The sequence below is a fragment of the Staurois parvus genome, unplaced genomic scaffold (assembly GCF_062004578.1).
Source record: "Staurois parvus isolate SC_StPar_1 unplaced genomic scaffold, SC_StPar_1.0 ptg000114l, whole genome shotgun sequence".
Classification (NCBI taxonomy): Eukaryota; Metazoa; Chordata; class Amphibia; order Anura; family Ranidae; genus Staurois; species Staurois parvus.
Genome location: NW_028317910.1, coordinates 3,547,970 through 3,620,058, shown reverse-complemented (window position 1 = coordinate 3,620,058; position 72,089 = coordinate 3,547,970). Strand labels below are relative to the sequence as shown.

Here is a 72,089-nt window from a genome sequence, read left to right as displayed (position 1 = left end):
CCCCACCCTTGGGGAGCTCACATGTTAATGTATCCATCACAGTGTTGCACACCCAATAGGAACAGCTAGGTCAGATGCTGTTTAGCCTACCAGAGTGCACATAACCTTTTACAATGGTCCCTGCCCCAGAGGAGCTTACACTGTCATTTGCTGTCAGTCTCTGGGTGTGCGGCTTTTCTTTCTGTACTTTCACATCCCCTAGATTTTTATAAGATCAGATTTTTGGAAAAAGGCTATGCATGGGCTAAATATAAATGTTTAATCATCTCTTAGTTTCAGGGTACGTTTAGGTGGAGGTTATGGTTGTGTCTTGCATAATGTGGTTGTGTTCGGATAATAAAATTATGTTTCTTTGTATATAGTACTATTTGTGTTATTTTCAATAAAAAGCCATTTTCTTTTCTGTTATTTGCGGATGTAAGCTTGTTTGTTTTTGTTTTTATATATATATATATATATATATATATATATATATATGTTCATTTTTATTTTTGTAAATATGTTTTTATTAACTGCTTACCTGCTGCCCTATAGCAGAAATACTGCAGGGCAGCAGGGATGTGCAAAATCATATATATAAATATATATATATATATAAATATATGATTTTGCACTTCTAGGTAGGGGTGTTGTTTGTGGCCTCAGCAGTCAATTACTGGGTCCCGGCTGGTGATTACTCGCAGACACCTGGTGATCACCGAGTATTAATCTGTATTTAAACAATACAGTTCTCTCCCCTGTCAGCTCCTGCACACTGCTTTGTGTGGCTCTGCATAGCAGAGCCATACAAAGCAGTGTGCTTTCAGTTGAAAGCACAGACACAGCTTACTGTGAAACAGCACACAGTTAACCCTTTGATAGCCCCACATGTTAACCCCTTCCTGCCCAGTGCCATTAGTACAGTGTCAGTGCTTTTTATTAGCACTGATCACTGTATTGGTGTCACTGGGGATGTCAGTGACACTAAGTCAGTTCCCCCCCAGTATCAGAATGCCCGCCGCAGTCCCGCTATAAGTCGCTGATTGCCGCCATTACTAGTAAAAAGACACGTATTGGGATTTTTTTAGCAAAGACATGTAGCAGAATACATTTTGGCCTAAATTTATGATGAAATTTGATTTTTAAATTTTTTTTACTGGACATGCTTAATAGCCAAAAAGTAAAAAAATATTGTTTTTTTCTCAAAATTGTCGGTATTTTTTTTTATAGCTCAAAAAATAAAACGCACAGGCGATCAAGTACCAGCAAAAGAAAGCTCTATTCCTGGGAAAATAAGGACATAAATTTAATTTGGGTGCAGCGTTGCATGACTGTGCAATTGTCAGTTAAAGTAACGCAGCGCCGTAACGCAAAAAATGGCCTGGTCAGGAAGTGGGGTAAATCCTCAAGATGGCAAGTGGTTAACAAGCTGTATGTTTGGAAGATTTTAAATAAACAAAAATTTACACTGTAATGTGCTGTCTGTCAGTCTCTGGGTGTGCGGCTTTTCTTTCTGTCCTTTCACGTCCCCTAGAAGATTTTTATAAGATCAAATTTTCGGAAAAAGGCTGCAGGCATGGGTTCAATGTTTAATCGTTTCTTAACCTAAGGGTGTGTTTGGATGGAGGTAGGGTTGTGTTTTGCATAATTTAGTAGTTTGCTGATAATAAAATCATGTTTCTTTGTATAACGTTCTATTTATGTTATTTTTGGAAAAAAGCAATTTTCTTTTCTGTTATTTGCTGGTGTAAGCTTGTTTGTTTTTGCGTATTTATTTATATATTCATTTTTATAAAATTTTTTGTATATATGTAAAAATGTTTTTTATAACAAGCTGTACGTTTTGCAGGATCGTAAATAAACACAAATTTACACTGTAGTTGCACCATCACAACCAAAAACACCCAGTAAGGCCACTGTTTATACTAGATGTTATACTGTTTAACTTAGCAGGGTGCAGAGAAATATTCACTACATTTCTCAGCCCAAAAGAGCTTACATTTGATGTCTCCAAGGTCCTAGAGATGAGCTTAAATTGACACAAATTTTTTTTTAAATAACAAACATGGTATACTTACCTGCTCTGTGTAAAGGTTTTGCACATTACAGCCACAGTCCTCCTCTTCTCTGGTCCCCCGCCAATGCTCCTGGTTCCACCCCCTTTCTGAGTGCCCCCATATTGAGAGGCCACACAAATCACAGGAACGTCACATCATGGAAACTCTATCCACCCAGTGCCCATGAGTGCAACAAGCCAGAAGACTGGCACTGTAAGCCAGGGGTACTAGCCACCTAGCCATTTTGATGCTCTAGGTAAGAGTGGTCATACAGTCTAAAATTTGCATGTCATGTACCAGTTAGGTGTTTACTTGCCTCTCTTTTACCAGATGTCACACATTCTGTATAATTATGCTACCCTTACCTTGTAAAACAACCTATTTAGTTTAAAATTAAAATGCAAGGCAAAATTTTGTTTATATATCACAAAATAATAGAAATGCCTTTTTTCTTTTTTTATAAGTGATTACTTGACCTCTGTTCTAAGGGCCTTAGAGAGTTAGGGGTGGAGATTGCAGAAGGCGTGTCAGCAGGAGGCAGAGAAACAGCAGAACGCTGATTTTCCCAGTGAAGAGGTGTACAGGGGGGGACATGTCAGCACAAGTCTAACCACTTAAGTACAGGCAGGCTGTGCTTTCATATAGTATCCAAAAAAAGAAAACTGACTGTGCTGGGATGGATGTGCTTCCATGCCCTAGGGAAGTCAGTTTGAAATAGGAAAAGAGGGGGACTGGCAGGATCACCAGGTATTTCACACAAAGGAAGCAATGCAAACAGAGCACAATACTTTTTAATGCAAGTACATGGTTACACAGACACATATCCTAGATTGTAAGCTCGAAAGAGCAGGGCCCCTCGTGTATCGCACTGTCTCTGTCTTGTCTCATGTCTTGTCCCCCTGCCTTTGTACAGCGCTGAGAAAACCCTTTGGCGCTATATAAATACTGTATAATAATAATAATAATAATATCATGAATATTTAACTTCAGCTTATATTTTGCCTTTCCTTTGTCTGTCCCCATCATCAGCATGCTAATTACATTTTTAAATAAAACCTTACTATTTTCATTACATACTCTATTTTAGAGTCAGCAATTTAAGGCAGGCAGATCAGGACTAGTGGGAGATCATGATTGATGAGATGGATTGGTAGAATGCTGTACATTGCTTCCTGAGAGCATCTCCGCAACCGGCCTAAGTACTTCTGTCTAAAGCCCTCAGACCTAATGCAAGCAGAGGGCTGATTCTTGGAAGGAGTTATTCAACTATCAAATTGTCTTGATATGTACATATCTGTCTGGAGGAATAGGCATTCCATGACAGGCCTCATTTATATGCAGGCTGTCATAGGTAGCACCCACTTTCAATGCTGAGCCTACATGATTGAAAGCACAGAAATCCAATGAATGAAAGGAGTGGGCCAGTGACACTAAGGCTGAGGAGAAAAGGACTAGATAATACTAGACATCCTCCAGAAACATAATGAGCTAGACCAGGGGTGGGCAAACTTTTTGACTTGAGGGCCGCAATGGGTTCATATATTGGACCCGGGGGCCGGACCAAGAGTAGATGAATGATGTGTATGTGTCATCCATAGTAAGTATAGTAATATTCCCCCATAGTAAGCATAGTAATTAATCCCCCATATAGTAATTCATCTCCCATAGTAATTCATCCCCCATATAGTAATTCATCCCCCATATAGTAATTCGTCCCCCATATAGTAATTCGTCCCCCATATAGCAATTCATCCCCCTTATAGCAATTCATCCCCCATATAGTAATTCATCCCCCATATAGTAATTCATCCCCCATATAGTAATTCATCCCCCATAGTAATTCATCCCCCATAGTAATTCATCCCCCACATAGTAATTCATCCCCCATATAGTAATTCATCCCCCATAGTAATTCATCCCCCACATAGTAATTCATCCCCCACATAGTAATTCATCCCCCATATTAATTCATCCCCCATATTAATTCATCCCCCATATAGTAATTCATCCCCCATATAGTAAGTCCCCCATATAGTAAGTCCCCCATATAGTAATTCATTCCCCATATAGTAAGTCCCCCATATAGTAATTCATTCCCCATATAGTAAGTCCCCCATATAGTAATTCATTCCCCATATAGTAAGTCCCCCATATAGTAATTCATTCCCCATATAGTAAGTCCCCCATATAGTAATTCATCCCCCATATAGTAATTCATTCCCCATATAGTAAGTCCCCCATATAGTAATTCATTCCCCATATAGTAAGTCCCCCATATAGTAATTCATCCCCCATATAGTAAGTCCCCCATATAGTAATTCATTCCCCATATAGTAAGTCCCCCATATAGTAATTCATTCCCCATATAGTAAGTCCCCCATATAGTAATTCATCCCCCATATAGTAAGTCCTCCATATAGTAATTCATTCCCCATATAGTAAGCCCCCCCTGTGTCAATTCACTTACCTTTGCTCCTCCGCGCGTTCCTCTCGTATTCCCGCGCCGTTCTGGTCTTCAGGGAGGACTGTGAGAGAAGAGTTCGTCACGCTGCCCCGCCTACATCCTGGCTGCCCCGCCTACATCCTGACAGCTGCAGAGTCCTGACGCCCGAGAGGAGGGAGGGGGCGGCCATCCTAGAGGGGGGGCGGCCATCCGAGAGGAGGGGAGGGGAGAGGAGGAGAGGAGGTCGCCCGCCCGCCCGAGAGGAGGGAGGGGAGCGGGCGCCCGGCACACAGGAGAGCCGCATCTATTGTAAAGAGCCGCGGCTTGCCGACCACTGGCCTTGCGGGAGCCTAGCTCCGCGGGCCGGATTAAAAGGTCCGCTGGGCCGTATACGGCCCGCGGGCCGTAGTTTGCCCATTGCTGAGCTAGACTCTTGTCTGACTTGCTGCAGCTTCTAATGAACATCGAGAGAAGCTCACAGTGTGCAGTGAAATTAAAGAAAGCAATTTCTGTACAGGAGAGGTGCCTTTTCTGTACAGTAGAGGTGCATGTGGAACTGTGGAAGACTGGAGGTAAGGCTGAAGTTCAACTTTAACCATTACCTACTTAATCCAAAACTACAAAAAAAGTGTTGGCTATATTTATACTTTAAATTCTGAGTGATAATGATTGCTTGTGAGTGTTGAGTACCTGTAATCACACAGAGATTTTCTTGCATGTTGGAAAATCCCTGGGATCATTTAGCAGTGGTTGTTTTTTACATCAGAACATGGAACAGTCTGTTCATTGTTTATATAAAATGTTCTATCGTCAGCTGAGTAAAGGAGAGAGTGGTGCTCTTTGTCAAAGTCCCTAGCTCTCCTTGGCAGATACCTGGCCATATGGCTTATTCCATAGTTGTTGGTTGCTAAATTACAAATAAAAAAGTTCCCCACTGTGTCAGTTTTCTTTCATTCTATGGACCTGTCAGCTTTACACATAGAAAAGGGACATATAAGCATAAGAAAGCAATAATGGAGCTCAAGCAGGTTTTGTTCCAACGTTTGGTTCAACCAAAGAAAGGAATGTGAATGTTCTTCCAAATTATTGAGTTAGAATTAAAGGTATAGTTTAACTAGTTTGGTGTGAAAATACTCCAAACTACCAGCACAGGGCACTGGCCTTAACCCTATTAAAGTGGTTGTAACCCCTTACATACACATAGTAAAGTGACTGGCCTCAGGTGATACACAGAAATGAAAGACATCCTTTTATATAACTTGTACCTGTTTATCTGCAGTCCTCTCTCCTATCCATTCAAAGTGCTGAATTTCTAAAGTCTGTCTGAAAGTTCAGAAACAAAGGGGTCAAAGAGCTGAAATTACACTCTGTAGAGCTCAGTGAGGGGAGCTCTGAGAGCTGATTGGAGGGAAGAAAAACACCCCTCTCCACACAGCTCACAGGAACAGAGCTGAGACCGTCAGTCTGCTGGTGGTCACTCCCCTGTCACCATTATTTTCTTGGTGTCAGGAAAACTTGTCAGAAGTTATTCATGATCATAGAAGAGGAACTCAGCAGCAGACAGAAATTACACATAGTGCTCTTTCTTGAGACAAGTACACACTATACAGCAGAGGTGTCAAACTCCATTTCATCAAGAGCGCATCAGCATTATGCTTGCCCTCAAAGGGCCAGTTGTATTTGTAAGGCTAGATGTCCAAAGCACCCCACAACCCCTTACATCAGAAGTCAAGAGCCCCCCCTCCATCAGAAGTTAAGTGCCCCCCCACACTCCCTTCCCTAGTGGGAAGGGGCCTACCTCCAGGTGGGATCTGGACAGGAGGATAGCTGAACCTCACCGGCTCCCTGAGAGAGGACCGTTTGTGGAGCTAAGCAACAAGCCAGCCCAGCAGAAGGCCTGAAAGCAGCTACCAACCTACAGCTTGCAGGAGAGGAACAGTGAGTACTTCTACACCCCCTGGACCAGAGAGAATGAGAAAGGCATTTGTGTGGGAAACCTGACTAGCCCCAGCTGGACTGGGCTCTTAAGGCAGCAGATACCGGATCCCTTTGTCCAGGGAAAGCCCTCAGATTGTTGGATAGATAAGGGCTATCAGGGGTTTGGGGTGGTACACTAGGAGAGGCTGGAGAGCTCTCCAAGAGGAGAAAAAAAAACCCTCTGTGGACTTTAGTTTCCAGGACGTTGTCCTCAATTAACAGTTCCTTGGGCATCCCATGTGTACCTAATCCCCATCCTAGTTCAATATCCCTAATAGAATTAAAAAAACAAGTTCAAGGACTGTTTTACTGTCTCTGGAATGCAAGTCTGTGGAAAATGCATGTAGCCTGGCTGTGCATGACTGTAGGGGGTCCCAAAACTTCAGCAACTCCTAAGGGGGTAGTGCTAGGTGTGGGGGCTCGTAATTCCGTGATCTCCTATGGTAACCTGCATGGCTGTTTCCCCTAGCATCCGGCAACCAATGATTTTAGAAAAGTGTTTGCTGCAGTGAAAGTGTTGTGGAGTTTGGCGGGAAAATCTGAATGGGCTGAACTGCTGGATTTGTGACTGTTACTGTGATCTAAAGTGCTGTCGCTACAGATGTCGCCCATAGCAACCACGCTGGGCTTATCCAAAAGTCTCCTTGCTGCTCTACAGGTGGCTGGATAAAGAGCATAAAGGCAAATAGAATTTCCAAAGTGCAGTTGCACTCTGCAGTGCAGTTGCTCCAGAGCTTAATAAAATACCCAATCACGTACAAGGAAAATAAAACAATATAATGTTTGCTTGCACATGATTGGATGATGGAAATCATCAGAGCTTCTGCTCATTTACTAAGCTCTGGAGCAACTGCTCTTGCAGAGTGCAGCTGCACTTTGCAAAGTGCACAGTCTATTTCCCTGCAGTAAATCAACCCTACAGTTCTTTATTGAGAGATATAAACATGTATGGTGTGCTACTTACATCTAGACGGTGTAACAAATTCAAAGATGCACATGCAACCCAGTGTGATTCGTGTTCAATATATGGATTCTTTCCTTCACAACAGTTTTGGGACCTCACATATTATTGATGAATTTTCTCACAGACCACATCTCATCTGGTTACCCATGCAATTTTAACTGACCATATACCACAACCACAATTTGTGGCCATCTGTTGCTAGGAGCACCACACCACTGGATTTCTTTTGTGTCTTCATTTGAGCACGACTGTCACAAGTTTCTTGCTTGTGTATTCTTGCCTCTTTGCTGCAGTTCTTTTCCTACCTTGATTCCTTTCACATGTGTGATTTGGCTGTGCTCACCTGCTAGTCTGTGGGTTTTATTTCCTTCCCTTCCATCACTTCCTTGCCCGCCTCCTAGTTTGCTTGCCTATATAATACATGCTCAGTCTAACCCACTTTGTCTGACAAATTTATAGTTCTCTGAGTGCCCAGTACTTTTGTATCCTGTGTCTGACTACTTGTGTACCGATCCAGGCTCCGTTCATCGCCTGTGCTTGTTTTCCGCCTGTCCTGACCTCGGATACTGGATTTCCTGCTGTCTCCTGCTGTTGTACGCTGCTCACGTGAGTGGTCTCAGCATCCTCAGCTGGGCGTACCTGGGGAACACGACCTGGTTCCTACTTGCTGCAAATCCATCTCCACCATCAGGGGCCCTGGTGAAGAAGCAGGCTAGGGCTTAGACTCTGCGCCCTGGGGAACCCTAAGTTAGTGATCTACAAGGGCTCGCTACCACAGATGCTTTACAGTTTGCTCAGGCCATGAGCTCTAAGGAGACACTGCAGCCTCTTCTGAAACAACTTCAGTGTTTGGTTCAAAGAGTTGATCTCCAGCAGGCCTATCAAGAATGGATTATGCAGTGTCTGCAGGAACTTTCCTCCCATTTGGATCAGCTACAGGTTGTGTCTACTTCCTCGCCCTCTGTTCCAGTTCCTGCTGCTCCTCCAGTGGAAGATAGTCTTCAAAACCTTAGCTGCCTCCACCGCACTTGTCGCACTTTGAGCTAGCAGCCCACCATTTTCCTACTGACCGTTCCAAGGTGGCGTACATGATATCTCTCCTTTCTGGTGAAGCTCTGGCTTGGGCCTCGCCACTGTGGGAGCATCAAGATCCTGCTATTTCCAGTCTCTTTGCCTTCCAGCAAGCTTTCTGTAAAACCTTTGATGTGTATGGCAGGACTTCTTTGGCTTCATAAAGGAAGCATGACTCTCTGTCAATATGCAGTTCAGTTTTGCACCTTAGCTTCAGAATCAGAACATGGAATGAAATAATGAAACCCTTTCCGCAACCTTTTGGCAGGCACTAGCAGACCGCATTAAGGACAAACTAGCTGGAAGAACCATACACACCACCCTGGGTGACTTGATTGCCTCAGCATCCAAATCGATGTCCGCTTCCAGGAGCGAGATCTGGAAAGGGCTGGTCCACATCATCCCCCAGTGGGTCATTTAGCTCCTGTTTTCCAGAAACTGGCATCTGAAGAGCCTATGCAGTTAGGCCGAACCCGCCTCACACCACAAGAGTGATCGCGTTGCCTAAGACTTGGCCTATGCCTTTACTGTGGGGCTGATGGTCATATAATAAAGTCCTGGCCTGTCTGTCCGGGAAACTCTCGGGTCTATGTCACTTTGAGGGAGATGATCCAGACCAGAACCTGAATTCCGTCACCTTTCCTCAATTTATCACACTTGTCTCCATTCACTGGGCCCTGAACTCCTATCAAGGTTCTACTTATGTGGGGCAACTGGGAACTTCATTGAGCAGTCTTTGGCCTCTGAATTGGGCATTCCTCTCATTCCCTTGGCGATGCCCATATCAGTATCTGCAACTGTTGCCCCTACCTTGGCCTTAGGACCTCTACGGTTCCGAACTAACTCCATAACTATGCATGTTGGTGTTCTTCATTGTGAGGAAATCTCCTTTCTGATCCTTCCCAAGTCTTCAAGTCCCATCGTTCTTGGACTTCCATGGTTGCAGAAACACTCACCTTATCTATACTGGAACTCTGGCCAAGTGTTATCATGGGGGTTGCAATGCCATCAGACTTGTCTCCCTAGTCTGCTCCCACCTCTCTGTGGCTGAGGTCACCACCTCTCCAATGCTCCCTCTTCATTATCAAGCCTTCCAAGACGTTTTTTGTAAAAAAGCTGCTGACAGTTTGCCTCCTCATCATTCCTACGATTCGGCTATTGACCTCCAACCTGGGGATACTCCACCTCAAGGTAAAGTCTACCCTCTCTTCATTCCTGAGACACAAGCAATGACTGCAGAAAGGAGTTTTCCGTAAGTCCAATTCTCCTGCTGGGCCTGGCTTGTTCTTTGTGGAGAAAAAAGATGATACGCTCCAGCCCTGCATTGATTATAGAGGTCTCAATGCCATCACCATTAGGAGTCGGTATCTTTGATTTCTGGACTTTTTGACAGACTTCGGGATGCTAGAATTTTCACAAAACTAGTCCTCCGTGAAGCATACAATCTGACTAGAATCCATGAGGGTGATGAGTGGAAAACAGCTTTCAATAATAGAGACAGGCATTATGAAATATCTTGTCATGCTCTTTGGCTTGTGTAACGCTGCCATCTTCCAGAACTTTGTTAATTACTTTTTCCTGATCTCCTATACATTTGTGTCATTGTCTATCTGGACAACATACTCATCTTTTCTCCAGATTTTAACACTCATCGTCAGTAGGTATGTACTGTTCTTCGACGTCTTCGAGACCACCGCCTGCATCAAAGTTGGAGAAGTGCCTCTTCAAGCAAACCCAGGTTCCTTTCCTAGGCTACATCCTCACAGATAAAGGGCGACTTATGGATCCTACCAAACCTCAACCCATCTTCAAAAAGCCTCAGCCTTCTGGTCTGAAAGCCATGCAGTGCTTCTTGGGATTCACCAATTTCTATCGCCAGTTCATTCCTGACTATTCCTCGCCGGTGGCCCCACTCACTTCTTTAACCCGGAAGGGTGCCAGTACCAGAAACTGGCCTCCTGAGGCAGTCAAGACATTCCACAAACTCAAATCCATCTTTCTCTCTGCATCTACTCTCGTACATCCAGACATTTTTCAGCCTTCCTTCTTGAAGGTAGATGCTTCATCATTGGGAGTGGGGGCCATCCTTCTCCAAATGCATGATGATAAGCTCCGTCCTTGTGCCTTTTTCTCTAAGAAGTTTTTAAATGCCGTAAGAAATTACACTAATGGGGATCAGAAACTGCTGGCTATAAAGGCACTGCAATAGCGCTGCAAGAATGGTGAAATCTGCTGGAAGGATCTCCACATCGTATTCTGATCTATACCGATCTAAAAGAACCTCCAGTATCTGCAATCTGCTTCGCATTTGAATCCCAGACAAGCACGATGGGCTCTCTTTTTTGCCAGATTTACTTTGACATTACGGTCCAGCCTAGTTCCAAAAATGCCCGCACAGATGCCTTGTCTAGATCATTTGACATTGCTGACTCTAAGAGTCATGTTGAAATGGAACTTATTATTACTGTTAATCAAATCCTGGCCACCACTTATCTTCAGTCTTCAATGTATTCCACCTGGAAAGACCTTTGTGGTCCCCGCCTTTCTCTCTAAGCTACTCAAATGGGCACATGACTATAAACTCTCTGGACATCCTGGTATGCAACACACCTGTGCCTTCCTGCAGCGTTATTACTGGTGGCCTTCACTTCGGAAGGATGTTGAAGAATATATTCAGGCTTGAAGTGCAGTCTAGGTCCTCCACGTCTGCTCCAACAGGTCTTATTTTACCTCTACCTGTTCCAGATGAAGCCCCCCCTCAGCTGTCACTTAACGCCACTTCCAGGACTATTTTCTGCTGTCACTTTGGCTTCCATCTTCATTAAGGAATTCTTTCTTCTTCATGGTATGCACTCCCAAATTGTCTCTGATAGAGGTTTTCAATTTACAGCTCACTTTAGGAGGGCTCTAGCCACATCCTTCAGAATCAAGTTGGACTTCTCAGCCTTTCATCCACAGTCAAATGGTCAAACTGAAAGGGTCATCCAGAATGTTGAATGGTATATTCGTGCCTTCATTTCAGCCCATCAGGATGATTGGGTAGATCTTCTACCCTGGGCAAAGTTTGCCCTTAATAACTACACTAATGCTATCACTGCTGTGTCTCCCTTTTTCACTGTGTACTGTCACCATCCTTCTGTACCATTTCCCGTTCCCATCTCTTCTGTGGTGCTTATGACTGTAGAGGAGTGATGATCATTCCATTCTATCTGGGTAGAGGTTTCCAAGACTCTGGCAGCATCCAAATACAAAGTAGCTAAAGATTGTCATCGTCGTGTGAGTCCCAAATTTCTGCCTGGTGATAAGGTTTGACTCTCTACCAAGAATATCCATTTCCGAGTACCCTCTATGAAATATGTTCCTCCTTTACAATCCTCTGCCAGGTTAATTCTGTTGCTTTCAAACTCTGTCTCCCTTCACATTTAAGGATCCCTAATGTTTTCCATGTTTCTCTTTTGAGACCATACATCATCAACAGGTTTTCCCATCTTCCTCGTTGTCCTTCTCCAACAGTGAGTACCACGAATCACTATGAAATCAAGCAAATCTTGGATTCCAAATTCTCCAGAGGGAAGCTTTTGTAGCTAATTGACTGGAAGGGATATGGTCCCGAGAAGAGGTGTTGAATTCCTTATACTGATGTTTCTGCCCCCCGTTTGGTGACACTTTTTTCCCATTCATTGCTACTTCTGTATCCTGTGTCTAACTACCTGTGTACTGATCCCAGCTTCGTCCACCATCTGTGCTTGTTTTCCGACTGTCCTGACCTCGGGTTGTCTACTGGATTTCTGTCTCCTGCTGTTGTACGCTGCTCACGTGAAGGGTCTCCGCATCCTCAGCTGGGCGTACCTGGGGGACCCGACCTGGTTCCAGCTTGTTGCAAGTCCATCCCCACCATCAGAGGCCCTGGTGAAGAAGCAGACTGGGCCTCCGTGTCCTGGGGAACCCCGAATAGGTAAACTACAAGGGCTCACTACCACAGACAATTGACAATGACATTTATAAAGAGTTTCCTGACTCATCCCAACAACCCTTGCATCCCTCTTATCAATTTAGTTTGTTTGTTGAAGTACAAAGATTTAGAGGAAGACAGGAGAATGAAGCCATATAAGGAAAGGAAGAATTTATCATGGTCTGTAAATGTGGAGGTGTGGCTTTGCCTTAGAAACTGGCTTATAAATGTCATTATTGTAAAAATACAGTCCTAGTGAAGAATACAAAGTGCATTCGCTCCATGTACCATATTTAGGACTAACTATAGATAGTAATGTCCATATATGCATCATTTTCGGGGTCAACACATGTGAAAACCTGTCATGTCAAATGGAGCAGCAACAACACATTTCCATCGGTTGTTGCTTCGGATTTTGAATTCCAGGAATGTGGATATTCCAAATTCTCAACCCCCCAAAAAAGAAAAAGTTAAAAGTAAACGAAGAACAAATAAAGCAATGGGCATAGTGAAAGATCCCAGGTTGGCTGCCAAAGCAATTCTTGCCTGCGCACCGCAAATGGAATCTACAGAGAAGAAGAGACATTGTGCTAAATTATCCAATTTCATGAATCAACTTTTAATTAGCACCAATACATCTCACTATGTTTGTCTTGGGCTGACTACCATCTTCATTATGTTTGAAATGCCAAGTTTTTCTTTAAAACCAAAGGCAGCAGCAAAATATTGATCTTGCAGTAAATTCAGCTGTCTGGCGCTCCTTGCCTTGCAGTGTTTCACTGTTCTATATTCTCCAGCCAGTTGGCATAATGGCTAAACTCCTATGTCTGGTGGTATCCTTATCTTTTTTAAATGGATTCTATGGAAAGGTTACAGGCTGGATTTCTGGATAGTGGTGGGTGAATCTGCCCAGGTTCTGTTCACCAAGGGTTCAGTGAATCTGATCCCACATTTGGTGAACTTTGTGGGGAAATCTATCCATGTCTGTGAACGGCAAATCCTGCAATTAAATACTGGCCATTTTTCAGGCTAAAATACTGTTGAAAAAAAAGGTCATGGGGAGCTTGGCACTGCAATGAGAGTCATTTAAAAAGCAAAATTAAAAAAAAAAAAACATACAGCACAGACATGGAGATTTTAAGATGGCTTTGAGAGTGATATGGAAAAACATCAATCCTTTAAAACACATGCTTTGGAGATGCCTTTAGGCTATATATGATGTTATAAATAGTAACGTTTTCAAGTGACACTGCATTATGGCATCACATATTTTGGATGTGTAATTGTTTTTTTTATGTTTTTAATTTAGCTTGTCTTAAAGGCAGCAGCCACACCCCAGTCTGATAATTTGAAAAAAGGTCTCAGCTTTGTACAGATAGGTGAGTGGCACAACCATTTAATAGTATAGATTCTTTTTTTCACAGTAATACACTGCATTTTCTCAAAAGTTTAATAAATTGTCAAAACAGATCACAACCCATAATGCCAAAACCATCTCCCACACATGTACAGTATATCCTATTATTCACAAAATAATTAGGATTTTGAATTCAGGTATGTGTTTGAAATATATTCACCGGACATTTTATTAGGTACACCTTGCCAGTGCCAAGAAAATGTCCCCCACAACATTAAACCACCACCACCAGCCTGAACCGTCCATACAAAGCAGGGTGGATCCATGCGTTCATGTTGTTTACGACAAATTCTGACCCTACCATCTGAATGTCGCAGCAACCAATCTACCCATTCTCTTCTCTTCTGACATCAACAAGGCATTTTTGTCCACACAACTGCTGCTCACTGGATATTTTCTCTTATTTTCAGACCATTCTCTGTAAGCCCTAGAGATAGTTGTGTGTGAAAATCCCAGAAGATCAGCAGTTTTTGAAATACTCACATCAGCCCGTCTGGCACCAACAACCCTGCCACATTCAAAGTCACTTAAATCCCCTTTCTTCCCCATTCTGATGCTTGGTTTAAACTTCAGCAACTCGTCTTCACCATGTTTACATGCCTAATTGCATTGAGTTGCTGCCATGTAATGGTTGATTAGCAATTATGTTACCAAGCAATTGAACGGGTGTACCTAATAAAGTGGCCGGTGAGTGTAAATTGTTCAATGACATGACAATACATGAGAACTTGAATAGGCAGGAAATAGTGAGAGACAAGGCAGGTTTTATCTTAAAATAAATATTAGAGTGTATTACTTGAGGTACAAAAGCCGCAAATACTGTGCAGTGGCTGGGTGGTGTGTCAGAAGCTTGGTTAGGCTGCAATATAAGAGTGAGAGACAAGGCAGGTGTTATATCGAAACTAGATAGTATGAAATCAGCTTGGTTAACCTGCAGTTTAACAGAGAGAAAGAGATTAGGCAGGTTTTATGGTGGCATAAATATTTGAGTCTATTGTCTGAGAGACAATAGCCAGAAATATTGTACAGTGGCTCAAAAGTACATATGCAGCTTGGTTAAGCTGGAATTAAGAGGGAAAGTTGAGGCAGGTTTTATCTTGAAAAATATATTATCTGAGATAAGTAGCCACAAATAATCTGCAATTTAAGAGGGAGAGGCGAGGCAAATTGTATCTTGAAATAAACATTAGAAAGTATTATCTGAGAGACAATCAATTGAGTGCTGGAGTATTGAAATAGGATATAAGATCCAAGATGCAAAGCAGATTTACCCTGCTGCAAACTTTGTAAATTTTACACCTGTGGTCCAGCTGTGGAAACATTACAGTGCTAGAGCTGCAGAATAGGTCTCAAACTCTGAGGAGCAATGCAGGATTTATTCTGAAGTATACATTAGAAATTTTGTAGTGGTGGCTCAACTGCAGAAACATTGCGTTTACAAGGCTAGAACACCAGAATAGGCCCACAATTCTGAGGCATAATGCAGGATGTACCCTGTTGCAAACATTAGACATTTTGCAGCTGTGGTCAAGTTGTAAAAACATTGTATGGCATCCAGGGGCAGACTGACCATTTGAGCACTCGGGCACTGCCCGAGGGCTCAGGGTCAGTAGGGGGCCCCATGAAATGCCCCTGGAACTTTTTTAATAGGCTTTTTTGGGTGTGCTTTGAGTGTGGGCAAGGACACAGGGGCCCCATGATCCCCCATTGCCCGGGGTCCCCATGAGTTGTCAGTCCACCCCTGATGGCATCATAACAGTACTGAAACACCAGAATAGGCAAGGGAAGGCAAAAGCTGGTAACGGTGGCACTAAAACTTCTGAGTGAATAATGGGGAAAATATTTTTTTTTTTGGGGGGGGGGGGGTGACAGTCTGTAGAATCAGCATCAGCATTATATGAAACAGTGGTAAACACTGTCAGAGTTGGATTTGCTTCTCCGTAACAAAACGTCCTGCTGCACTGAAGCACCGCACAGACAACACACTGGTTGCAGAGCAAACCAGAAGCTCCAGTGCATACTCTGCAAGCTCCAACCAGGACACAATAGTTCACTGGGGTCTTCAATTCCTAGATTGCCTGCATCAGCCCTGTGCTCAATGTAGTGCGAAATCTTGTGGTTCAGGTGCTGCATGTGAGTGCTGGCCACTGTGGTTTAAACTGCACTGAGGTAGCCACATCCACCGCTGCATCTCCTTACAGGGATTAGAACTGACAACATCAGGAAATGCAGCAAAGTGGTTTTCACACAGCACCAACTCACATTGCCACATTTTAATCTTTCTCCGTGTCAGTGGCATGAGATTGATTTTTTTTTATCCTTGTATTGAGGCTCTAATAAGTGGGCCATCCAATAGTGGTTGCTTTCTTTGATGACTCAAATGCTGGGGTCTTTGCACAGGCATTTGGGCAGGAAAGGACAACAGTATTTATCGTCTTCTTCCTGCTTCAGTGCCTCCATCGCCCGATCTACTAGGCCATGCAGTGTGCACTCGAGAACACGGGTGGAGGGTGTTGTATCTCTAGACCCTGCCTCATCACTGCTCACCATTTTGGTTGCCTCTTCAATAAGTGCCAAATACTGCACATGTCTATTTTTTTCAGGCAAAGAGAGGCCAGCATTTTAGTGTTATTGTCACAAACAACTTTGCCTGGCTGAAAATGGTGTTGGGTTAGCCATTTCTTGGCCTGTGTTTGGATAGCTTCCAGCCACTTTGGCCCAGAGTGGCTTCAGTACCCCGTGAATATGAGCTGCAACACAGCATGGTTGGGTTTAGCCTGGAATGTACATATACTCCAGGGAGGACTGCTGGTCAAAGGAGTAGGAGGATGAGACCAGTGAAGAGGAAAAGGTACAGGTGTTTGCGTGGTCACCATTTGACATGTGGTGGTGCAACCAGCTCCAGTGGTGTGTCCCATCCTGCATCCTTCACATCTGTCAGAAGATTTCCATAAGGGATATGTAACATTCCTACCCATGCTTACTGGACCATGTGTCTGTGGTCATGGGTACCATGCCACTGACATTGTGGTCCAGTGACATAGACGAATTACATTCCACATGTTTGTGGAAGGAAGGATAGCCTTCTGAGCAAAAGAATAGTAGATGAGTACCTGCTAATGTGCAGCACAGGTTATAAACTCACAGAAGGGGGATAATTCCACAAGCTGGAATGGGAACACTGCAAAGCCAGCAGCTTTGCCAAACTGACATTAAAACACTGAGCTTGGGGGTGATATGGGGGCATGTTGTTCTTCTACTACCTCAGCTGTGGAAGAGACACCTGCCTTGGAAAGAATGCTGCTGGAGTGAATGTAGGAGAATTCTGCAAAGGTTTAAGCCTCTGCTTGACCCTCCCTAGCGTGGCCCCATGACCATCTTCCCCACTTGATGTGACCTAGCTTAAACCTCTGAAATGCCTTGTGACACTTTCCTTCCTATCACCAGAGGCCACAGATATCGCTGCTGATGCAACAGAAGACTGTTGTGGAAGAGGAAGGAGATGTGATCATTGAGGAAGGAGGATGAGGAGTGCAAGCCTCATGTGTTTCCTAATGACTGTAGTGCCCAACTGATAAGTGCTTTTTCCATGGCTGATATGTAGCAAGCAGAAGTTGCAGAGCACAATGGTACTGTCAGCAGCACATACATTAAGAAAGATCCACACTGTAGAGTTCTGTAGGTTGGTCCTGGGGAAAGCAGTGGCTTATACCAATGGGGAAGCATCACCAGATGGATTAATATGGCTGCTCCCTCCAGTCCTCCCCATCACTGGAGCCCACTTCACTCCAGCTACTGAAACATTACTGTCTCTTGCTGCTCCCTACCTGATGTCCCCTAACTGCTGTGTTCCTAAACCCTCCTAGCCCTCTGGCCATGGTGCTATCTTCTTGTGCTTGGAAGAATGTCTGGAGGAATGCTTGTGCTTGACTAAGGGTGGGGTTGGGGGGGAGAGAGATGAAGGGTAAGGTAAAGGCAGGGAGGGGGAAGGGGGAATCCCTTTTAGGGACCAGAGAGCGCAAGGGCAGTGCAGGCAGCACAATTCATAGGAACTTGATAGCCATACTGCCAAGTGGAGAGCTTCCTAATCTATCTACTCCCTGAGAGAGGGAGGCGGGGGGTAGTTGGGGTAAGAAAGGGCTGAGGGGGAAGGAAAAAATGTATGAATAAGGGGGAGGGCAGAGGGGAAGAGGAAGAGGAAAGAGAAAGGGAATAAAAAAGAAAGAGTAGAAAGGTAAAAAAAAAGAAAAAAAAGAGTAAAGAGGGGTCTTGCTAAGTGTGGAACTTTCATGAAGAAGAGCTACTGCCACCAGGGCAGAGAAATACTAGTGTGGTAAGCGGCAAGGCACAGTTGGGTGTAGAGCCCCAGCCACTGGGGTCTCAACAGCAATGATGTACAGGTTCCTGAGTATCGGTGGTACCATTCAGTAGATTAAAAAAAAACACAAATAAACTTGCATAAAACATGTAAAGATAGTAAGAGGCAACAAGTGAACTGAAGGAATGAACGCCATCTTTAATACAGTAATTTCCTGCGGCTCTCTGGTGCACTAGCTCTGGGCCAGGCTGTTGGTGCTATACAAGGATCAGGAAGAGGCTTGCAACAATGGGACTGCCCTAAGGTAGTGCAATAGAGAGCGCAGAGAACAGGGGGAAATAAACCCCCCCGTTGCTTAATTACTCTACAGGTGGCATCAAGACACAATAGGTAACTAGGCAGAAGGGGGGAAAGAGGTAGCTTACAACAGGGACCAGGCCAGGAGATAGAGGCCAAGGGGTCCTACAGCATGAGGCTGTCATAACAGTGTCTCCCATCCTGTGGAGAGGAGCTGCACCATGCAACCAGTTGGGGAAAAGTGGCCCCCGTAAGGTAAAGGTCTCTCCCGTCCAACCCCATCCCAAGGCCTGGGTATTCGGTGGTACCCTTTAATGGACTAAATGTGTAATTAAAGAAAGTAATGGTAAGATAACAACATAAACGCATTGGCATATTCCCCCCCTCCTGCAAAGAAAACAAGTAAGCTACAACAATGGTTTCCAGGCAGGCAATTACATGTCTACTGTAGCGATAACAGGGTTACCCAAGGTGACATGGAAGGTAGTCCAGGTGTCCCAGGTGGGCCATGTGATGGTGTGGTAAAGGCCCATGGAAGTGACAAAAGGAAGTCCAACATCTCAAGGTCACCTTAAGTCACACTTGTGTAAAGGAGCAGGTAACTGTATACATCACTCAGGCAGTCTTGGGTAGCAGCCTACTCTTCCATTAGTTATTCTCAAGGATCTCCAACCGCCACGGGCCTGTGAAGAACCTCGCTGGGAGTGGCGGATGATCCTGCTTCTTTGTGGCTTGCCCATGGGGGCCTGGGGGTGCGTGTCCTGTGTGACAGTCACTGTGAGTCAATTGGGCACATGAATTGGGTCCATTTCAGCAAAAGAGAATAGGTCCAGAAGCTCTGACAGAGGCCGGAGAGGGAAGGTGTCAGATCCTTTACAGGCAATTAGATGAAAAGTGTGCCCCCACTTGTATGCGAGATCTTTCTCACCAAGCTCATCCAGAAGTGGTTTTAGAGCTTGGTACATCATCAGGGTTCTTCTGGAAATATCTGGTAGTAGGTGGACAGCTACCCCATCAAATTCTAAGACACCCACATGCCAAAGCCCACCGTAGGATTTCTTCCTTGAGGTTGTAAGAGTGTAGACAGCAGAGAACATCCCTAGGTCTGTCAGATGAGGTGGATTGTGAACCTACAGTTCAGTGCACTATGTCAATAGTTATTTCCGTGTCTGGTGGGCAGTCAAGGTAGTGGTTAAAGATGGTGGTCACTTGTGAGCGAAGCTTCGATTGTGATATGGATTTAGGGACGCCATCTCAGTCTGATGTTCTGTCTATGGCTACGGTTCTCCAAATCATCCAGGAACAGTTGTAGCTGAATGACCTGATCATTGAGGTCAGTGTTAGAAGTTTGGAGGGTTTGTACAGACTGGGATACTGAACTCTGGTTCCACTCAAGCACTGCCACATGGGAGTCTAATGTGGATACCTCTTGGGCTAGATGTTTTTTTTCACTCCTCAGACAGTTTCCATCCTGTTAGCTAAAGCTTCAAAATCAGCCCTAGTAGGCAACTGTTGTAAAAAGGCCAAAAACTGTTGTTCTGATTGGGCACTAAAAGGAAGCCCCTGGCAGGAGTGGGTAAGAGGAGGTTTACTTACAGTATCCCATGGTAATGGTGGCTGCACCCCCCTCTGTAGTTGCAGGCACTGGGCTAAAGCATAGGCTTCAGCCCAGTGAAAAGTATGTGAGATCTTTCTCGCCAAGCTCATCCAGAAGTGGTTTAACTACTCGGTGCATCATCAGGGTTCTTCTGGATATATCTGGTAGTAGGTGGTCAGCTGTCCCATCAAATTCTAGGACACCCACATGCCAAGCCTGCCGTAGGATTTCTTCCTTGAGGTTCTAAGAGTGTAAACAGCAGAGAACATCCCTAGATCTTTCAGATGAGGTGGATTGTGGAACTAGAATTCTGTGCACTCTGTCAATAGTTATCTCTGTGTCTGGTGGGCAGTCAAGGTAGCGGTTAAAGATGGTGGTCACTTGTGGGTGAAGCTCCAATTGTGATACGGATTCAGGGATGCCTCTCAGTCTGATGTTCTGTCTGTGGTTATGGTTCTCCAAATCATCCAGGAGCAGTTGTAGCTGATCTGACCATTGAGGTCAGTGTTAGAAGACACCCTTTATGCTAGATGTTGTATTTCACCCCTCAGAGCAGTTTCCATCCTGTTAGCTAAAGCATCAAAATCAGCCCTAGAAGGCAATTATTGTAGAAAGGCCAAAAGCTGTTGTTCTCATTGGGCACTAAAAGGAAGCCCCTGGCAGGAGTGGGTAGCAGGTGTACTCACAGTGTCCAGTGGTAATGGTGGCTGCGCCCCTCTGTAGCTGCAGGCACTGGGCTGAAGCATAGGCCACTGTGGGAGGCTGGGAGCTCAGGGCTGTGCAGACCATCATCCATGTCAGTGAAGACCGCCTTTGATCTGGGAAGACATGGAGAGAGGTCGCTGAACGGAGAGAAAGGTCTGCCGTTAGCTGCAGGGTAAGATCTGTGATGGCAGTATGGTCCGCAACAGCAGAGGCCTCATGGTCTGCCAGAGCCATCTTTGTGCCGGTGTGGAGGCCGCCAGCTGGCATGGCTTGAGGAAGCAGTCCATAACATTACCGTGGGAGGGAAGAAGTGCTCCTGGATGCATGGGCTTCTGAGGGATTGGTAGGTTTTGGTGGCTTGTAGCTCAGTAGTACCGTAGAAGAGTCAGTGGAGCTCCAGAGATGAGCGTCTTCACGCCATCATGCTGAGATCACGCCCCCCCAAAAAAAATGTTTTTAGCACACTCACAATACTTGTAAAATGTCAGTAAAAGAACTTGTGAAATGTAAACAAAAATCAAGTCTATCAGAATAAACAGTTCATGTCCGTAAATTGATTAAACCACAAATCTTTAATCCAGGAATTGGAATCATCAAGAGTGATAAAACACCTCTTGCTGCCTTTAGTGCTGCTCTTCACAAGATTGGGGTGATCTGCAAATGACAAACAAACAAAGAAGAGCACACTCTAAGTGCTATAGAGTTAAGAGAGTGTTCTTGTTTGAGTGTTCTTGTTTAAGAGTGTTGTTGTTTGTTTGATTGTATGTCCCTGAGCACAGGGCCTCAAGTAACCGAACACTCTGGATAGGCAGGTTCCTTCTGTCTCATGCATGTGCACAAGCCTCTAAGGCTTCAGGCCTAATCTCTCAGCTGATCCTCACACAACTTCTCAGGCTGCAGTTGGGGGGAAGAGAGAGACCACATGGCCGTGCCAAAATATTTATACTTTCCCCAGAAAGCACCAGTTGCCATTAACCCTTCTACTGGTTGGCTAGGGGAAGTATGAATATTCATAAATCAGATTTACTGTAGCTTCTCATGCTAATACCAGAGTTACTAGTGACACCTACTGGCAGAGGTGAGAAACCACAGCTTCACTGAATTTAGGGGAAAACCAAATGTACAATTAGACTATAAATCAGCAAGGTTGTCTACCACCCAGCAGGGATAAATTTGGATAGAAGGCCCTGTTTAGGACAGGGTGGCTACATTTGGTACAGGTGAATTTACCCATAAATCAGCCAGTACCTCAAACCTTAATTAATGCTGACTTCACCGTGAACCCACCATGCAGTGAATCCATACCTCATACCAGCTTCTGGATACCCCTCTAGTATACATCTTTCAAGGTGCATGCTGGGTAGTACAATTTCCATTAGGCTATTTATAATGATGAGGAACATTGAGACTTAATCTTTTGCAATTTTGGCAAAAATGGGGAGATTTAAAAGTTTCATCATTTTAAATCTCCCCATGCATTAAAGTTAGTAAGGGAATGAAAACAAATGTATTTTTTAACTGTGCAATGGGAATTAATTGGCTCCTGAAGGTGTACTGGACCTATTCTTGTGCCTTCATTAGCCTCATTATTTTATGGGGTTTTTTGCTACAGAAAAAAGTAAAGTTAAAAATCTACTCCACACCCTTTATTTTATTCACTGGTTATTAAAGGATAAGTTAACTTTTTGGAACATGTACCACCTGTATTAAGGGTGGAACATGTAGCATGTTCCAGCTCCGGCAGCTACTAGCAAAACAGATGACATAAGTGCATGTAAAAATAGATCAGAAGAAAAAGGATGGGGTTATGATGTATCTTCTCATAGTAATAACAGGACATGACCCTAGAAGAAGAAGAAAAAAGTAGAGAAATGGGAAAGAGAAAAAGGAGAAGGTGGAGACAGGGTCACTCCGGGGGGGAATCCATGACGGTCATAGCTCACCATTCATTACAGGCTGGAACTCTAGAAACCATGTGGACAGTCACATAGCCAGAAAGTGATCCAACCAAGGTTGCCTGATCTGTAAAAATCTATTGTGTGTATGAGTGAGAATCATAGGCGTGCGCACAGGGTGTGCTGGTTGTGTCTGGACACACCCTAATTACCCCATGCACATTAGCATTATTGCTGTTTTGCAGTGGGAAGATGGGAAAGATCTCCCTCTTACTAGCTCCGCCATACCAGAAGGGCTCACACACTTCTTTTTCATTGTGCCAGCAGGGAGATCAATGTGCCAGGGCCATATACTGCATATCTAGACACATACAGACATGTGTTTGAGCTTTAGGGTGCACACGCTATTGCAACAGACTGCACATACCTTAGGTGTAAATAAAGTTTTTAGTTAACCATCATGCCGTGCGCTCACACCAGCATCTTCCAAGCTTTCACGATCATCTGTTTTGTAGCCATGCAAACATGGGTAACGAAAACACGCTCTTGTTTAATGTATCCCACAATAAGTTTGTATAGAAATACCTCCCAGGGATCCTTGCATAAGTTCAGGTATAACATTGAACTGACCATGACAACCTTAACCATTTAACCCCCCCCCCCCCCGGGCACATTCGCCATATATATAACATATCGCCTGGGTCTGAGCACCCCTGGAAACGCGATGTAGAGTATGTGGCCATTTATTTACAATTCTTACAGGGGTGTAGTACCACCTTATTAAATGTATTTTTAATGCAAGCAGTGTAAGTGCCTGAATTTGACTTAATATGAGCCTCTTGCAGTCCCTTGTAGGGCAAGTGGGTGACACTTCCTCCATGTTCCCCTCCTTGATGGGCGCCAAGTGTGGGTTACATAGAAGGCCTACCCTGAAGTGCGTTCTTCTGGGCTACGCTAGACACCTGATATGGTCACTCTCCTGCACATGGGGTACCTTTGCTTGAACAGACATTTAAACTCTAGCAAACTCTCTTGATGTTAATATACACTACTACTTCACTCGTGGCATTTAGGAGGGACATGCAGAGCCTATGAACAGGATGGGAAGCCACCTGTTCAGTGCATAAACACTACCTCACTCTTGATCTTCTGTACCTCTGCATGGGCCTCTATACCTCTGTTGTGCTGATCTCCTCCCGTTGCAACGGGAGACAGACCACTCACAGAAGGAGTGCCAACAACATCTCTCGCTGCAAGAGGCTATCCCACCTGACACAGGTACAGACTGCTTGACTGACTGTTAACTTCCGTTACCCCTGGTAACCACTTGCTGTCTTCATACCCCAATGTGCCGTTGACCCAGAGCTGAAGACTACAGGGTTGCCTTACTAAAGTCAAATAGACTGTGCACTTTGAAAAGTGCAGTTGCACTCTGCAAGAGCAGTTTCTCCAGAGCTTAGTAAATGAGCTTTTCGTAAATCAACCTCTATGTGTGTGGTGTCGGTTACTTGCATTACTCTCCTTTAATAAACTCCGGCCAGGCAGAAGACAAAGTCTGAAAACTTTACTGAAAACATTCTCAAAGTACAAAGAAAAAATACATCCCTAAACCCCATCTCAGGCGTGTATGCTGCCCTGGCATACCTGTAAAGGCAAAATCCATAAGTGGCAATGTCCATTTCTTGCAGAATTCAGCAGCTGGTGTTTTCAGGATGGACTACAGGTTCCAGCAGTCTTTTACATGTTAGTAGTTGAACTTCGGCAAGCAGGGCTAGCAATGCAGGACCAAGCACCCTCTCTGTGGAAAAGCTGGAGATTACATACTGTGGCTTGTCTGCATCAGACTCACTGAGTTTTAGCAGAGCCCTCCCCCCTTTTATTTACAGCACATAGGGAAAGACAGAGCTCAGCATAAAGTGGGGGAAACTGGGTTAACACTTTCCCTCCTGAATGGTGCAGCAGCTATCTCGGTAACCTGCATTTCAACCTAATTACTCCTTGGACAGCGCAAGAAGTCAAACAGCTCATGTATGTTCCAAAAGACTGAGGTGTGAGCTCTGTGCAGGCCACTCGAAATCCTCCACACCAAACTCATAAAACCATGTCTTTATGGAGCTGTCTTTGTGTGCAGGGAACAGAAAAGTTCCCTCCCTAAACTTTTGCCAAGTCTTTTCATCCTACATCAATACTTGACCTTACACATACTCCTTTGGCTAAATGGGCACATATTCCCATAGGTACAATCTAACATCTTTTGAAAAACACTTACCAGAAGAGTGGAGATTGTCATAGCAGCAAAGGGGACTAATATTAGCGCCTGTGATTTTGGAATAGGATATCCAAAAAGCTTATATAGTTGTGATGGTCAGGCAAAAAAGTGTAACTTCTACTAAAATTATTGCATAAAGATGAGATCCATTAAGTAAATTAATAGAAATCCTTTGATCTATTCCTGTATTTAATTTTTTAGCTTTTCAGCTCTGAATGACTCTGGTGTGACAGTGTACCAAGGAACAGGGCACCGGAGAGCTGAAAGCAAATCTGACAGAAGGAGACAGCTTTTAGGACGATGTGTATATGGAAAAAAGTAGCGTATGCTGAAGTGTATTAGGTCTTGCTTTTTTTTGTACCCGTTTTTCTCTCCTTTATGTCAATTAAGTGTACTGGCATGAACTTGTATAAACCTGATATGTGTAATAAACCTGCAGACAGGATGGGAAGCAAGCCTGAGTGCGTCTACATAACATGGTATGTTGTTTATCGCTGACAAATCATGTAAATCTGTCTCAATCGAATGTACTTTTCCTTATGCATTGGCAGGCTCTCCTCCTTCCAATAATTCCAGTGATTTACCTCCCATGTGCGTGGAACCGTGCTGACATGTGAGGAGACTTCTGATTTGCTCCTCTCTATGGAATACTTAAAGTATAGTGGATTTTAAACACTTCCCAGCTACAATCCTTTCTTCTATACTTCCTGAAGTGCCACAGCAGTTTTCCATGGTGTACGCTGCACAGAATACTTGGCGTGGTTCTGCTGGTCACTGCCAGGGGCTGACATGCTTTCATCACTTCCTGTAGTGAACATATCATCACCCAATTAATTGTTCATGTGCATAAAACCTGGTTATTCTTTTGAACTGGTACTGTACCTATTCTTGTACACTCTACATAAGCAGCATATATCTACCATTTGCTGTGTAGTGGAGTAGCATGTCTCTTCTTTAATGTGTTTACACCTGGACCCAGGGATAGTATCCATGTCTATGTGGTATAGTTCTGAAAACATGCCCCTAACGGGAACTAACATACCCAGTCTCGTGGTTGGGATGCCTGCTGAGTGACTGGTCCAGATTTAACCGGTACTGGTTGATGGTCATTTGCACACCTACTTCAGGCCTTACACCAACAGGCCCGCTCTACCCCTTGGGCAGAGTTTAGAGGTAGGGCAAGTTAACATCAGGACTGCCATTTTCGACAGTTTACTTAATCAATAAAAGCAAAAGTAATAACATACAGTTGCAAGAAAAAGTATGTGAACCCCTTGGGATTACGTGGAGTTTTGCATGAATTGGGCATAAAATGTGCTCTGAACGTCATCTAAGTCACAACAATAGAAGAACACAGTCTGCTGAACATAATACTACACAAACATTAGATGTTGCCATGGTGTAATTGCACATAACATGTAAACATTTACAGTGCAGGGAGGAAAAAGTATGTGAGGCCCTAGCTTAATGACTTCTCCCAGAGCTAATTGGAGCCAGGAGTGAGCCAACCTTGACTCCAATCAGTGTGTTGATATTGGATGTGTTGCTGACAGCTGTCCTGCCCTTAAAAAACACACACCTGTTTTGGGTTTACTGGTTTCAAGAAGCACTGTCTGATGTGAACCATGCCTCGCAGAAAAGAGCTCTCAGAAGACCTACGATCAAGAATTGTTGACTTGCATGAAGCTGGAAAGGGTTACAAAAGTATCTCCAAAAGCCTTGATGTTCATGTGTCCACGGTAAGACAGACTGTCTACAAATGGAGAAAGTTTAGCACTGTTGCTACTCTCCCTAGGCACGGTCATCCTGTAAAAATGACTGCAAGAGCACAGCGCAGAATGCTGCATGAGGTAAAGAAGAATCCCAGAGTGTCAGCTAAAGACCTACAGAAATCTCTGGCACATGCTAACATTTTTGTTGACACATCTACAATAAGGAAAACATTAAACAAGAATGGAGTACATGGGAGGACACCACGGAGGAAGCCATTGCTGTCCAAAAAGAATATTGCAGCACGTTTGAAGTTTGCAAAAGAGCACCTGGATGTTCCACAGCACTACTGGCAAAATATACTGTGGACAGATGAAACCAAGATTGAGTTGTTTGGGAAGAACACCAACACTATGTGTGGATAAAAAAAGGCACAGCACACCAACATCAAAACCTCATCCCCACTGTAAAACATGGCGGAGGGAGCATCATAGTTTGAGGCTACTTTGCTGCCTCAGGGCCTGGACGGATTGTTGTCATTGATGGGAAAATGAATTTCAGAGTTTATCAAGACATTTTGCAGGAAAACGTACGACCATCTGTCCGCCAAGTGAAGCTCCGCAGAGGATGGGTGATGCAACAGGACAATGACCCAAAGCATACAAGTAATTCAACTAAACAATGGCTGCAACAGCACAGAATACGCCTTCTGGAGTGGCCCAGTCAGAGTCCTGACCTCAACACGATTGAAATGCTGTGGCATGACCTTAAGAGAGCGATTCACACCAGACATCCCAATAATATTGCTACACTGAAACAGTTTTGTGAAGAGGAGTGGTCCAAAATTACTCCAGATCGTTGTGCAGGTCTGATCTGCAACTACAGGAAACGTTTGGTTGAGGTTATTGCTGCCAAAGGAGGGTCAACCATTTATTAAGTCCAAAGGTTCACATACTTTTTCCTCCCTGCACTGTGAATGTTATGTGCAATTAAACCATGGCAACATCTAATGTTTGTGTAGTATTATGTTCAGCAGACTGTGTTCTTCTATTGTTGTGACTTAGATGACGTTCAGAGCACATTTTATGCCCAATTCATGCAAAACTCCACGTAATCCTAAGGGGTTCACATACTTTTTCTTGCAACTGTATATTGTGTGGGTTGGCACTTCATATGTATGATGGTCTAATTTTTGGACATTTGTAGGCTTCTTCTGCATATTTGTGGATATTTGACCTTTTTTGTGCCTCTACCTTACTTCCTTAATTACGCAGCCCTTGTTACCTAAGATACCTTGGAGATATTGCTGCAAGTAAGTTATTGCTTGAGGCACATACGCTGTAACATTGCTGCTCCTAGGCTGTACCAATCTGTGATTAGTATACATTTTGTTTACATTTTATAATTATAAAACACTGTCCTACCTCCTCTGTATGTGTTTTAGTCTCCGCATGAGTTTGTACATATCTGAATCCACTTTGTCCACCCTCAAGGCTAGTTTGTACCCCATGGATCACTGCCATACTTGTGTAAGCTATGCAGTCTCTGTATATTGACTTATGAAATATGTGTATAAATCTAATTTCAATTCCTTTGTTTAACGATAATAGCATCGGCTCCCTCTATGTCATATGGTCCTGAAGAAGCTGCAACACAAGCAAAGCGCGTTAATCGCAAGAACATCTTGATTATATGGATGTTTGCTGTTCTATCCACAATAATCACCATTCAATTTCTGTACTTTTAGAGGGTATCCCCATGTGTTGAGGATACACCTCATCTTGTCTGTCAATCAACAGCTTTTTAATTTATCATGTTTTTAAATTTGTACAATAAAGTGTATCAATTTAAGCATTTGGTTTGTCTCTTGCCGTTCCCCATAGTCCACCATTTACTGTACAAGATCCTTGTCAGAGTGTTTTCCTATGTGTTATTTGGATGTGGCAATATGAAACCTATGATCTTTGACTATTTTCCCACATTTTTCATCTGACAGACTACAAGGGTGAGCCATATTCCTTAAGTTTAAATGTCATATACCTTGGTTGGAGGCAGAAATGATAAAAAGGTTTCCCTTGAGGTGCTGGTCTGAGCACCCCTGTGAATGGAGACAGAGACACAAAACACAAAGTAACACAGGTGCCAATAATAGGGTAGCAGTAGAGCTTATGTTGTAGCCAGCAATGGTGGAACCACACCAGGAGTGGGTTGTGGTTGGTAGTCTGCAGAATGGCACTGGGAACAGAAACATTGAGGGCCTGGTGTGCAGACTGCATAGCAGTCCACCTTGAAGCAGGGTGAGGTCAGTGCCAGCATCTGGAACGTAGTCAGGAGACAAGCTGAGGTCAGCATAGAGATATAGCAGGGAGGTGGTCAGTAGGCAGGCCAAGGCCACGATCCAGTATTTACAGCACAAGGTCAGGAGCAGGCCAGGACAGCAACGGAAGGTCATTTAGCAGTAACAGGAGCACAGGTCACAGGGAGCAGAAGAACATCCAGTGATTAGCTCACATAAAGGCCTTCTTTAAATAGGCAGCTTGGCACCTTTCCCGACATTGGGTGTACAAGGTCATGCACCACTGCATCCTGAAATGCGTGCTAATGCAGGCTGAGGCACACAGATGCATCAACATGTCAGTGCATGCTCGTTACTGGCCAGATTCTGTCTGTGTGCTGGCACATGCACACAAGCATTAGCTGCATGAATATGTCAAGTGGCCTTTTCTGAAATGTGACTGTTATAGACGCCTAGGAGGTGGACCAGAAGCTGTGCCAGACCCCTGCAGCATTGGGGTCATTTGAGAACTGCTCCATATCTCTACAGTGGATGATTAAGAGTCAAAAGGCTGACTACCTAATTGGACCTCTGTATAGGGCCGTGCGTGCCAAAGACCATGAAATGGTCAGTTTCAAACAGGTTGGGAGACATTTTAGATAAGACAAAGGACTGCTCTATCGTGTGGTGTTGTATCATGGCTACCCTGGGAAACGACAACAGGTTCTCCTTTATTGTTTACGAAATATGTCTTCAGAAGTCTGCGCCATGGACATCTGAGATCTTAGAAAACATATGGCCTACTTCAAGACCATTTCTATTGGCCTAAGATGAGAGATATCATGACTAGTCTATGTAGACATTGAAATTTTACAGAGGAAAGCCCTGCTGGTGTGCACTGCTCCTATGGGGTACTTACGGAGTTCAGGCCCTATTGACTTTGAATTGACAATAATTCAAGAGGAACAGGAAATGTACTGATGGTGAATGACCACTTTATCCAATACACCCAAGCTTTTCCCAACAAAAATCAAAGGGCATTTACAGCCGCAAGAGTGCTTTGGGAGAAGTTTTCATCCATTATGGACTACCCCACAGGTTACGCTCAGATCAGGGCAGAGATTTTGAGAGAAAGCTAATTAAAGAGTTACTTGAGCTGCTGAACCATACCTCCCAACATTTGACATTGCTAATGATGGACAACCTGAAGTGGAAAAAAGATGCAGCTCGCAAAGCACGCCACGGCGAGAAGTTGGCGTGGCCTAAAGGAACATAGTCTATGCATACAAGCAGTACACACTGCACACACATGCTGCAGCCCTTGTACCAACAAAATACTCCTTAAAGGCTTCACCTTTAGCAACATGTTATACCCCTATTTAGTGTGTAACATGTAGCTAAACAACCCTCCCACCCCTAAAGTGCCCCAGCATCCTCTGACAGCTTACTGGGTTCTTCTTCCCCGCAGCAGGTGTTAAATTTTAAATTGGCGCAATACCGGTCTCTGACTGTACAGTTGATTCATTCATTCACAGAGATTGGCGAATTAATGAACTACAAGCCCCATTTGACACAACGGCATATGGACTTGTAGTTCTCAATGGAAAACAAGTGTGGCGACGTAGTCCCCTGACACTTCGTCTGGCTCTCTAACTGAAAGCCTGTACAGAGGTACAGACAGTGGGCTGGAGAAAGAGTATGCAGGGGCCTGGCATTGCACCTGCCATCCATTGGTCACCAGTGCAATGCTTGCTCCTGTGAAAGAAAAATGTACATTTTTTTCCTGCAAAATTATGTCCTTTTTTTAAATAAAGGTGAATCTAGCCTTTAACTACTTTACCGCAAGTTGAGGGAAAGGGGGGACACTGATGACTGCATAATATAGAGGTGGGTCAATGGTGCTCTGTGGAGGGAGCGGGGCACAGATGCCCTGTGGAGGGTTAATGGGGGCACTGAGGAGTGCTGTAGTCTGAAGAAGTGGGGCTGATTTTAGCGGTGCTGGTTCTTCTTTAAGGCAGACTCAGGCAGGAAGTTTACTGTTTGTAACAGAATTAAGTTTTTACAAATGACAGGTGAGAAGGCTAAAGATGCAGCAATCACCTCTTTCCGTAGCTTCCCAGGAGCAACGGCAGCACTTCTCACTGATAAAAATAAATAAGTGATGTAGCGCTGCTAAATAATAGCTACAAAAAATAAAAGAGTGACATAGCTGAATAAAACGTCCATATTGAGTCCATATATGTAAAATCAATCAATTTGTAATAAAGAGTCTTCCATAATTCACATGCTTTCTTCTTGTGCTGATATCCCAAACACCATCAAGTAAAATAGTGCACATAACATATAATGCCACCTCAGTGCTCACAGAACTCTCACCTCAGAGCACATGGAAATGCGCTTTATGATATCAAATAGACAAAAGGATTCTTCACTTTTTCAATCTATAGCCATGTGATAGTAATAGATTGTCAAACCAGAGCCAGGGAAAGTTCCCTTTAAGGGTGATGGAGGTCACACATTCCTATCCTTAAAAGGGAACAAAGGACACTCCCATGGTGCAGTATGTACTAATATAAAAAAATATTAAGAAGCAGTAATACACTCACATGTAGTAAATTAATAAAATGCTATAAAATCATCAGATGCCGGCTTCACTTGTTGTCAGCTGAACTCACTATTCATGTCTGCCCAGAGCCAAGCCAAATTGATTGATTTTACATATATGGACATTTTATTCACTATGTCACTCATTTATTTTTTTTAGCTATTACTTAGCAGCACTACATCACTTATTTATTTGGCTGAAGGAGGTATGGCTGAACATTAACAAAAGCTGAGCCACCACTTATCACTCTGAAGACGATGATCTCCCTGGGATATTTCACAAGATCTTGCTTGATATGCTAGTTACCCTATAGGCTGATGACAGGTGTACCTGGAGCTGCAGGATTGAAGCCATGGTCCATGCTTATAACACCAGGCATGAGACTACAGGATTCTCCCCCATTTCCTGATGTTCGAGAGGGAGACTATTTTGCCCACTGACCTCCTGCTATGAATCTCCACTGCCGGTGTTAGTCATGAAAGTCATTACCAATATGTGGCCTGTCTTAAAGATAGCCTCCAGTCTGCTTACCATTTAGCTTAAAAAAATGCAGCGAAAATAAATGAAGGTAACAAAAGAAGATTTGATCTTCATGTGAGATACAGAGATCTGAAACCAGGTGACTGAGTCTAGCTATAAAAATTGAGAGCATCTGAAAAGCATAAGCTGGCTGACATAAGGCAGAAATAGATTGTTATACTGGTGAACAAATTGCCCGGGATCCCAGTTTAGAAGATCAAGGGACCAGAAGGCAGGATCAAAGCCTGGCATAGAAATCATTTGCTGCCTATTCCTCAACTCAGTGATGAAGATGGCTCAAATGACATTTCAGAGTTTGACTTACCTCAGAGTCTCATAACCCCCCAAAAGAGGGCTACACTATGAAGATTGGTTAGCAAAGAATTGGGTTTACAGTTTTTTTCCCCCCATCCGATAATAAAAGAAACTTTCACATAACACTTTCACATACCTGAGTATAACCTATATACTGTATGTAGCTGAAGCAGAGGGGCTTACTAGCACCAGAGAAGTGTTGGAGGCTTTCGTGTCCTTTTACACCACCTTCTCTATACATCATCATCAACTTTCTTCAACTGACTCTTGATGAATGATCATCTTTTGAAGCTTAGAGATGAACTTGAAAGTGTAAATGTCTCTCTCCCTCCTAAAAAATTGCTGGGTCCGAATGGCTTTCCAGCAGATTGGTATAAAATATTTTACTCGCAACATAGTGATCCCCAATTTATCACCTTTGAGGAAGCTTCTGGCTCGGGAATATTGCCAGACACTATGGGGGAGGCCCTGAGATTACGTATAATCACTCTGTGTGACTTATATCACCCTATTTCCCTTATAAATATCAATGTTAAAATGTGGTGTAGCTATTAGATTGAATGTAGGCAAACTGATAGACGCAGACCAGGCTGGTTTCATTCCTAATAGATCCACATGTATGAACATACCTAAAGACTCTTGTGTCTTTACTAAAGTTATTAAATCTCCTGCAGGTGTTTGGGGATTTCTCTGGCTTAAGGGTCAGCTAAGAGAGGTCCTTGCTCTTCCTGTCTTCCCTAAGGCCATCCATATCATTCACCCCAGTTCACAACTTAAAGTTGTACATAAATTCAGGTACCTCAGCATAGTAGTGCAAACCATAATCTCATATTTGCCCAGTAATCTCACACCATTTCTTGACACCCTACAAACCAAAACTAAACAATGGATGAATCTACCATTGGATCTTAGAAGCTGGGTAAATTTGCTAAAAATGCATCTTCTCCTTAAACTTTTGTGTATCCTAGGGTTGTCACCTCATCCTTTTAAATCCAAACACATATTATTTACACAGGTTCTGAGGCTAATTTAATGCAAATAAGGCTCTAAGTGAGCTTAATTACCACCTTAACCAGCCACAGAACCTGTGTAATTAATATGTGTTTGGGTTTAAAAGGATGAGGTGGCAACCCTAGTGTATCCTGGCCAACTCCCCCTGCACCATTCCCTCAAATATGTCCAACTAATAAATTCAATCTGCACCTCCTTCATATGGAAACAAAGTACTCTTAGAATTTCTCATGCCACCCTTCAGGTGCCTCCAGTGTTAGCCTATTTGTCATTTCCCAACTTTAAATCCTGTTACTTCGCTGCACAGCTGATCCTCATCTATGATTGCCAGAGGCCAACAAGCAGCAGCCCCTGTACTGCCACAGAAGCTCCTATTATGTTTGAATCCCTACATAATTCTGGGTAACAACAAACAGTGGGTAACCTACCAGGCACCACTCTAATTAAAACCTCATAAAAACTTCTTTGCTATGTCAACAAAACTATATGCGGATATGATTGGTTAACCTCCCTTAATACTCTGATACACACCTATTCCTAGTGTAGGATTTTTGTTCCGTTTAGGTTTCAAATTTGTCCACTCCCCTACAATGCCATGGGCCCGGCCTAACTAGCTTCAAGACTACAGGTGTCCTTTTTCTGAAAGCAAATGAATAAAAAAACTCTGTGCTGTAGTGTCAAAACTGTGTATAACTGCCCCCACTGTAATTATATCATCAGAAGAGGGTACAGTCCAAAATATTATACTAAAATTGGTGTGGCGCTTAATACTACTGAAATAAATAAATTGATAAATTATGTGTCCTAGAAAATTCATTTCATGAATCTAGTGTCATGTATGCAATTGGAGGCTGCCTACTGGCTCTTTTCTGCCCTTACATGCATGCATACTGGAGAGGAACTGCAGGGAAGTCTTTCAGTAGGGACACGGGAACCACAGGAGGAGATAGTATTCATCTTTAAAGCCCCTGAGACCCACTTATGCTGCATAGGAGGTCATGGGACTCTGGTGAGTGTGGTGGGTAAGAAGGGGAGCACAGAGTGATCTGCACACATTGAAGATTGTGAAGTTTGAGCACCAGTCACATTTCTTAACACTTTATGGAAATTGGACTTTTATTGCACCTTATGTAGAGACTTTTATAAGTAAAGAGACTTTACAATATTTTTATTATGTATTAGTGTACAGAGTGTATTATGATTAAAGTGATGACACTTGCATACATGGCACTTTAGATTAATGTAATGAATGTAAAACATTCTCTAGCTATAGTTCCTTACCTAGGTATCAGGCTGAATGTCACATTATCACAAGACTAAATTTACCACTAGTGGAGTTATGGATTCTTTGCAGGCCTGTTGATTTGCTGAAGAAATGCGTAAATATACTCGCCAAGCCCAGGAGTTATCCCTGTGCCTGCCTGAGCAAGTTGTGGCATGAATTCTTTTCTGGGACTGACAAGTATTTTCCAACTTTTCCCACAGCTGTAAATTGTACTTCCAGCTTAGGCCTCGATCATCTTGCTCTGAAGTCCAGCGGGAACGCATAATAGATTCTTTGTTGCAAGGAGACTCTCAGTCCTGGACTTTTAGCCTTCGCCGAGACAGCCCTGTTCTGACCCCAATCACACTTGCATAGCCAATCCTAATTAGGGCCCTGTGTCAAGAGAGGCGCATTGCAGGGCAGTACTGCTCATAATTCTGCCTGTGAGTACTAGACTCAGGATGGAATGACTGAGTTTTGAAAAGTCAGTTTAGGTTAGAGTTTGCCAACTTCATTAAGGACTCCCTGGTCCATTATCCTGAGTCTAAAACCCTGAAAAGAGTCAGTATATACTGGTGTTTGTGAGAACGTGGCATTCCAGCCTCCAAGTGACCTCTTTTGTCTCACAAGGAAAAAAGATTGTGACTCTGTTTGTACTTCAGTGGTCATACCAACTTTGCCAAGTGCCCCAATAAGCCAGGAAATGCCAGAGTCTAGAAAGGCCTAGGTCTGCCTTTCTAGACAACCTTGTCCCAGGCCTCATCCGAAACAAACTATTTGTTCTTGCTTGGCTCATCAGCCTTCACAGACCCAGGTCCTTCCAGTAACTTTACATGTAGAGATCTTGCCATACGCCTTAAGATTCCTCTCACTGCCCTGCAAAGTCCTTTTTCCATCATCGTTGTGTACGATTCCCCACTGTCCTCTGGCCTGGTCAATTAATATATGTCATGAATCATATTGACCATTGGGGCACTTCATCAGGAATCCATAAGTTTTTATCAAATAGCATCTTTTGCTTACCTGCTCATTCTGGGCTAACTTTGATTAAGCTTATGGAACCCACACATCGACTGGTCTAGGGGGGGGATTTTTTCTTGGTCCCCCACATGTCTTCAGAATTGTTTGAGTCATACCAGTTCTGCACAATTTGTCAGCTTCCCCTCACTCACCTTAAAACACAGATTTTAGTGACATTTTTCTTAAAGGGTAACCTTACTCCCCACAGTCTGTACAACCGACCCATCAATTTCTTGTTGGGTATGTGTTTTCTCTTTTTCCGAACCTGAGACTCACATCATGAAATCCTATATTAAGGAAGATATTGAGAGGGGTTAACTCTGCCCATACACTTCACCTGCAGGGGTAGATTTATTTTTCGAGGAAAAGAAGGATAGATCTCTACAGCCCTGTATTAATTACGGACTAAATAAGATCCATGGCCTAAATAAGTACAGTGTACCCAACAAATATTCACTGCCACTTATCAAATAACTCTTTAGCTGGATTCAGGGGGTACAACTATTCACTAAAATGAACTTGCAGGTGGCCTATTTCCTGATACTAACTGAGAATGCGATGAATGGAAGACAACTTAGTACTTGGTCATGCTATTCACCCTATGTAACACCCCAGCTGTTTTTCAAGCATTTGTCAATTATACAGTATATGTTTGTGAGTTTCTTGGCCAGTTCATCCTGGTCTATTTGGATGACATCCTGATGCACTCTTCCTCCTTTAATGAACACTATTATCATATCTAGGGAGTCCTAACCAAGTTCTGTGAAAACTCCCTGTATGCCAAACTCTTCAACAACATGTTCCATGTTTCCAAGGTTCCCTTATCTGGGGCATATCATTTTTATATTCAGTTCTGGAATGGCCATGGATCCTGATAAGCACAGCGGTCCATTGCTACCTAGGATTTGTAAATTTTTATAGGAAGCTTAATAAAATACTTTTCCACGGTTGTAGGGCTTATTACTGCCACCACTAAAAAAGGGGCTGATCCTGACCCTCCCTTGCTATTTATCTTGTATACTGTATCCTTGGATGTCTGGGTTGGAGCAGTCCTCTCCCAGTAATTTCCCACATAAATAAGTTGCACCCATGTGTCTTTTTTCATAAAATTTCTCTAGTGTGGAGCTAAATTAGAGTATTGGGAACCCTGAACTTTTGGCCGTAACTTGGGCGCTGGAGGAATGGCACCATTGGCTGGAAGGGTAGTAACAACTATTTTTGGTCTATAATGATTATTTTAAGAGCCTCAAGTATATCAAGTCTTTAAAAGCCTTAACACTTGACAGATTTGATGGAACCTCTTTTATTTGCCCATTTTGACTTTACCATCACTTACCAGTGCAGTTGCTCTCTCCTACAAAGCTCTACTGCATTTTGCTTCCTACTCAGGTCCTGGCTGTCCTTTCCCATGACCTGGCTGCTTTTATATGCAAAGCACAGGCCCATGCTCCTGCCAACCCTCCTGTGGGAAAGTTATTTGTTCCACTTGACCTTCAGGCTCCTATATGAAGCTCATGACATCAAGTTGTCTATACATCCAGGAATCACTAATACCCATTCTTAGTTTCTCATAACTTCTGGTGGCCTACCTTTTGCAGGGACATCCATGCCCATGTTAAAGCCTGTGAGACCTGTTCTTTCTAGGTCCAAGCCCTCAGGCTTGCTCCTTTCTCTACCAGTTCCTAAGCATCCTTAAACACATTTGGATATGGACTCAAATGGGCACATAGTTCTTTAGGACATTGTGGATTGCTTTAGTAAAATGGCACACTTTGTGCCTTAGCTGAAACTTCCCTCTCCTAAGTCGCTGACCACCTTGTTTGTTCGTAAAATACTCCACACAATTTATACCTAATTTGTACTTTCATTTGCATCAGTCTGTCCTTCTCATGTGCCTATTATCCACAAACTAATGGGCCGACTAAATCCCTAGAGATTTATCTCCATTGTTTTGTTTAAAACAGTCAGCTGGAAAGGTCCTCTGCCCCACTCTGAGCTGAATTTGCATACAATAACTGGCCCCATTCTTCCATAGGAGTGTTTCCTTTTTATTATGTTTATTCCTCTCATCCCAAATCTTGCTGTTTTTCTGGCATTCTCTTAGATAAGCCTGATTCCAGCAATACAATTTACGCATTCCTGCAAATTTGTAGCATAACTCACACTAGTCTGTCCTCCAGTTCTACCTTCCTGAAACACTTTGTTGATTGCCTTCATTCACAAGCCCATCAGATTAAGGCTGGGTACATACAGCCGAATATTGGCCGCTTAAATAGAAACCTGCAAACATTCATTCACTGTGTACAGCTGTCTTTCCGGTCTAATGGTTGGCTGAGTTGATGGGATATGCTGGAAAACCAACATCTGATCAGCATTGGCAGCCATTGGCTCAGTGTGTTCTGGTGGCGGGTTACTTCCACTGTCAGAACTCAATAGCACAGTGGGAGAGATCGCCATTGAGTTGAACGGAAAAAAAAAGTTATGTGTGTACCGGGCTCAGGATCAGGTCTGGTTCTCCACTACTAGAAACTTAACCATCAAGGCCAGCAGGCCATACATGATTTTTTTTTTTTCATTCAACCAGTGATTTAAACAAAAAAAATTAGCCAATTTCCCCATCCACATCGATTCTCAGGGAAGCTATTGTATTCTGCTGGTGGGGAACCTTCCCTGCCAGCAGAAAACAATGATCAGTGTTGCTAGCTATAGCCAGCAGAAAACAATGATCAGTGTTGCTAGCTATAGCCAGCAGCACTGATTACTCACGAAAAACCCGACAGGCTGTTTGTACACAAGTAGATTGATAGAATGAACTTGTGCGCAACAAGTTAGCCCATAAAGGGATTGAAATTCATCCGGTCTCTGCTGAACTGGCCAATTTTTGATCCATACATGGCTAGCTTAATCCTGCTTTCATTCAGATTACAACTTACTGTTCCCATAAGAATTCATAGTGTTTTTTATATCATTCTTCAAACATTTGTTCACCGAGATACCAAAAATTCCTCTCAGCCACTCCTAATTGCTAATGTTCAAGAGAAATATAAAGTGGCCCTCATCCTGGATTCATTGAAAATCAGGAACTCAATCTAGTAACTTGTCCTGTGGAAGGATTTTTGCCCTGAAGAAAACTATTAGATTCCTGCCACCTCAGTCCATGCACATAGACTTGTAAGCAATTTCCACTGCCTTCATCCTGGCAAGCCAGCCAAAGGTCTTGTGGTCTCTCCACAAGGAAAGAAGGGGGGTAATGTTTGGAGAGCTGGATGTGGCCACCACTCAGAACTCTAGCCCCTTTTCTCTTTTCCTGGCTGGACACGACCACTACCCTGATTGGCCAACAGGGGCACACCCCCCCTGGCAGGAGTTATAACACTGTGTACTAATACCTGGGGGTGATCAGGTACTGAAAGGCCTGCTTGCTTTAAAGGAACGAGGGCTGCTAAAGGCAGAAGAAACACTCACTAACTATAATTCCTGATCTGGGCATCAATCTAAGCATCACATCTCCAAAAAGCACTTCAAAGGGAACTCAAAGCATAACAAGAAAGTGGGGCCAAAGTCCAAAGTATATTTGTTTCATAAAAGGTCCAAGAAAAGTCAGTAAATACAACTAATATGTTTTTGAGGCTTTTACTCACTCTCTTCATCAGAGCTTGGATAAAAAAGTTACAAGCAGAAATGACTTTGAGGGAGGAATACAATTAATCTTGTGGTGGGTCTTTTGTTGCCCCATTGGTAAACCTCACTTCCCATGCCTAGCATGTTACTGGTTCTCTGTGAAACTTCAGGCTGGACTCAGAAACATAAGCAAAGGCCTACAACATGACTTCCTCTGTCTCAAGGGTTTAAAGCCTTTCCTCATCCATTAGCACACAATAATCTCACATCCCAACTTATAGCCCATCACATTTGTGCTCTTAAAATTCTCATTACCAGCATGAGCCAACTGAAAACAGAGAAGGAGGGAAAAGACGAGAGCTGTTCCTGACCTTTCTCTGGCGTCCTGACAGCCCTAACTTATGTTAGGAAAGTCTGAGGATGCACAGGCCCATAAATTACAAACTCAAGTCACAATTGAGAGCCGCTTTGGAAAATATCTGGGAGGCTTCCTCTGCTTGTTTTTACTTTTATGATGCAATCAACCTAAATAGTATTAACACTGGTATTTACTGCTTTGTGGGACAGGCAGGGAGCGCTCCAATTTGTTTCATGTCCAACAAGTGAGCGATGCTTTAGGCTTTTTGTCCAAAGCAGCATGCATCGTGTCACAGAAGACTGTACAGAGCTGTGTTCAGATCCTGCTCTATTTTACCACTTATATAACAATGCCACATTGGAGAGGAATATTTCTACATTAACTCTGTCAGGTTACAAATGAATGAAGATCAACATTCCCTGCAGTAGAAGTGGGATTATACTCACTTCTGGAGGCCTATGCCTCCTACCTCCTCTCCATTCAGTGCTGCAGCTTCTATCCGACTATTCAACATTCGACACTTCCTGGAGTGTCTGATACCACTGTCCTATGCCATGCACCATGGTTTCATGCTCTGACCCCTATGTCACTGCTGTGTCCCCCAGTGTGTGCAGTGGGAGATGCAGGCATCGAACACTCTGAGAAGTGTTGAATTCAAAAATCTAACAAAGGCTACACCAGTGAAATGAAGGGGAGGTAGCAGACACTGGAGTCAAGGATTATATAAACCTTAGATTAACAGTAAATTGAATGAACAGTGTGATGTTAGTACAGATTCATTGTTTCCTTGATAGATTTAACAGTTTACTGATTGGCTTAATGTGTGGTCTGGAGGAAATGTGTTATAGTAGTTACAGTTTAAAGTGTTACTAAACCCACAACAGTAAATTCAGTCTGTATATGGAGTAAAGCATGCTTGGTATACTCACTGTGGAACCGAAGGGGTTAATCCTCTGCATTGTGTAAAAAAGGATGATAAATCCTGTCTTCACTGGTCCTCCCCTTCTACTGTCCCCAATCCATCTGCTGATAGAACAGAGCCTTGGGGGCAAGCTGCACATGCTTAGATTGGTGTGTATTGCTAGAGAATGTTTTTTTCTTGGGAGAGTGCATGTGATCAGTACAGGGCCCATCAGCACTGTCCAGACAGAAGGTCAGGGGTTATGTAGCCTCATAGGACAATCAGGGGAGAATGTAAACTCTGCATGCAAGCTTTATCCAATGCTCTGCTGGACACTGATAGAAGTCACAAGACTGCTCTAACTGATGATGAGAAAATGTATTTAGCAGTTTATATTTATTATATATAGAAATAATTGTGTTTCCATGTTCTGTGTACTGTGGGAGACCAGATATAGTGAATGCTGGGTCCTGGGTTTAGTAACACTTTAAGAACACCTGTCAGCATCTCATGGGTTTACAATTTACAGAACTATATGAGAGTCCAGTATCTATCCAGGTCCAGTACATTCATGCTTATTTTAGCCTGAAAATACAACCACTTGTAGGTTTCCTTTCATTGATGAGAAATACAGTTGTGCTCAAAAGTTTACATACCCTGGCAGAAATTGTGAAATTTTGGCATTGATATTGAAAATATGACTGATCATGCCAAAAAATGCTCTTTTATTGAAGGATGATGATCATATGAAGCCATTTATTATCAAATAGTTGTTTGGCTCCTTTTTAAATCATAATGATAACAGAAATCACCCAAATGGCCATAATCAAAAGTTTACATACCCTGGTATGTTTGGCCTTGGTACAGACACACAAAGTGACACACAAGGGTTAAAATGCCAATTAGAGGTTAATGTCCAACATTTGTGGCTTTTTAAATTGCAGTTAGTGTCAGTGTATAAATAGTCAATGAGTTTGTTAGCTCTTACATGGAAGCATTGACTAGGCTAGATACTGAGCCATGGGGATCAGAAAAGAACTGTCAAAAGTCCTGCGTAACAAGGTAATGGAACTTTATAAAGATGGAAAAGGACATAAAAAGATGTCCAAAGCCTTGAATATGCCAATCATTACTGTTAAATCACCTACTAAGAAGTGGAAAGTTCGGGGATCTCTTGATACCAAGCCAAGGTCAGGTAGACCAAGAAAGATTGCAGCCACAACTGACAGAAAAATTGTCCGAGATTCAAAGAAAAACCCACAGACAACCTCAAAAGAAATACAGGCTGCTCTGGAAAAAGATGATGTAGTTGTTTTAAGGAGTACAATATAGTGATACCTGAACAAAAATGAGCTGTTTGGTCGAGGTGCCAGAAAGAAGCGTTTACTGCACCAATGGCACAAAAAAGCCCAGTTACAATATGCTTGACAATACCTTGACATGCCTAACCAGGCCGTTTTGTGTCATTGATGCAGTAAAGGCTTCTTTCTCAGGAGCCTATAGGTAGAAAATTCTGAAACTCCCCCACCGAAAAAAAGCAACCCAGCACTAATCAACACGCTCCCAGCTAAGCGTAGATTCTTTCTGCAAGTTAAAATTCTTTCCAAACAAAAATGCAAATATCCCCCATTCTCGCAGTCCAAATCCCCTCCCAGCACATATCCTTGCCACCCCCAATCCCATCTTCCAGCTCAAATCCCCCCAATTCCCCACAAATCACCCCTCCTAACACAAATCCTTATTCCTTCCAAATCTCCCCTCCTGGCATACATTTTCTCCCCAAATCTCCCCTCCTAGCACAAATCCTCTCCTACAAATCCCAGCTCCTAGCACAAATCCTCTCCCCCAAATACCTCCTCCTAGCTTAAATCCTCCCCCCAAGACTCCACTCCTAGCATAAACCCTCCCCCCAAATCCCCACTTCCAGGGTAAACCCTCCCCCCCAAATCCCCACTCCTAGTGTAAACCCTCCCCCCAAATCCCCACTCCTAATACAAATCCTCTCCCCCTAATTCCTCCTGAAAACACAAATCCCCTCAAATCCGTCCTCTTAACACCACCCCCTCCAAATTACCCTTCCCAGCAATAAAACCTGCCCCCCCTCCAATTCTTCCCTCATAGCACAAATCTTCCCCATTTCTGCCCCTTAACACATATCCCCCCCCCATTCCTCCCTCTAGCAACATCCCCCCCTTTCCCCCTCATTACCCTTCCTGTCCCAGCACAAACAGCCCCCAGCCCCCTCCAATCTTACATAAGTAGTGAGGAGGTGCGGACGCTCTTTGCCCCCCTCAGGCCACACCCCATGAACATTGTACCAACACCTGCTGAAATTCTGAACAGGAGAATCGTCCATGAGGAGAGAGTTGCCTGGGAAAACAGCGCTCCTCCAAACACACAGCATCCTCTTAGATCGGACTGTACATGGCTTGATGAAATGTGGGTGGGTGGGGGTTAATTAAGTCGTGTACCGTCCGACCGAAGAGAATCCTGTGTAATCTGCTGTGTGGAGGAGCGCTCCACTGACAGGAGCAGGGAGAGCACAGAGCCTGCACCTCCTCCCAGCTCTCCTCTTGCTGACAACTCTCCTGTCCGGACTTGCAGAGGGCGTGGGTACAATGTTCATGGGAGGTCCGGCCTGGGGGGGGGGATGGAGGGGGAGGCACAACTTAAATCTGAGAGGGTGCAGCCCATCTCAGCAGCACCCCCTTAGGTTTGGCCATATAGAGACAGGCGCGCTTTAAGGAAGGGCATGTGCCTACAGTGCCTAATGAAAAAATCCAGCCCTGTTCACAGTCACGAACATTCACTGTAAAACTAGATTTATAATTTTATTTAAATATTTTATATATATATATATATATATATATATATATATATACAGTATATATATATTTCATATTCACTACAACCCCATCCCATTTGTTGATTAACATATATATAATTATACTTTTAAATATGCAATTTACTTTTAAATTTAAAACTTTGCTTCACATTATTATAGACGTTGACAGCATAAGCAATAAATGAAACCTATTTAATACATATGGGAATCCATTCAAGTAGCAAGTTCTGGACTCAGTTTTCAATGTCCTTCACAGGAAATAAGTTGACTTAGTGGTGACATCATCAAATGCTCTGATGAATGAATTTTCAGAATTTTGTACGAATGCTCATATAAAAATCTAACCATTTATTTCCAGCTGTTGAGTAAGGGCTTTATGATTCCTTTATTCCTTTGTCTCCATAATCTGTATGGTTATACTATCTCAATGGGATCCCAAACCCTACTCCATAGAAGCCATGGTTTCCATACACTATGATGATGTTGGTCAAATAGCCTGAACCAGCTGTAGTCTAGAATAAATGGCCCTATAATATGAACCTATATTTTCATTATTCACCAGTGATCCTGGAGGTGCAGCTGGCCAATGGGGTGTAAATCAATAATTTTCAAGGTTCCCCCAACTGTCCGTCATAATCAGTTATCAGTAATAATCCTATTTTGAGATATGTGATAGAATGAGACATGAATACCTACTGTTCTAAGAAGGCTTTATTGTGTTATTTTCCTTGTGTACTATAAACCAACATATTTCGGGAGCATCCAAGTATCTTTTCATCAGGTCTGAAAAAGAATAATAGTAAAATCAGTACAAAATAAGAAAATATTAGGTGTCATAACAGCAAATCCATAGAAAAAAAAACACTTAGTCATTGATAAAGTAAGTAATATTCTGTTAAGCGTGCTTTAATGTAATTTCATAAAATTTTAGACACAGAATGAAAAAGAAATACTACATACTATGAATAAAAACTCAGTATAACAAGGCTTATTACCATGGGGGACCTTAGCGTCCTCTACAGATCCACCAATCTATCTGCAAGACTGAAGATGGTTCACCTTCCTACTCTACCTACCGTTTGACAGATAACTGCGCACATTGTCCCACACACTTTTACCTACTTCCTCCCAAGTTGACATTATTATGACTTGTGATGCTTCCTAACTTTTCTGTTTATTTTCTTGCTGTGATTTGTATCCTTTGCATTTTCCTCTCCATATGCTCCATTCAGCAAGGTGTTAGCCAGATGGTATCGAAAGGAACTTTAGCAAGCTCCTGCTTAAAGGAAACTGAGATAAAATAAAGGCTGCTATTTCTGTCTTCTGTTTATGAAAAGGCTGCTTACCTGGCCGTCATGCAGATCCAACTGCTACAAAATATTCTGAGGCACTGAGCTAGAACTGTTATACAGGTTAGAAATCCTGACTTTACTCTGATTTCCATATCCATATGCTTGTTCTGAATTAGGGTTCATGTACACGGGACAATTGGAAAACTCTTCTGAACGATGGAAATTGACTGCTGGACGTAGGTGAAACGTAGGTTAAAAAACGTCTGCTTAGCCGGGTTTGCATACCGGGTTTATGTGCGTTTGCGTTTAGAAGTGTTTTTTTAACGATAACCTCAGGAGACCTTCCAAAATGCCCAGAATGCACTGAAAAACAGTCAAAAATTAACTATATCAGACATTTTTAGACAAATAGAGAGAGCAGAAGCAGAAAGAGCAGTATGTGGTGAGATGACCTGTCTTTTCTGGTTGTATTCACTATGGGTCCCATCATGAGCATAATGCGGCACGTTCTACCATTTTTTCCTTCATGTAAAACCTGGAACTGACTGCACTAGTATACTAGGTCCATTTGAATACATGGAAAACACTTTGCATACATTTCTGATGATGAAAAAAGGCTCTGGACAGCATTTGGATATGGAACAGTTAAAAAAACTCTTCTAAACGCAAATGCTTATAAATGCAGTTAGCCGCATTTACAAGCGTTTGGCGTTTGAAAAGCTGATAAAATCTACTCCTGAACGCAAGTTTGGTGCGTTAAAAAAAATGACTGTGAACTCAACTGCCTGTAAATGACTGTAAACGACATAGTGTACATGGACACATAGGAAAACATTAGGGAGAGTTCAGGGGCTGCTGAAAAAAATGCAGAAAGGCTGAACGTGAGTTTATCAGCTGCAGTGTACATGAGCCCTTAGTGACTTATAAAGAGTGGAAGCCAGAGAGAGTCAGGCAAATGGCAGTTTTGGAAAGATACAAAAAAATGACAGTCTCAGTACTTCTTTTAATACAGGTGGCAAAACTTTTGTTTGGTTGTGGAGGTTGAAATACCTTTTTTCATCTTCTATATAAACTACAAAGATTTTATAGAGCCCTAAATCTGTATAGTAGGTATTGAGGTTTGTTATTCCTAAGCTCTTGCTGAAATGCTAAGTGGCAGCATCTGGCTTTGCTATAATCACGTTTACAAGTATCTCACCAACAAGGATGAGTGAAATGGACAGTTTTTGCTTCACTTAAATGTTGGTAAAATTTTGGCCTTTTAGCAAAATGTATTGGAGTCAATGGGAAATTGCTGGTTGCACTGGATCTACTACTGGTGATTATTGGGCTGCAAAGTCATATTTAGAAACTCTACACAATTTCTATAACAGAAAAGGGGAGGGGGGAAGGGAAACTGATAGTACAAAGTTGTGTTTCCATTTTTGTAACTTATGTTGATATTTAAAGCGGTTCTAAAGGTAGATGGTTTTTTCTCTTAATGCATTCTTTGCATTAAGGTAAAAAACCTTCTGGGTGCTGCTTCCCTTTCCTCACCCCCCCCTCTTATACTTATCTGAGCGCTATCTGGATGTGGCGATGTGCATGAGAGCAGCAGCTCTCCCAGGTCTCTCTCTCCTCATTGGCTCACACAACAGCGGGAGCCATTGTCTCCTGCTTATACACCCACATTGGCTGTCAATCACAGCCAGTGAGCCAATGAGGAGAGGACAGGGCCAAGCCATACACTGTCTGTGAATGGACAAAGTCCATTTACAGGAGTGCGGCTCGTGAACGAGCCTGCTCCAGTGCCTCCATAGCAAGATGCTTGCTATTGGTGGCACTCGGCAGAGCAGGGAACCCAAAATGAAGAGGATCAGGGCTGCCCGTATGCACAACTATTGCATAGAGTAGGTATGTATAAGATATTTGTTATTTTCTTTTAAATACAGCCTTTAGAATCACTTCAAGTTTAATGGAGTTTTAGCAAAAATTTCAGTTTATCTTTCCCATTTTTAAATATATAGGAGAGACCTGCAGAGATGTTAAAGGGACCCAGTAAATTAATTTATTATCCCAACTATTACACATAATAAATGTTCACTGACAATAACAGAGAAATACCTTGACATAGACGCAACTTGTGTACAGGACCAGGACTTTTATCATGGAATGTGGAGTGAGATGTGACTGAGCTATGACCATATAAGTATCTTCACTGTTATAAACAATAGTTCACTTATAACCAGAAAAGATTATTCTTTCCGTATCATGCCTGGTGGATAATTATGCAATTAAGTCACCAAGTCCAACACTAAATAAAGTATGACATTAACAGCATAACGTTTTGTTCCACATCCTTGTATTACCATCAGGTTTGCTGGCTCCCATCCACTGTCTTGGCGTTATAACACAAAACTATTTCAAGTTTGGAAATAAGAGTAATATGTACCAAAAGCCCCTCTTACCTCTGGTATTTATTTGTAGTGGATCTGTCAATTCTATAGTCAATTCTACATAAATCCTGTTTGTATGTTTCATTTGTAAATATATATGTACAAAAGGGAGGCCATTTGCTCATGACCTTTGCATTTTCTGCTTCCTGCTTTGCAGTACTACACAATGGTTGTGTCTTACTTCTCCCTTTTACCATAAAAGTATATCAGTAGGCATCATATTTGCAAACAGTACACTCCCTGTTTGGCTGATACCTTATCTTAGCAGTTGTTGAAGAAGAATTCCAGGTATGGCGTTTTTTCACATAGCTTGGATCAATATAACTACAGTATGTACAGTCATGGCCAAAAATATTGGCACCCTTGCATTTCTGTCACATAATGCACCACTTTGCCTCAAAAACTGTTGCACTTACAAATGTTTAGGCATTCTCTTGTTTATTTCTTTCGTTTGTATTGGTATGGCCCAAAAAAGTGTAGAAATAAAAAGCCAAATTTACACATTACACGCAAAACCCCAAAAATGGTCTGGACAAAATTATTGGCACCCTCAATTTAATATCTGGTAGCACACCCATTGGAAAAAATAACTGAAATCAATGACTTCCTGTAACCATCAATTATTGTTTATACACCTCTCTACTGGAATTTTGGACCACTCTTCCTTCGCCAACTGTTCCAGGTCTCTTAGATTGGAAGGGTTCCTTTTCCAAACTGCTGTTTTGAGATCTCTCCACAGGTGTTCTATGGGATTGAGATCTGAACTCCTTGCTGGCCATTTCAGTACTCTCCGGCATTTTGTCTGAAACCATTTCTTGGTGCTTTTTGGTATGTGCTTTGGGTCATTGTTCTGCTGTAAGACATATAACGTCTGATGGAGACCCACCTTTCTGACACTGGTCCCTACATTTCACCCCTAAATTCTTTGGTAGTCTTCAGATTTCATAATGCCATGCACACAGTCAAGACATCCAGTGCCTGAAGCAGCAAACCAACCCCAAAACATCAGTGAACCTCCACCATGTTTAACAGCAGGGACTGTATTCTTTTCTATAAAGTCCTATTTGCTTTTTCTGAAAATAGTAGAATGATGGGCTTTACCAAAAAGCTTCAGGGAGATCAGCTACAGTGCCATGGGCTGTAAACTTCTTGATAATGTTGCGCACAGTGTACACAGGAACATTAAGATCTCTGGAGATTGACTTTTTTTGTTCTCAAATCCTCAGACAATTCTTTTTTTCAATAGAAAATTTTATTGAAAAGTCAGAAGTACAGCATGTTAAGCAAGAACATGTTTTCATATACAATGAGAATGAAGTAGTTAGGCCAAAAGCATAACATGATAAAATGTTGTAAATTATATTATGTTACTAAATCACAAGCAGTCTGTGATAATCATGAATTCTATTTTTGAAATATTAAGAAAAACTAAAGAGTAGTTATGAGAGTTAAGAAATTAAACTCAGACAATTCTTTGCTGCTCTTTCTCTTCTCCATGCTCCATGTGGCACATGGAGGCACACAACAGAAAGATTGAATCAATATTTCTCCATTTTAACTGGTAGCTGGTTTGATTTCTATATTGTCAGCACCTGTTAATTGATACAGGTGAGTTTAATTACAAATTACAGGAGCATCAAAACCTTGGAATGCAATTATTTCTTAATATTTTGAGAAGGTGTCAGTAATTTTGTCCAGTCCATTTTTGGAGTTTTGCGTGGAATGTGTCAGATTTGGCTTTTTGTTTCTCCACTTTTTTGTGTCATACCAATACAAACAAAATAAATAAACATGAAAATGCCTAAACATTTATAATTCCAACAATAATCTAGGCAAAGTGGTGCATTATTTGACAGAAATGCAGGTGTGCCAATATTTTTAGCCATGACTGTATACACCATACCAGTCCGAACCCTTTGGAAACAAGAAATCACTGCAGTAGACACTGCTACTCCAGTGATCTCCACTTACTTCTGAACACAGCAGGTTAGCCGCTTGGCACAGTCACCATTCAGAGAATGCTTTGCATTTTTTCAATAAATTAGAGTTGCACCAACACCATTATTTTATCGGCAAGTACGAGTGTCAATACTTGTATTTAAGTACTTGCTGATACCAATTACTGATACCTTTGCTGTGTGATTTGAGCCCATACAAAATTAATGGGCTCAAATCGGACTGCAAAGAATCTCATGCAATTTGAACAGGAATACGGTGCAATGCCTGTCTGAATCACATGCGACTTGCAGTGCGATTTGAGCCATTCATTTTGTATGTCTCAAATCGCACCACACCCGCAGGTAAATTGCATGTGATGCGGACAGGAATCGAACTGCATTCCTGTTCAATCACATGCAATTCTTTGCAGTGCGTTTTGAGCCCATTTATTTTGTATGGGCTCTAAGCGAATCACAAAGAATTCGGTTTTAGCTATAGGAACCTTTGCACAAGTAAAAATACTTGTGCAAATGCTTGGTATCGGTAGCAATATTGATACTAGTGCAACCCTATAATCAATGCAAAGGGTTCTCTGAATGGAATAAGTGGAGAGGTGGGTCGTCACACCTTCCACCTCACCCAATCAGAGAATGCTTTGCATTCTCTGAACTGCACATGTGCTCAACGGCCAATCTTCTTTGTTCAGAATGCAGTAGGCCAGCCACCCACTATGGAAGCACTATAGTGATTTCTAAATTCCAGGGCTATTGACCAAGTATACACAGGGTTACACTGGTCCAAGCTGTACTAATGTAACCAAGTACAATACAATGGCTCCTGCTGTGGTCTCTGTGCCTGTCAGAGGGGAGAGAGAGAACCACACATGGACACAGCACTGGATCGATCCAGGTCTCGGGTGAGTATTTGCAGAAGGAGTGGGGGGGGGGGGGGGGAATAATTAGTGAAAGTTTTTTAACTTTATGCAGGTAATGCATTAGGGAAAAAAAACTTCTAGCTTTAGAACCACTTTATTTGCTGGCATTAGCAAATTGTAGCAGCGATAAATCTCTGAAAATATTGTCCATGTGTCATTTACCGCTGCTGACAGTTATTAGTTGCTTTGAGGGAGAATTACTAAACCTAGTACAATTAGAATCCGAAGCAGCTGTCTATGGTAGCCAATCAGCTTCTAACTTCAGCCTGTTCAGTTAAATGTTTTTTTTCTTGCTTTACTTGTGAGTATTGCAGCCTAAGCTGCTATTTTGCACTTCACACCGATAAGTTAAATTTAAAAACTACAGTGCATTAAATGCTGATCAAATTTGGGTAGAAATATTTCCTATTTATCTGGTAACAAAATAAATGAAATCTGAAAAAAAATATGAAAAACATATTGACAGAACATCCAACATTCCAATGAAATATTCTGCTTTCTTTTAGACAACGGTATTTATTTCATTATTTCCCTATGAATGTGCCATTCTGACAAGGCATACCCATCACTTGTACTTCGATATCACCACAGGGCAACAAAAACATCTGCTTCGTGTGGCATTTCAGCTGCTACACACTCACACGCTGAGTACATAAAGACACATATAATTACCAGGACCAGGTGTGTTGATGAACCAGAGTGTCAACACAGAGGAGAAATTCCCCATCCAGACAAAATTCCACAACAGACATCCTCTTATACTATTAAGCTAAAATTAATTTATACGCCTTTCCATGTCTGCAAACTACTCGCCATTCAACTTGAGTGGTCCCATCTAGAACCAAGCAGGCATTGAGCTTCATTTTCCTAAACCACCATGTGCTTCAATGAATAAGTCTGTGGAAGTTATATCAACAGGACATGATAGATGGGCTTATAGTCTCAACTATAAGATTTATTTAAAGTGGAAGTTCAACTGGAATTGTATTTTAGCTTTGAGTGGAGTCAGGCAAGGTTTGGTCCCTGTCCTGGTCTCTGCTACCCCTGACACTCATAGACAGATTTCCTCTTGCCCCTGGACCTACAGTGACAAGTAGAGCTCTATAGTAAGAGAACTTTGATCGTTTCCATCTCTACAGATGTTTTTGTCTATATAACATAAAAAATAGCGCAGCGCTGAGGGTAGTAATCATAAAACAGAAATGAGTCCACTGCAAGTCCAGTTCATAAAAACGTGTCAAGTGACAAGTGGGAATTCAATGTTGGTGATTGAATTCCAAGACAAACTAACCCTGACACTATGAATGATGGAACCAATGATTCCATACCTCTGAAGATGTGCGTGCGCACGTAACGCGTAAGGAGGAGCCTGGACGTTGAGACGCTATGCCGCTGGTGCCATGTGGAGGCCCAGTGGCCATCATTCATAGTGTCAGGGTTAGTTTGTCTTGCTGACACATATTTATGATACCTGCCTACTTTGAATTGGATGCTTTTGTTTCCTTTAATAAAGCTGCTTTTACATAACCAACTACACTATGGGTGTCCTTCCCTAAACTCCCTTTGAGGAGCACTTTGCTTACAGAACCCTGATTTTGGAATCCTACACCTAACTGGGAGGAGGAAGATCTGTTGCTGCATCCATAAAGGAGGGACTTACTTTCTGTGACCGGACCAGCTTTGTTTCCTTCTGGATTGAGGATCCATGAGCTTTGGATATATACTGCGTTTATATATCTTCTTTCTGGTGAGTGCGTTTTTCAGCCACTTCCTCACGGATCACCAACATTGAATCCCCACTTGTCACTTGACACGTTTTTATGAACTGGACTTGCAGTGGACTCATTTCTGTTTTATGATTACTACCCTCAGCGCTGCACTATTTTTTATGTTATTCTGTTTATGTATATATCGGTTGCTTAGAGTGCTTAGCTGCTGTTTAGGACCAGCGCTCACTGTTCTTTTCCTTTTTAGGTTTTGTCTGTATATTCTTATGAAGGATACTGCTGGTGACTGCATATTTCTGATACCGAAAATAAGTGTCATTGGTCCCTAAGTGGATATAGAAAGAAGGTAACAAAAGGGAAAGAGGAAGTCCATCTCATAGTAGCCACTGACTGTCCCAGTCAACTCAGGGGTGATCTTCACACCAGGGTCAAGAAGCAAAATCAAGACCCAGTTAATGAAATCTTTTCTCACTCCACCCAAAATAAAATAAACTTATGGATTACAGCTCAAATGCAATATGAATATAATAAACTAATAAATTGCACTCAAAGGTACCCTGTCACTATATTATACTGTAAAAGAACAGTGTAAATAGTCATCATCCTTGATGCCCATGCCACTGTACACCACTCCAAACCTGAGATATCTTTTGCTAAAATTCTGAAAGAAACCAAAACTTCCAAAGTGTCAATCTTCTGGGTAGCCTGCAGCACTCACTAGTTCCTCGTAATGACCTCTATGTCAGTACTGTATACTGTATCAAGTGGAGGTCAGAGGGAAAAGCCAGAGAGAGCGAGGAAGCATTTCCTCAGTCTCCTCTCCCTCAGTGATCAGATTGTAACATTTTAACAATGTAGCAAGTTTCAAGGTGCAGCAGGGGCTGATCTGTGACAGACATTATTCCACAAAAAACTCCACAAGCTTCAGAATTTACATGAGCTGGCATCGCACTCAAAGTAAAGTAGATGGTGACCGTGGATGATGCCTAAACAAGATGGTGTCATCCTTCTAGAGAGAAAAGCAGATAAAGGAATTGTCAGGGGGACCAGTGTGACCTCTTTGAGATGTAATAAATTCTTGGAAATGTTACATCGGCACATTACTTAGCATGCTTGCAGTTAAAATAAGAAATATATCTGATGATAGTTATGTTTTAAGAAGTATCTCTAATTACTGCAGTAAGATAGTTTTTTGCCGTCTCAATGTAGCAACCATCTGGCATGCTGCGCTTGCTATGTAAGGATAAATCTAACCATAAGTTTAATTTAAAATGGCAACCAACTGGTTACACATTAAATTGTAAGTAGAACAATAGTGGTATAGCTGTACCCTTGTATCATTTCCCGGCCAAGCAGCCACAGGCGGGTCTCGTGGTGCAAGGCTTTTTTGATGCAATCCTTCTTGGTCTATATATATCTTCCAGACTTTTAGCTACGGTATGTCCTGGAATTCCTTAACTATGCAGAACAAGACATTCAGAAGCCGTGACAAATAAATGCCTTACAGTTCATGCTAGGGATTTATTAGTTTATCTTTTGGTGATTTCCAGAAGTCTTAGCTGGGTTCCTCTGTTGTCTGGAAAAAACCTGATCTGTAATTATTTATGGATGGGAGAGTGCTCTGTGGCTGGTGGGATTCCGTTCTGGAGGCTTTGGCTGTTTTTTTTTTTTTACTTTTTTCACTGGTGACTGTAAAGTCAGGCCAGATACATGGAAGTGGGTGCAGTGACCTTTAGGCCTCATGTACTCTGGGTGTTTTTTAAGCTACTGCTAGGGGTTTCGGGCATTTTTTTTACTGCCTCTAAACTCCCCTGAATGCTATGCTATATGGATATGTGTCCATATCCAGGCTTTTAGCAGTTTTTTGTGGCTGGAGAATTTGGTTGCAGAAGAAAAAACCCACTGCCAGGGTGTCCTAGAGCTGCGTTATGGCTGAAAAAATGCTTGACGTGCTTAAACGCGTGTTACCGTGCCTAAACGATACGCAGGTGTAGCACTTGAGCATTCATTTATTTCAATGACCAGAATAAACTATTTATTCTAGCAAGTGAAATTAACACCTAAACACTTGATGTGGGTAAACATGTGTAAATGTGATACACATTTTTAGAAGCTTTGGGCGTTTTCTTTTGGCCAAAACGCTGCTGGCTTCTAGGGGAGTTAAAATTAAACCTCAGTGTGTATGAGGCCTTAATGTTTCATAGATCTGTCAATATTGGTACAACAAAATACAATATAAATAAATAAGTAAAAAAAAAAAACAGGAGCAAAAAAACAAAAATTGGAGAGCCACTTCATCACCACATACAAATTAAAAAGACAATGTTGTCTCATCACCACTGCAAAGCCAGCATACACACCATACACACCATTCACTAACAGGGCAGTACACTATGCTTTCAGTTGAGAGTCTGATGGAAATAAACAGGCTGACAGAGCTTGCAAAGTATCCACCAAGTACAGTGCCTTGAAAAAGTATTCAGACCCCTTAAAATTTTCCACAATTTGTCATGTTACAACTAGAGATGAGCGAATCGAACCAGGCGAAGTGGAATTTGTTTCGAATTTCAGGAAAAATTCGATTCGCGGCGAATCCGAATATTAGCATACTTCGGGTGCGCGAATCGGATTTTTCCCGATCAGCCGGCAAAAGTGTCCCTGCAGAGAGCTCCGCTATTTCTGACAGTTCTCTGACAGTTCCTTCACATGTACAGCGGTTGAAACATTGTATCTATTTGTTTCCATTTAGGATACAGATGTTTTTATTCGGAAATAGATACAATGTTTCAACCGCTGTAAATGTGAAGGAACTGTCAGAGAACTGTCAGAAATAGCGGAGCTCTCTGCAGATACACTTTTTGCTGTACTGGAATACTTCTTCTTTTCATTCTTCTTTTCATTCTTCTTTTCATTCTTCTCATTCTTCTTTTCATTCTTCTTCTCATTCTTCTTTTCATTCTTCTTCTTCTTTTCATTCTTCTTTTCATTCTTCTCATTCTTCTTTTCTTTTTCATGAAAAGAAGAATGAGAAGAAGAATGAAAAGAAGAATGAGAAGAATGAAAAGAAGAATGAAAAGAAGAAGAAGAATGAAAAGAAGAATGAGAAGAAGAATGAAAAGAAGAATGAGAAGAAGAATGAGAAGAATGAAAAGAAGAATGAGAAGAATGAAAAGAAGAATGAAAAGAAGAAGAAGAAGAAGAATGAAAAGAAGAAGAAGAATGAAAAGAAGAAGAATGAGAAGCAGAATGAAAAGAAGAATGAAAAGAAGAATGAAAAGAAGAAGAATGAAAAGAAGAATGAGAAGAAGAATGAAAAGAAGAATGAAAAGAAGAAGAATGAAAAGAAGAATGAGAAGAAGAATGAAAAGAAGAATGAGAAGAAGAATGAAAAGAAGAAGAAGAAGAATGAAAAGAAGAAGAAGAATGAAAAGAAGAATGAAAAGAAGAAGAAGAAGAATCTTTTCATTCTCCTCATTCTTCTTTTCATTCTTCTTTTCATTCTTCTTCTTTTCATTCTTCTTCTTCTTTTCATTCTTCTTTTCATTCTTCTTCTTCTTCTTTTCATTCTTCTCATTCTTCTTTTCATTCTTCTTCTTCTTCTTTTTATTCTTCTTCTTCTTCTTTTCATTCTTCTTCTTCTTTTCATTCTTCTTTTCATTCTTCTTCTTCTTCTTTTCATTCTTCTTCTTCTTCTTTTCATTCTTCTTCTTCTTTTCATTCTTCTTCTTTTTCTTTTCATTCTTTTCATTCTTCTCATTCTTCTTTTCATTCTTCTCATTCTTCTTTTCATTCTTCTTTTCATTCTTCTTCTCATTCTTCTTTTCATTCTTCTTCTTTTCATTCTTCTTTTCATTCTTCTCATTCTTCTTTTCTTCTTCATGAAAAGAAGAACGAGAAGAAGAATGAAAAGAAGAATGAAAAGAAGAAGAAGAATGAAAAGAAGAATGAAAAGAAGAATGAGAAGAATGAAAAGAAGAATGAAAAGAAGAAGAAGAATGAAAAGAAGAATGAGAAGAAGAATGAAAAGAAGAATGAGAAGAATGAAAAGAAGAATGAAAAGAAGAAGAATGAAAAGAAGAAGAAGAATGAAAAGAAGAATGAAAAGAAGAAGAAGAAGAATCTTTTCATTCTTCTCATTCTTCTTTTCATTCTTCTTTTCATTCTTCTTCTTCTTCTTTTCATTCTTCTTCTTCTTTTCATTCTTCTTTTCATTCTTCTTCTTATTTTCATTCTTCTCATTCTTCTTTTCATTCTTCTTCTTCTTCTTTTCATTCTTCTTCTTCTTCTTCTTTTCATTCTTCTTCTTCTTTTCATTCTTCTTTTCATTCTTCTTCTTTTTATTTTCATTCTTCTTCTTCTTCTTTTCATTCTTCTTCTTCTTTTCATTCTTCTTCTTCTTCTTTTCATTCTTCTTCTTCTTTTCATTCTTCTTCTTCTTCTTTTCATTCTTCTGTTCCTTATTCTTTTCATTCTTCTCATTCTTCTTTTCATTCTTCTTTTCATTCTTCTTTTCATTCTTCTTCTCATTCTTCTTTTCATTCTTCTTCTTCTTCTTCTTTTCATTCTTCTTTTCATTCTTCTCATTCTTCTTTTCTTCTTCATGAAAAGAAGAATGAGAAGAAGAATGAAAAGAAGAATGAAAAGAAGAATGAAAAGAAGAATGAAAAGAAGAAGAAGAATGAGAAGAAGAATGAGAAGAATGAAAAGAAGAATGAAAAGAAGAAGAAGAAGAATGAAAAGAAGAAGAAGAAGAATGAAAAGAAGAATGAAAAGAAGAAGAATGAAAAGAAGAATGAAAAGAAGAAGAAGAAGAATGAAAAGAAGAATGAGAAGAATGAAAAGAAGAATGAAAAGAAGAGGAAGAATGAAAAGAAGAATGAGAAGAAGAATGAAAAGAAGAATAAGAAGAATGAGAAGAATGAAAAGAAGAATGAAAAGAAGAAGAAGAAGAATGAAAAGAAGAAGAAGAATGAAAAGAAGAATGAAAAGAAGAAGAAGAAGAATCTTTTCATTCTTCTCATTCTTCTTTTCATTCTTCTTCTTCTTCTTTTCATTCTTCTTCTTCTTTTCATTCTTCTTTTCATTCTTCTTCTTCTTCTTTTCATTCTTCTTCTTCTTCTGAGGATGAAGAAGAAGAAGAAGAAGAAGAAGTAGGATGAAAATAAGAAGAATTCCAAGCCGGCAAAAAGTGTATCTGCAGAGCTCCTCTATTTCTGACAGTTCTCTGACATTCACATTTACAGCGGTTGAAACATTGTATCTATTTGTTTCCATAAATGGAAACAAATAGATACAATGTTTCAACCGCTGTAAATGTGAATGTCAGAGAACTGTCAGAAATAGCGGAGCTCTGCAGATACACTTAGCGGAGCTCTGCAGATACACTTTTTGCCGGCTTGGAATTCTTCTTATTTTCATCCTACTTCTTCTTCTTCTTCTTCTTCTTCATCCTCATCCTCATCCTCAGAAGAAGAAGAAGAGGATGAAGAAGAAGTAGGATGAAAATAAGAAGAATTCCAAGCCGGCAAAAAGTGTATCTGCAGAGCTCCACTAAGTGTATCTGCAGAGCTCCGCTATTTCTGACAGTTCTCTGACATTCACTCCATACAGCGGTTGAAACATTGTATCTATTTGTTTCCATTTATGGAAACAAATAGATGCAATGTTTCAACCGCTGTATGGAGTGAATGTCAGAGAACTGTCAGAAATAGCCTATTTCTGACAGTTCTCTGACATTCACTCCATACAGTGGTTGAAACATTGTATCTATTTGTCGACTTTTTGCCGGCTTGGAATTCTCCTTCTTCTCATCCTTCTTCTTCTTCTCATCCTTCTTCTTCTTCTCATCCTTCTCCTTCTTCTCATCCTTCTTCTTCTTCTTCTCATCCTTCTTCTTCTTCTTCTCATCCTTCTTCTTCTTCTTCTCATCCTTCTCCTTCTTCTCATCCTTCTCCTTCTTCTCATCCTTCTCCTTCTTCTCATCCTTCTCCTTCTTCTCATCCTTCTTCTTCTTCTCATCCTTCTTCTTCTTCTCATCCTTCTCCTTCTTCTCATCCTTCTTCTTCTTCTCATCCTTCTTCTTCTTCTCATCCTTCTCCTTCTTCTCATCCTTCTTCTTCTCATCCTTCTTCTTCTTCTCATCCTTCTTCTTCTTCTCATCCTTCTCCTTCTTCTCATCCTTCTTCTTCTTCTCATCCTTCTTCTTCTCATCCTTCTCCTTCTTCTCATCCTTCTTCTCATCCTTCTCCTTCTTCTCATCCTTCTTCTCATCCTTCTCCTTCTTCTCATCCTTCTCCTTCTTCTCATCCTTCTCCTTCTTCTCATCCTTCTCCTTCTCCTTCTTCTCATCCTTCTCCTTCTCCTTCTTCTCATCCTTCTCCTTCTTCTCATCCTTCTCCTTCTTCTCATCCTTCTCCTTCTCCTTCTCCTTCTTCTCATCCTTCTCCTTCTTCTCATCCTTCTCCTTCTTCTCATCCTTCTCCTTCTCCTTCCTCATCTCCAAGGGCATTTAAATTAAAGGTACAGTGTTCTGCACTAATATAAAGGCTCTCTGAAGCCTAGAAAGCCTTTTTATAAGTTAAATTCGTAGCGAATAAATTCGCATCGAATCGAATTTCTTCCTCAAATTCGGCGAATCAGCCGAATCGAATTTTTGAATAATTCGCTCATCTCTAGTTACAACCACAAATGTAAATATATTTTATTGGGATGTTATGTGATAGACCAACACAAAGTGGCACATAATTGTGAAGTGGAAGGAAAATGATAAATGGTTTTCAACATTTTTTACAAATAAATATCTGAAAAGTGTGGCATGCATTTGTATTCAGCTCCCCAAGTCAATACTTTGTAGAACAACTTTCACTGCAATTATAGCTGCAAGTCTTTTTGGGGATGTCTCTACCAGCTTTGCACATCTAGAGAGTGAAATTTTTGCCCGTTCTTCTTTCCAGAATAGATCAAGCTCTGACAGATTGGATGGAAAGCATCTGTGAACAGCAATTTTCAAGTCTTGCCACAGATTCTCCAATGGATTTAGGTCTGGACTTTGACTGGGCCATTCTAACACATGAATATGCTTTGGTCTAAACCGTTTCATTGTAGCTCTGGTTTAGGGTCGTTGTCCTGCCGGAAGGTGAACCTCCTCCCCGGTCTCAAGTCTTTTGCAGATCGTAACAGGTTTTCTTCTAAGATTGCCCTGTATTTGGCTCCATCCATCTTCCCATCAACTCTGACCAGCTTCCCTGTCCCTACTGAAGAATAGCATCCCCACAACATGATGCTGCCACCACGTTTCACGGTGGGCATGGTGGGGATGGTGTGTTCCGGGTGATGTGCAGTGTTAGTTTTCTGCCACATATTGTGTTTTGCTTTTAGGCCAAAAAGTTAAATTTTGGTCTCATCTGACCAGAGTACCTTCTTCCACATGTTTGCTGTAACCCTCACATAGCTTTTCACAAACTGCAAACAGTTCTTATGGCTTTCTTTCAGCAATGGCTTTCTTCTTGCTACTCTTCCATAAAGGCCAGATTTGTGGAGTGTACGACTAATAGTTGTCCTGTGGACAGATTCACCCATCCGAGATGTGGATCTCTGCAGCTCCTTCAGAGTTACCATGGGCCTCCTGGCTGCTTCTCTGATTAATGCTCTCCTTGCTGGGCCTGTCAGTTTAGATGGACAGCCATATCTTGGTAGGTTTGCAGTTGTGCCATACTCTGTCCATTTTTTGTTGATGGATTGAACAGTGCTCCGTGAGATGTTCAAAGCTTGGGAAATTTTTTTATAACCTAATCCTGCTTTAAACTTCTTCACAACATTATCCCTGACCTGTCTGGTGTTCTTTCTTTGGCCTTCATAATGTTGTTTGTTCACTAATGTTCTCTAACTTACCTCTGAGGGCTTCACAGAACAGCTGTATTTATACTGAGATTAAATTGCACACAAGTGGACTCTATTTACCAATTAAGTGACTTCTGAAGGCAATTGGTTCCACTAGATTTTAGTTAGTGGTGTCAGAGTAAAGGGGGCTACATACAAATGCTCGCCACACTTTTCAGATATTTATTTGTAAAATATTTTGAAAACCATTTATCATTTTCTTTCCACTTCACAATTATGTGCCACTTTGTGTTGGTCTATTGCATAAAATCCCAATAAAATACTTTTACAATTTTTGGTTCTAACAGGACAAAATGTGGAAAATATTAAGGGTATGAATACTTTTTCAAGGCACTGTAAATAGGTAATGAAAATGCCTGATGCTTATGCAAAAGCCAGATAGCGTCCACTCAAATCACAGTTGCTCAGGTGACCTATGACTGCATGAATGTAAAGCAGGGCAGTCATAATAGAGCTAACGGCAGCCAGTGAATTCAAGCATAAGTGGCAAAAGACTAGTCCTCAGGATGACAAATTCCTATCCCAGGCTGTTCCAGAATGTATGGCAATAACGATATGTGAATTACCCAAAATAGCATGTTCTGTCGAGTAAGGATATGGGAATTATCTAAAATAATTCCCAACATTTATATTTCTCAATAAAGACTCATATTTTAGGCCGTTCGGTCCATTTGGTAACTTCCCTTTTTGGGCCTGTTTTAGCCCATGTTGCAGTAATGTTCAAGCTGGGATACTTGGATCACACCAATTTTATGTATGGTGAGTTAGTGGTACAGAAGCCAATGATATACCTTTTGTATTTCTTACCATCATCTGTGAGACTAGTTAGTGTGGTCCTTGGTGTATTTTATTTCATTTTCGAGCATGTCTAACGATCAGGTCCCCCTGATCCCTACTGTATTAAACTGTATTGTAATTGTACTATCTGCCATTATGTTGTAAAGAGCTGCGTAAACTGTCGACGCTATATAAATCCTGTATGATAAAAATAGCATAGCTAAACCCAACAACAAAAATGTAAAGCAGAAGTGGCTGCAAGAAAGAGAGCCAACCGGCTACAAAGCAAGATGGCGGTGTGGAAGGAAAGCAGAGGTAATAGAATTTTAGGTGAAGAAAGAACAATACAGGATTTCGGGTACTTGTAAGCATGCTTATTAGTCATGATCTAGAGCAGGCATTTTCAACCAAAGTTCAGTAAAACCCTAGGGTTCCTCCAGAGGTTGCTATGGGTTCCTTGAGCTGTCACAATTGACTTCCCAACCAAAGGTGCCTACATATTTCCAGGCCCATCACCACTTGGAAGAGCCAGTATCATGACATACATGATCTGTTTAGCTGACTGTAGAGGGGGCATTCCTCCTACTGAACATCAATGTAAGGGGCATTTTTGTAATGAACCACCAATGGACTAATCTTAGCAGGGGTTCCCTGTGACCTGAAAATAATATTAAGGGTTCCCCTGGGGTAACAAGGTTGAGAAAGATTGATTTAGAGGGACAATCATAGCAGACAATGTGCTTCATTTTAGAATAGGAGGTGCAAAGTCCACTCTAAAATAAAGTTGTGTTATCAGTGATGGATCAGTAAAGACTAGAAGACTAACGAATGTTCAGCAACCTTGACATTTGGTCATGTGATCTCTGCTTAAGGGGAGGATCAGTAAATCTAAACTCTCTTCATCAGCAGAGGTCAGGGGACCAAATCAGCAACACTGAAAGGAACCCAAAGAAGTGTTTTCTCCGCGAAAGATATTAATTTGAAACTGATAACTGCTTTATCTTAAAGTGTATTTAAACTCTAATAATGAATTTCTCTTGCTTGTTTCCTCTTGGTTTATTCAGTATACAATTAAAAGCATTCTATTGTTCTAGCCATAAGTATATTGAATTGATAACCTTCTTGTGCTGACTGCTGTCAGTTACATTGTTCCCAGCTATCTTTATGGATTGCAAAACACTTGTCCCTATGTTATGGAGAAGACAGATGGGGAAATATCCTAAAACAATTCCTGTTCTAGGGTGACAGCGTTTCTCCTCCATAGATAGAGACATTGAGTGTTGTGACCCTAGGAGAGGAAGTGTGTCGTTGGAAGGATCACCAGGTAAAAGAAAAGGCTTGAAAATGAAAACTATTGCAGCCACTACATCTAAGAACTAGTCAGAAGAAATATGCCATATTTTTGTTTTCAGGTTTAACTTTCATAATTGATCAAATTTCAACTTAAAGTAAAATTCTGGGCTTTACTTAACTAGTATTAAAAATGCTCCCACCCACCTCCTAACAACTTCCTGACTAACCTGTGTAAGAGAGAGTGTCCAGCAATGGTTGGTTATGCCTGGGTGCGTTGATGTCACTCAAGGCCCATCCATGGTCGACGCTCCCTCCTCCCCCCTACAGTGCCACTGGCTGACACAGGGGAGCCAGATCATGTGACCAGACAGAAGACAGCCAGTCACAATGATCACATGATCACCAATCCTTCCTGACTCCTGGGCATTCAGAACCTTTGAAAGGGATGCCAAGGAGGGCAGGAAGGAGTTCTAGTACAAATTCCACAACAACAACAAAAATAGGTGTAAAAATACTGCTAGAATACATTGCCATGGCGTATCTATTAATATGGCCCCACAACCCCCGCACGGCAGAAATCATACTGGGAAAGGTAAGGGCATACTTGTTAGTCAATCAGGCTCTAATGCAGTACACAAAACTCTCACTCTAACATGTTCCAGGCCCTGGGAGCAGGAAAGAGAGGAGTTTAGGAAGCTTATAGAAGGAGGGGAACACATGAAGGACCTCAAGAGTAAGAATAGGCTCTTTAATAAACCAGTGTACATACTGGAGGTGGGAAGGTGGTCCCTATAGTGGTGTCACCCTGCAAGCCACACAGTATGCAAGAAATAGAAAGAGCAGATGAACAGGACTGGAAATGTTTTATGATTGATTTTACCAGTAGTTTGCTATTTCTGACCAAATATGAATGAAATGGAGGGGGCCACTTACAGAAGCTGTGAACACTCAGCCTTGCTGCTGGCGGCTCTTATCCTGGGCAATGGCTGGCAAGGGTCCTACATCAAATGCCTCCCTGATTAGTTTTAGTGTTTATACATCATCAATCAGCTGAGACTTGTTCTGTCTGCCATTTCGAGCAGGAATGGAAGTTGAGGGTTTATGTCACCGCTATAACCGGTGTGTATTCACACTGTGATCCTTCATAGATTAATCCACAGGAAAACCAACATATTCCTCCACTCAATCCCAGAACTGGCTGCTGAATGCAAGTCCTTTTAGTTCTGATGTCTTGACACCGTCTAAAACTACTGAGCTAGCTCATGGTGGAGCTTCCGTCCATACTTTTACAGTGAAGTAGATGCAAAGCCAATCACTTAAATCACAAAGAAGCTTTAACAGTTCTTTTTATGTTTTTTTATTATCTGCAGCTTGCATCAAAAGAATATCTTGTGATCCTGTCTTCTTCAAGCACTTCCCTTCCTATGGGGTGACAATGCTTTTCTCCTGTGCATCTTCTGCATTGTCACCCTGTCATATGCATCTCTGGTGGAGAATACAGGCGGCTGGCGCAAATTGCTCAGGCATAGTTCATCATTTTCAGGAAGTCGATCCAAAACAATGAACAGTAGCTGATGTTTAAGCGAGTGCATGTAGACAGAAAGTGGCTGAAAGAGTTTGGAGGAGATCAGCAGCACTGAGAAGAAAGGATGAAAAAGGAAAAACTTGATTTTCTGGGAAAAAAATATTGTATATGATACACAGTGCAGTAAGCCAGTGAAATGTTCTGAAGTTAGGTGAATGCAGTGTTGGAAAAGAACTCACAGACAGTACAAATAAAGTGAACACAGACAACATGAAAACATATTTATATATTTATAATCAGCACTTTCTGGCAGCTATTGTGGCTAAACACAGTGGGGTTTATTTACTAAAGCTGGAGAGTCCAAAATCAGACTCCCTTCTGCATAGAAACCAATCAGCTTCTAACCTCAGCTTGTTCAATGAAGCTTTGGCAATGAAACCTGGAAGCTGATTGGTTTCTATGCAGAAGTGAGTCTGATTTTGCACTCTCCAGCTTTAGTAAATAAACCCCAGTATGTCTTTATTCTTTGTAATATAATATATAAATAGGTAAAAGAACACATTTTTAAAGTAAGAGGGAAATAAATAAATATATAAATAAATAAAAGTGATTTGGTAACTGATCGAGGGCCACAATAAAATTAAATGGTTCAGAATTTCGAATTATTTATTGAATAGTATAATGAACATTTTGCTCCCACAGCAGCTGAATGCCAGCTGGAGGGAGAGGAGGAGAAGCCGGCTTTCAGTGGTTTCAGGAGGAAAATGGAGAGGATTGGTTCCTGTATAATCCACCCCTGCCACCCCTTCTAAGTGCATGGGACAGGGTCACAATTGCACCCCCTGACACTACGCTCACCATTGCGACCCCCTGACACTATGCCAATGGTTTGGGGTGTATAGTAAAAACACGTCTCAACTATGGGGTTTTATTGCCCCCCCGCCCCCAAACTGTAAATATATAACAACAATGATAATACATGTAAGGGAAAACAAAAGGATCACAATACATCCTAGAAGAGCTCCAAGTCTGTGATGTGCAACATCCCTCTCTGAAAACTGCAATCTTTTACTGAAGACATGTTCCAGTTAGAACTTCCTAGGATGGGAGGTCCTCTCACTTTAAAGAGAGATTTACTCTTACTTTCTGTTTTGTATCCGGGACAAGAAGTAAAGGGAATGGACATGGGTGAACCTCAGAAGCTCCCACTCAGGCAACCCACTGGGTGCTGCAGGACACAGCATGGGTGCAATGACTGAATGTGAAGACTGCAATCTCATGGTGTTATAAGCGTGGTCTAAGTTTAAAAGACATTCATGCGGTGTTTCCCCCTTCACATATGGCCCTCTGGACTTGACACTGAAGGTCTCTCATGGCCAACCCCTTCGCATGGGGCAGACTCCACATGACTCTGTTTAGCTCAGCAGGGAATCTGTCTGCTGATCCCCTGCTGAGCAGACAGGTGACAGTCTGTGTCCACTATGTTTATGCAGAACAGACACTGACATAGCCTGTTCTGCTTTATGGGTGTTCAAAATGTAAACGGACCTGCTCTCCATTTACACCCGACTGCCCTCTAATTCGATATGCCCAGACAGAGGGGAATGGATCCCCTTCCATTTCTTTTTATCAGATTTGATCAGATTTGAGGTAGTCGGATATAAACCTGACACAAGTACCATTACATCCCCCGCCTGCTCTATGGAGGAGAATATTGGATCCACTTGGGTCCACCTGAAAAAATGGATAAGTGGACCCAGACCGATTGTGTAAAAGGGGCCTTACCTGCGCAGTATGTGGCTCAGGACAGGTATTAGCCAGTGCAAAAAAGTTTTTCCTGTATTCACAATCCCTCCAAAATGTAACCTTGATAGTTTAAGTAAAAAAATGAAAAAGTTCACTGTGCATCCTGGAAATACTCTGAACCTAGGAACGCTTGGACTGCATTTATACAGGCAGAGATTTAAGGCAATTAAAAAAAGTCAGCTTCTTAAGATAATTGCCATCTACAGCCACTAGGCAGGTACGTTGTGTTCAGACTAATGCAGTCTTTAATTTCATTTGATTGGAATATTCCTTTAACTTACTAGAGTTTTGAGAGATACAAATGATTTTTCCTCTGTAGCTGTCACAGAAGGCTTGGGAGTAGCACATCAGTTTACGAGGTGAAGCTGTAAACCTTTTAGCCGGAAGGCCCAAAGGATGGAATGGAAACAAGATGCTGTCATAGCTATTGTCACGAGATGCTTTCTAATGACCATAAACACAAAAAATTACGAACTAAAATAAGATCACATGTAGGAGACAAACTGGTTGCCAGATTCTCACGTTAAGCCCAGCACTAAGCCACAAATGGGGAATGAAGCCTTGGCTGTGGATGTGTCCTTTAAGGACCCATGATCTCTGGATGGGAGATGGAAGAGATCTGATCTTCACCATTGTTCTACCAAAAAGGTGAAATTAGAGGTCTAGCAAGGTTGGATATTTGCAATCCAAGCCATTTCCTTTTACCCATTTTTAATTTTTTTTTTTACATTTGAAAAAATGGAAGGCCTTTCCCTTTTCCCAGAAGTGAATTGATTATTTTGTTCCTTTATCCTCTTAAAGCTTATCATTATATACAGTGCTCAGCATAAATTAGTACACCCCAACAGATTTGTCAAAAAACCTTTACTTTTCTTTCAGAATCCACATTTTCTATGGAACACTATACTACAAAATACTCCCACAAATGCGGGGACATTGATTGTAAACAAGATTTGTTGATTTGCACACACAAAAACGTATTTTTCCTAACAAATTCATTCAAGAATGCACCCCGATGAAAGTCTAAGGAGCAAAGCTAGATTTTAGACAACAAAATTCTAATTAACAAGAATTCAACTACATGTGAGTCTAGTTATTTATTAAACAGGTGTCCAGCAGACAGTTGATTATAAAAGAGCAGTACTTAACAAAGAAAACCCCTTCCCATTTCATGCTGCCAGCAATGGCACCACATGGAAGAGAAATGTCACAAGGCCTGAGAAAGAAAATAAAATCTTTACACAAGAAAGGTGAAGGCAACAAGAAGATCAGCAAAGCTTTACTTATCAGTCAGAATACTGTAGCAAAAGTGGTACAAAATTTAATAAAGATGGAACTGCAGCAATCTCACAGAGACATCCAGGCTGTACATAGAAGTTAAAACCTCGACAGGAGCGTCTTCTGATGAGAAGGGTTGAAGAAAATCTCATGCAAGTTCACTGCAGTTATTTAAAGTAGAAAGCCAAACTGGGATGATTGTTTCACATAACACAATACAGCATACACTGCAGAGGAATGGCATGTATCGGTGTCGTCCACAAAACAAGCCTCTCCTAAAGCCCATGCACAAAAAGCCCTCCTAAAATTTGGCAGGGCCCATGATGAAAAAGAAGAAAACTACTGGAACTCTGTACTCTGGAGTGATGAGACCAAGATATATGTTTTTGGACCTGATGGCTTCAAAACTGTATGGCGTCGCAATGGTGAGGAGTACAAAGAAAAATGAATGGTGCCTACAGTGAAACACGGTGGTGGCAGTGTCCTTCTGTGGGGCTGCAGGAGTGCTGCTGGTGTCAGGGAGCTGCATTTCATTGATGGTATCATGAATTCACAGATGTACTGCTCTATATTGAAAGAGAAGATGCTACCATCACTCCGTGCCCTTGGTTGTTGTGCACGTTTCCAACATGACAATGATCCAAAACACACATCTACGGCCACTGTTGCATTTCTGAAGAACAGGGTGAAAGTGATTCAGTGGCCAAGTATGTCTCCTGATCTGAACTCAATCGAACACCTATGGAGAATTCTGAAGAGACAAGTTGAGCATCACTCTCCATCCAGCATCCAGGCTCTAAAAGAGCAATGGAACAGATAGAACAATGTAAAAAGATAGATGTTGCAATATATCCCCAACTTGTTTATTCCATGCCTAGACGACTTGGTGCTGTCCTTCCAAATCATGGAGGTCATACAAAATACTAGATGTAGCAGTTTTTGTTTTGGAGTGTATTCATTTTTGCATCAACTAATTTGAGTAGAATTGAAGATTTTGTAATTGAAGTTATATTATTAACCTTAGTTTTATGTAATGAGCTAAACAAATGTTCTAAAAACCTCAGTTTTGTCAAAATTTTGGAAATTGTTCTTGTGTTCATTGAGATATTGATAAAAATCTTACTTTTCAAAAGCGGTGTATTCATTTATGCTGAGCACTGTATGTCTTTTCTACTGTCACTCTCTTTCCAGTAACCTCCTGGAGAGAAAAGCAGATGAAGTTGTCAGGGAAAATACTGTTATTTCTGTGAAAAGGCATTACATACCTGGAAGTATTACACTGACCCATTTAGTGTGTTGCTTAGCATGTTGCAGTTAACATGAAAAATATATCTGGTGCTAGGTCCACTTCATCAACATGCTAATGAAATAAAAAAAAAAAGATACTTCATTAGATACTATTTTTAGACCTAGTGACATCATCACTGGGTTTATACAATACTATCTGCAATGCAGGCAGATCATGGCTGGTGGGAGGGACCGGTAAGGTGCTGTATATAGGATCCTGAAAACATCACAGCACCCCACCTCAGTACGCCTCTCAAGAGCCCTTAGTGCTGATACAAGCAATGGTCAAATATCAAAATCCTCTAATGGGGGGCGGGGGTCAGTCTGAAGGAGTGGGTGTTCCTAGGCAGACTGTATTGTCCACCTGCAGTCATCAGAAAGCTGTGGACACCTTACACAGTTTTAGGCCTGGGCTCCCCCTGGCCTGACCACCAACATTCCCCAGGTCCCGCCAACTCCTGTATACCCATGGCCCTCCCACATCTGTATACACATATCACCCCCACACCTGTACGCACTCAGGCCCCCCCCACACCTGTATGCACTCAGGCCCCCCCACACCTGTACGCAATCAGGCCCCCCCACACCTGTACTCACTCAGCTCCCCACACCTGTACGGACTCACCCCCTCTCACACACCTGAATACACCCAGTCCCCCCCAAACACACACCTCTACATACTTAATACCCCCCCCCCACACCACTATACACTCAGCCCCCCCCCCCTACACATCTACACCCTCAGCCTCCAGCCACACACACACTTGTATACACTCAGCAACCCCCCCCCCACAAACCTGTACACAATCACTCCCCCCCCCCCCGTCCACACTCCCCCTCACACAGACACACTACATACACACATTTGGAAACACACACAGCTCCACCACCCCACTGTACACAAACAGCTTCCTCTTTTCACTTGCACACACAGCTCCTCCTTGTAAATGAGGTCTTCCTAGTCCCAAATCTTGTTACAAAAGGCTGACACATCGCTGGGATAGAGAAGCTGCAGCCAATCAGAGCGCATATCACAGTACAAGTACAGGTAGCCAGAGGTGGCAGTAATGAGCTCAATGTGTAAGCTCAGTGACACAGAGCTGCAGCAGCTGCCGACTTCTCCTCTATAGTGCACCATGCAGCTTGTCTGCACTCGCTCCTGCCTTATCCTGGCCCCGTGGGATGCTCAAGCCCCCTACATTTGTATCGGCTATCCCCCCCTGATGGCGGCCCTGCCACCTGTGATGTTGAGCCTTCATGCTGCGAAGGAAAGGACACGTTAATGATGGATGTCCTCCAGCCAATTTCAATGCAGATTGTGAGAAGCTAACAGTGTGCAGTGAAATTAAAGTTAGTAATTTCACTAAAACAGAGGAGCCTTTAGAACTGTGCAAGACTGAAGGGAAGGCTTGAGTTCAGCTCAATTCCAGCTTGCAAAAAAGAAATAAACAGATTTCCTGACAAGTACAAATGAGGGGGAGGAGGTATCGTGAGCCCAGGGTAAATATATATAAACCCTTAATCTACTTTTCAGTATGTTTGAAATTACGCGTCATTGTATACAATTTTCTTTAAAAAAAAAAAAAGAATATTTTGGGAATCTGTTGGAAAGTTTCTTACCTGGAAATCCTGCCAGTAACACCACTTCCTGTTGCAGGTTGACACTTCTAGGCTAATGCCTCATAACTATCAGCAGGGTTGTCAGTCTTCCATCAGATATTATCAGATCTATCAGATAGACAGCCCAATGGCCAACTAAAGGAGCTTACATGGCAGAATGACTACATTGCTGCTAAAGGAGAGGCAGTAGCTTAGCGTTGTCAGCGAAAAAACAGCTCATACAAGAGGTGTAAAACAAGACAAGAAGATATATATTTTTACGTTTCGGTTTCATAGAGCCTGCACTGACCTGTCATTGGGGCTCCTGGCCAAAGCACACTGGAAGTAATTACAGCGATTAATAATAACGCCCTTACCATTACATGTCCATCTATAATGCTTCTATAAAACCATTTATTTTCATTCAAAATGCTGATTATGCTCACTCATAAAAAACTCTGTTATGTTACAGTGTTTAAAACTGTTTTTGCTTATTCTTAAAAGGTGCAATTCTGCTGGGTGTGCAGAATGTTAAATGCAGGATTATCTCCCTTCAAAACTACAAATGTTATCTTTCCAAATGGGAAAAGACTCGCGCCAACACCGAGCAAGCGGATGAGGCCAGCAGTTTGCCTGGAGGGGGGTCACGGAAAATACAAATCACAGACGTGCTCAGTGTCTGAACACAGGACTCCGCTGTGTCGCCTGTTACTAGGCTGCTAGGGGTATCACAGACAGTTCTACTTTCACATTTTTCCAAACACAAGCCCTGCTGGACCCCAGTTACCTGGCTGTCTTATTTTCAGTTGGGAATTCGTCTGTCAATAAGGTTTTCCACAGACAGTTTCTCACGGTCAGTCTACCAAGTAATCAGGGGATTTGCTCAAATCTGTTCTGCCATTAATTCAGCAAATCAGAATGTGGGTTCACTTCCCAAATTAGATTGTCAATGTAGAAAAGAGGTCCGCTTACCTTACAAGAGCCCTTTAGAAGGGGGGGTATGAAAGACAGGATGGGACATTTTAGTAATTTTCTAAATTAGTATTAACACATTTCTGACATGTCACAATATACAGCATTTTTTAAACAAAAACCTTGTCTTTTTTTCATAATTAAAATGTCATCCTTGAGCTCAAGTCTAGTGGCTTTGCCTAGGCTATGATGATGTCATCAGTCTGCTGCAGGCAGGAGGAAGCATTTCCTCAGTCTCCTCCTCCAGTGATCAGACTGAAACATTGTAACTTTATAGCAAGTCAAAAGGTGAGAGGGTGCAGCAGGGAATGGTCTGTGCCATATGTGAACCTGGCTAAGAACAGAACAGACACCCGGATTTACTTGATTGAGTCATTTCTGAGCTGGCATCACAATCCAGGAAGTAGATGGTGACCCTGGTTCATTCCTGAACAAAGATGGCACCATGCATCTGGAAAGAAAAGATAAGGAAGGCATTGTCCAGGGGAGTAGTGTAATCTCATTCAGAAGTAATACAGTATATACATGGAGTGTTACACTTTACTTAGCATGCTGCACCAAAAATAAAAAATATACACTCACCGGCCACTTTATTAGGTACACCTTGCTAGTACCGGGTTGGGCCTCCTTTTGCCTTCAGAACTGACTTAATTCTTCTTGTCTTAGATTCAACAAGGTGTTGGAAACCTTCCTCACAGATTTTGGTCCATATTGATATGATAGCACTACGCAGTTGCTGCAGATTTGTCTGCTGTACATCCATGATGCGAATTACCTGTTCCACCACATCCCAAAGGTGCTCTGCTGGACTGAGATCTGGTGACTGTGGAGACCATTGGAGTACAGTGAGCCCATTATCATGTTTAAGAAACCAGTTTAAATGATTTGAGCTTTGTGACATGGTGCATTATTCTGCTGGAAGTAGCCATCAGAAGATGGGGACACTAACACCCAGAGTGGTCTTCTGCTGCTGTAGGCCATCTGCTTAAAGGTTCAGCGTGTTGTGCATTGAGAGATGGCATTCTGCATACCTTGGTTGTAACAAGTGGTTATTTGAGTTACTCTTGCCTTTCTATCATCTCAAACCAGTCTGCCCATTCTCCTCTGACCTCTGACATTATCAAGGCATTTTTGTCCACTCAACTGCTGCAGGCTGGCTATTTTCTCTTTTTCAGACCATTCTCTGTAAACCCTAGAGATGGTTGTATGTAAAAATCCCAGTAGATCAGCAGTTTTTAAAAATTCAGACCAGCCTGTCTGGCACCAACAACCATGACACATTCAAAGTCACTTAAATCTCCTTTCTTCTCCATTTTGATACTCAGTTTGAACTTCAGCAAGTCGTCTTCACCACGTCTAGAAGCCTTAATGCATGGAGTTGCTACCTTGTGATTGGCTGATTAGCAATTTGTGTTACCAAGCAATTGAACAGGTGTACTTAATAAAGTGGCTGGTGAGTGTGAATTAGAAAAGGACTAAAATGTCCGGTGATTATCTGCTCCTTTCCAAATTAAACATTCTAGCTAGTTCTGGAATGTGCGCACACTGGAAGAGACTCACGCTGACACAAAAGTTCAGTCTATGAACACTTGTAGTTTATTATAATGAGAAAGTGAGCTTATATATGGAAAATGATGCAAGAGTCATGTGAGCGCTGCATAAGCATTATATTAGTGTTTGATTGGTCATTTCCACACGAAAACAATCTCCGTCAGAGTATAGGTGTGGTCTTCTTCTAAGTCTTATCTATAGAAAGAAAAATATGTCTTTGTCTTCAAATCCACACGATGGGAGGGGGTTGGTGCATGTGAGCAGACATTTCTTGAGCAAGGATTTCTTAAATTATCACAAAGCCCAGCAGGCAGAAAATATACATACGACTAGAGATGAGCGAATTTCTCAAAAATTCGATTCGGCTGATTCGGCGAATTCCAGTGTGAAA

The 72,089-nt window shown here is 41.9% G+C and overlaps 1 long non-coding RNA gene across 1 annotated transcript; it reads right to left on the bottom strand.

Annotated features, from left to right (window-relative positions):
* Nucleotides 1-44,107: 44,107 nt before the first annotated feature.
* On the bottom strand, nt 44,108-70,564 carry LOC149467380 (uncharacterized). Its single transcript, XR_016311942.1, has 3 exons — nt 70,511-70,564; nt 44,963-45,040; nt 44,108-44,168 (listed from the first exon to the last, which is right to left on the bottom strand). It is a non-coding gene; the product is annotated as an uncharacterized LOC149467380 (long non-coding RNA).
* Between the last annotated feature and the right edge of the window lie 1,525 nt (nt 70,565-72,089).